The following is a 72089-nucleotide window of genomic DNA, read 5'->3' as shown; positions in this document are numbered from 1 at the left end:
GCAGGAACAGGTGGAGGTCATCAGACTTCAATCAGCACGTGTTACCAGGCAGAGAGAGAGCTCATGACAATGCTGAGGAAATAAATTCAAAAGTGCTTCGGGAAGAAGTTTTTTTTATCACATACATTGCAGAGGAATTCATTTTAATCAACACTTTATTTTTATCAACACCATCAAGCCATTTTTGAAAAGTAAATGTTCCAATCAATGATCTAGGCAGCACATTTTCTTCTCTCTCCTTCATTTTACAGTCTAATGGTTACTGACTACAACGGCTCGGTCAAAGGTTATACAAAATCGATTAATCTGTGTTAATTTTTTTAATCAGTTATTTTTTCTCAAATTAATTAAATAAAATTAATCAGTTATTTTGACAGCCCTAGTTATTATCGCGCAGCGGTCATATAGGTTTAGTCAGATTATTATTATTTTTTTTATTTTTTTTTTCGCATGCCCAAATTTCCGTCAATGATTCCCGGGACACTGAAAGACCGGGGTACACGAAACTTGGTGGGCATGTAATCCCACATGGATAGCATGGAACCATCGTTTTTCGTTTTGATCTGTAGCCCCCCCGCTGGACTGGACCCCCCGAAAGGAGGGTAGGGCAGACACAGTTTTCTGTGAATATCTCGAAAACCGTAGGGTTTAGGAGGACCAATTTTTTTTGTATGTTGATCTCAAGGGGCCATGTCAACCCATTCCATAACCACTCATTTCATGTATAGCGCCACCTAGTTAAACACAAAAAAGTAAAAATGAGGTGTTGTAATTGAAGGTATCTGTGACCTAACATAGTCAAAACTGCACGAAATTGGAAGTGTAGGATCATTATGACACCCTCTGTATGCACGCCAAATTTTGTGGAATTCCGTTCATGGGGGGCCACACAATAAATTAATTTATGTTACTATACACCAACTGGCCTGTAGGTGGCAGGAGACCGTTTTCTGTGAATATCTCGAGAGCCGTAGGGCCTAGGAGGTCCACCTTTTTTATGTATGTTGGTCTTAAGGGGGCATGTCAACCCATCCCATTACCACTTATTTCATGTATAGCGCCACCTAGTTAAGTTAAATAATAAAAAGTGTAGGATCATTATGACACCCTCCGAATGCATGCCAAGTTTTGTGTACTTTTGTTCATGGGGGGCCAATGACCATTTTTTTTCCGTATGTTTGCCTCCAGGGGTCATGTTAACCCATTTCATGTGCACACATGTGCACAAACAGATACACACACACACACACATACATTCACAGTAATCATACGTATGACACATACTCACACAGTAGACATATGTACGCTTGCATGCACAGGCACATATGCAGGCACACACACAAGCACGCACACACACACACACACACACACTCACACACACATAACATAAACATAACACAAACAATCAAGAATTTCTCAGAATTATGAACAGGCAAGATGGAGGTGGGGTTGTATAAAATGAATTTTACATGTGAAATCTATGAACTAATCATGTTTTGGTACTTGTTGTCTAGCAGATACCAGTAAGAATTGAGTGTGGATAATGCAATTTAGTGAGACAGTTAGAATCATATAGGCCTTTCAGCGTGATTTATTTTTGTGGGAAAAATGTGCTGGACTGGGCGGCAGTCATATTTTGTACCGCTCTGCGGTACATCTAGTTATTATTATTATTTTCCCACTAGTAGCCTAGTTGCAAGCAAGCCAAACAGGTCAATGGCAAGATACCTGGCAAGACCTAACCCATTTTACTAGTAAGATAATATGACCTTCAGTAATTATGTGGTTAAAATGTTACAGATAATGTACTTGAATGCGGATGACAACAACAGGTCCGACACAAACCTTGCCTTTTTCAGCCAGGCTGTTCAAGAGTTTGGATATCCTCTCAGATAAATTTGCAGTGTGGTACGAAGGACTGACTGTTTTTGAGGTGTGTTTACTTTACCATTAGAGTGTGTTCACCTTGCTACTGCAATTAGTTGTGCTACTTCTTGTAGAGTGATTGATGTTCACCATGCGCGGACCAGAGAGTGGGTGCTTTATTGCAGGAAAAAGTGTTCATAACCAGAGATTTGCTTGGTCTTAGTTTATCAGTAGTTAACTTTATTGAGAATTGTTATTGGAAAATATTCCTAAATCTGAATAGCAACACAAGCAGTCAGTTGTATTGGACTTTTTATTGACCTGTGTCAAAGTATTGACCAGTAAGCCCTCTTCCTGCATACACACAGCACACGAAACTCTTGCCCTTCCACACCATTCATCACTCATCTCTATGCAGCCTTTAAACAACAATATCTCCCCTGTGCCTGTCCACTTTACTGTTGTCCTGTCTTGTCTAGTACATGTGAGGAAATTGAAAGTAAATCTGACTTTGACAACCGGAACATAGAATTTTATTTAAATGTCAATGCCAAGAATTCCATACTCGGGATAATATGAAAACAAGCTATCCATTAGAATGTTACTACTACTTATTACTACTTTCAAATAAGTTACGTACTTGAAGTTGGCAGATGATGATGTCCGCGGGATCTCGCCGCTTGGCAGGCAATTCCCACCCGGTGCAAAACCTCATCAGCTCTTTCAGGATGTCTGAAGATGCTATGCCAGTGAAAAACTTTAAACACACATTAGGTTATGATAACATAGGTAATGACTTTAGTATTTATATTATTTGGGATGGCAACAATAAAGCTATGACTATCCCTGTGGTTTATCTTCTCATACTGTACATCTTCTTTGCTGTAGGTATACTGTACATGGATAGATCAATGGATAGATAAATTCTTTATTGATCTCAAATGGAAATTGGGAAATCAAAACTTTCTTCGACAAAGGTTCGAAAGAACCCCGAGATGATACTGGTATTCGCTGTTGACATCTTGTTGTCACTGTCATCTCTGTCAATGCTCTCCCCTGACTAAATTATGCATTGAAGGACCATCTAACAGTGAACAAAAACCTATTAGTCCATGTGACATGCAACCTATTGTTTTGATCATACAGTTATTAACTTACTTTAAAACGGGCAGGACATCAGGTCTGGCTGTTAGCAGGGGCCATATGCCAGTCTCTTTTATCCCTTTCCGGAACTGTTTAACCTGAGCATTTGCTCTGCCCAGTACCTCAAAAAGTATCAATGTAAAGGACTGCTTAGGAATGCCCCTTACACATACATACTGTAAAAATGATACAAGGCATTCTTTTGTCTGTGCTTGCATTGTCCAGTCTACACTATCCAATCTTAAAGCTACACTATGCAATGTTTTTAGGTTAATATATCAGCGTCATAGTCACTTTGATGGTTAAATAGTTAATTCCGGGGCGAATGAAGGATATTTCGCCGCTGCCAATACCTTCCTAGCGGCTTTACCACGCTATGCAATGTCTATGAGTCAGGTCGCACACATCGCGCAAAACGAAACCAAAACCAGAATGAAGCTGAAATCGTGTTTATTACCTTATTAGTCAACGTAGCTCCACAAAAATAATCATTGCTGGTTTGTATGCTTTGGTCTGAAGAGTAATCCACATGAATTGGTGAGAATGTACAATGGAGTTAAAAATTCACAGGCTTGCATAGTGTATGTAGCTTTAATCAATACTGCCAGACTGGGCAAGGCAAGCACAGAGAAAGGAACTTTTTTGTTATCTCTGTACTAATCTGTGAAATGAAAGCACATGCTCCAGCATAAAGTCAAAAAACACTTACTGCATGAGATAGCAGCTGCTGGAAAAGAAGGAGCTTGTTAGTATCCTTAGTTGGCACTGGGAAATATTCAGTGCCTAGGTTTGCCACTCTGACAGACTCCGTTTCAGTCTATTCCACTTTCAGCAGCTAAAACAAATGAATTCATTCACTTGAATTGGCACAAAACAGTGGACATAACTAAAATTATGATCTCAGCACTTTCAGCATATCCATGAATTTAAGGACATTAGAAGTGACCATCTACATTTTTTGAAATGAATGTTTTTACTATTACTCACTAGACTGATGGTGTCCCTCACATCAATCTCTGGGCAATCTTCCAGACTGAGTTTTGATGTTACTAGTTCCTTTGTCCCACGTGTAAGGGCATCTACTACTGCTGGACTTAGTCCTGACAGGTAAGGACCACCACGGATGGCAGAGTGGCCAACCATCCTTCCAGCCATAGCAAACAAATCACACTCCAAGAGTGCTGCACACAAATTTGGTACCAGATGCTCTCTCTGTCCTTCAAAGATGGCAGTCACACCTGCATTTCCTAAACATTTGTTGATAAGCAGAAACATAAAATATGCTTCACTGAAAAGTATCTAGAAGTTATAGTAGACAATTTAAGAAAAATACATTTCAAGTACTCAAGTAAGGAAATTGGTGCACAATACCACCCACATCCATTATTATGCAATTGTTATTTATGTATTAATTTGCACTGTATGTGTTAAATTCAATGTGCTAACCCATGTTCTTCTTAAAGCCATTTGTCAATTTCGAGATGGCTGTTGAGAGCGTGTTTCTCATTTGTACATAAGAGATCATGTTCTGTAAGGCGGTCATTATCGTGGAATAACTCACGAGTGTTACTTTTCCTCTTTGATTTACAATTAATTTGTTACCCTCTCTTGTTTGTGTTGATGGAGGGGGTAGTGTTGTGTTTGAAGATGACGGTCTTGGAAGGTTTGGTTCCATATCTTCCTCAGTATTGAAGGACCTTACAAGAGACACTTTTAATACCATGGTTCCTTTCACCTCAACATACGCCACATATTGTTCTCCACATATATCTTGAACATACAGTACATCTTATAACCTTTCACATGGCACCCTCATTCGGGGCAGCTTAAACTGTGTTGAATAGTTAAAATAATGTACCTTTCTGCACAAATGTTGGCGTGATGTGGGTGCTCTGTGGCTGGAAATTCTAGCTGGCATATAGGACAAACCTATGCAGAAGTGAATGTTGACAAAAACAATAAACCAGATATGCATCAGCCAGAACATACATTTGAACAGAATGATGAGAAGTATACTAGAAATATCCTTTCAAAAAAAGTTACCCCTTTTCCCATTGTACAGTCCACATCTGCATCACCATCACCTTCATCATCCTCCTCATCATTGTCATCTATGATAATGTTGTCCGTTTGCTGCTGCTAGAAATAGTAATGACGCAATGACAATATTGAGGAAAATTCCAAACAGCAAAGTGATTTCATTTGGAAAAAGAACACAGCATCATATATCATACATCTTAGTCAGATTGACAAAGTGTGGAAGTTGCTATGCAACTTAACATGAGGACAAAGAAAACAACTTACAGCTGTCTGGCAGGTCTCTGAGTGTAGTGCCAACATCTGCAAAGGGATGATTTCCGAACAACTATTGCAGGCCACCTTCGGCATTTTTGAAAATTCAGGGGAACTAAAGGGCAGGGGCGAAGTCTCCAGTTTCTCCTGGAGAGGAACCAAAAACAACACATTCTTCCTGTTGTTCGATGCCACACAGAGCTGACGGCCCGAATAGCCCTCTGAATCAATTGGAATGATGCTCAATTTCCTCTGGCCACTGCCACCTAAAAACAGGAACATACCAATTATCAAAGGAATATTCCACACCACTCTATATGCTTGTGAACACAAATATGTAAAATAAAAAACAATACAATATCTTTATGATATATTCCATGGGGAATACCTGTGGCTTTAAAAAAACATCCACCTCCCCATGAGAGGGCTCAGCTTAGTAAACTCCCCCTCCATCAGTGAGACAATCTAAAGGGATACAATTCACAATTAAGCTGTCGAGTAGCCAGCTAGGAGGTAATCTCAACAATGGAGAAAAAGTCAATGATATCCCTCACTATGAAACATAGAGTAATTGTTTTTGTACTATATGTATCATAATACCTCTGAATGGCTGGCACTTTCTGGCACCAGGACCACCTCCTTCCCCAGGCCTGCATGGGCAAGCTCCAGCTCACTGGAGCCCTTTGGGGTCATTGCTGTTGGTCCAGGCAGGGCAAACACGGGCAGATTTATGACTCTAGGGGATCTGTCGGGGGGGCTAAACCTAGCCTTCCCTTTCTTTACAGGCCCCCCAGAGTACATACCAGGAAACTGTCTACAAAAAAAGATGAGAAAAAAAGCACTAAAGTTTAACTATCAATTTAAATGACACTGATCACATATTCATCAATACTTAATTGGTCATACCGTTTCAATGCGTTATTTATCCTGCTTGCAGGGCTAGCAGTGGAGAAAGGAGCAGGGGAAGAGGTAGGTATTGGGGTAGGGGTCAAGATGGGAGTGGGTGCTAGGTTAGTGGAGGTAGAGGTGGGAACGCTTGACCTGGCCAATGCATTAAGTAGGGCGTTGGCCATCGTCTCCACCATTCTCTGTAATCAAAAAATGGCAGCGCTAATATTAACATGGCAAGTGCAGCACCAGGTATGCTACTCCATTTGGGAGAGCCCTAAACTCTTGAAATTCACACACTCTCCCAGTATGTGGGAAGTGCTCATTGTGCACTGTAATGAAGCATCATACTGTACATGCAGACATCCCAACCTGTGGAACCTCATTTCATGGAACACTCCACCCGCCAGCCCTCTACCATACTCTACCATATAAGTTAAAGTCATTAATCAGTCCAGTCATAATTACATGCCCAGATGCAGTATGCATGCATATGCACATGTTAGGGGATAATGGCGGCCGAGGTGTCCCGATATAATGGACGAGGTGGACAGCGAAGCTGGATCCACATCAGCTGTCTTAGAGACAAGCACAGCAAATTATATGCTGTTGGGAATAGGCCCACAATGCACAAGCACACTTGGGGTGAAATGCAAGAAGCTTTCATTTCAATGAAAAAATGATCTGATGATGAGAGAGACAGAGGTCATCTGTTATCAAGATAGCCTATTTCTACAAAAATACTATATGGGACTGATGATCGTGGCATCCATGAGCCACTATCTGATATGAGAGACTCCCGGAGCGCCTTAGACTTGGGATGTCTGTACACTGATGAACAATCGCATTAAAATGTCATCAGTTTAATTAACTTAAAATGTCAATGTTAGGGTGATTGTACACTGTTAAACAAAGCTTTGTCATAAACCAATATAGAGCTTGCGTATTGGTGAATAACGTGTGGATGAGGGAAGCTCATAGCTATAGCTAAAACACCAGTTAGCTTCTATCCGTTTTGCCTCTTTCCGGTTGGAAAAAATTGGCAAAACGGGCATATGGGCGAAACATACGGAAGCGTATTAGGGCCACATGAAGAGAAAATATTTTTGAAAATTCTGAGATAAAAGTAAAAAAAAGTCTTAGAGAGATTAAAGGAGAATTCCGGTGTGATATTGACCTAAAGTGTGTTGAAACATGATACCGAGTGTGAACGTATAGCTCACCTCGGCTTGTCCCCTGCACTCAGAAATCTGGCGCTAGTTAGCCAATGCTACCAACAGTGTTTCGTTGTGGTGCCTCGGGCATCGGCCTAGCCATGCAAATAAATCACTGTTTTACACCATTTACGAGGCTCAAAGTAGCTCCATACTTCATTGGTAGACTTCCGAGGGCCTTGACATTTAAAACGCTTTCAAATTCAAGTCTTCTCATTCAAATCTAGTGGTATGTATTTGTGGATCTTGGTGTGCAGTAGGAATGTCTCAAAATTACGTCATCGACATAAAAGCAAAAAGGAGATTCACAAATGCAGATTCCACATACAAAGTCAAGCATATTTATTTTCAAATCTCGAAAATATATTTACAGACACGTTTATTTATATAAATTTGTTTATTTATTTGTATATCACATTTTTAGATTTGTATTTTGTATTTGGATATTTATAAATGTATGTATGTATATATATATATATATATATATATCCTTTTATATATATTTAAATCATTTTGAGACAATCCTCACTCCATAGTGATATTAGGGTGGTTGTCAAGGTGATTTGTGATTTTTTTGTTTTCAAGCAATTTCAGACCAATTTGTTATTAATGTTGAATATTTCCACAACCACAAGGATTATACATAAAGGTATCAAATGAAAGCTAACACTCATGGGCTCTCTGCAGAAGTGTCGGAATTATTGTACAGTGTAAGAGACAACAGAACTAGACCATGAAAAAAACAATCTCCGCCTAAAGAGAACCAGTTTTCAAAGTGAATATCAGCTTGGAAACATAACATAGTATCCCAAAACCTCTTTCAATCAGTATCCCTATCTATGGGAATGAGTCAAGCCAAGTGTAAAGCTTGTAGGGAGAGACAGTGCAATGCTGCACAAGTTATAATTTTTTGATGTCAAAGCGGAAATGTAGAACTGTATATGGTGGTCTATGGTGCTATTTGACTTCATTAATGTACCAGGTTGTAACACAAATGATATTTAATTGACATATATCACTATAGTTATTAATTCCATCCTCACATAACTGCTCTCTCCCTTCTTTAGGGTTAGGGGTTAGTAACTAGTTAGTAGTAATAACTATATACAGTAATAGTCCTATGGCAAAGGTATGTTTTTTGAAAGGTTTACTGTTTTGATAATAAATACCTTCCCAATTCAAAACATGCATGCATGCATCCAAGGGCATAATATAAATCTAATCTAATATAAATCTAATATACAAAACAGGAAAAACAATATCATGCCAAATAATCTGAAACAATATAGTTGCATATTATGTGGCAAAACTCAATAATAATGTGAGTACTATTGACTACTGAGTATTATTGCACCATGCTGCGCAGGCACACCCACATGCCCCACTACAAAATATTCCACTTTTTCGACATCAACACTGCCTGGTATTGCACTGACATCCACTTTCCTTGCATCCACATATAGTCAGCTCCAATCACCTGTCCTGTACAGGTTCTTTGGTTAAAAGCTAGAAGACAAGAATGCCATCCTTCATGTGTCAACCACAACTGGTTGGTGAGGGCAACTGTGGATGGGTCACACCGTGTTGTCCGTATCGACCATTATCCCTTACTTATCACTTAACCCGTACTGACCATTTATAAACTGCAAGAGGGCACTTTAACATAGGCTTCACTGTAATTTGGAAAATGTACAAGAATATAGAGTGGCCTTTGTCTTTGTGTCAGGGGCCTAGCCAGAGATTATAATTAAGGTGTGAGAGATTTTAGGTGGCCTCAACCAAGTGAATTCAATTCAATTAAATTCAAAGCACTTTATTTGTCCGCAAGGGGCAATTTAAAAGGGCGCATTACAGTAGCTTATTCAGTGATTCAAGGGACAAGGGACACAATCAACAACATTACCAGCACGCATACTATACGATCAACCAACACACATATTTCACAGGCACACTGGACAATCACACAATACACACCACATATCATCATTCTTCACAAAGTAGTAGTTATAAAAATTGTAAAAGTTCTTAAAGTGCTTCCTTAGTGCTTCAATTAAAAAAAAGTGCATATATTATAGAGGCTATTACAATAATGTGAGTCGGTTATCATTCATAAGCTGGACAGCCGTCAGGATGAAGGTTGCCTTCCATTGTGTCCGGCAAAGCGGACAGCGGAGTCTGCGTCCTGAGGGGAGCCACTCAAACTCAGGAAGCAGGATGTGAGAAGGGTCCTGAATAATCCTGCGTGCTACCTTTACAGTCTGTTGGTCACATAGGGCAGTGAGAGTTCGGACGGGCTGCTCAATGATTTTTGAGCAGACCTTGACCACATTCAACAGACGGTTTCTGTTTTGCAGGGTGATGGAGTGGAACTAGCTAGTGAAAGAGAAGGTTATTACATTTTCAATGAAAGCATAGTAGAATGTGGTGAGAATGTCTTTGTTAATCCCAAATGACTTCAGATTCCTGATGTGGAAAGTGAGGAGAGACATGGAAATGACATGGAAATATAAATTGTGTCTATCATACCTGCAAACTAGTCACCTTTCTACGACGGAGTATTAGGGCCACACATGAAGGAAAAAAATATTTTTGCCATGACGAGATTAAACTCAACATGTCGACTTTAAAGTCGCCATGTCAACATTAAACTCGACATTTCGAGAATAAAGTTGAAATGTAATATCGACTTTAATCTTGACGTATAGACTTTAATGTCGCCATGTCGACATTAAACTCAACATTTCGAGAATAAAGTTGAAATATCATGTCGACTTTAATCTCGACGTGTCGACTTTAAACTCAACATTTTGAGAATAAAGTTAGTTTGGAGAGAGAACGACCGCTCGGGACGATTGAAAGGGTGGACGAATGAAACAATGCAACAAGTGCAACAATGATTGTGTCGAACAGTGTTCGAGTGCAACAATGATTAGACATAGGCCTATATCATGTGGACAAGACATAGAACATATTAACCTACGTTGCTCAGCCAAATACTTTGCTGTTAGGTCCTTATCACGGAGTTACAGGCGATAAATGCGATGGTCAAAAGTAGCCTAAACGTCATAGCGGTTTATTTATTTATAGGCCTATTATTAAAGTGTTGTTCTAAACATTTAGTTGTTGCATCTAAATGTTCAACTTCATGCTTATGCACTAGAGGCATACTAGGCGCTCTCCCCAATCCTAGACTTTCACGTTGCTTGTTTGTAATGGATGCAAAACAGCCCATTGCTGAATGTCTATGGAGGGACGAATGAAGCTGTCCTCCCGACCACCCCATGTAGGCTAGTAGCCTACTTGCACATATGCCCACAAAGTGCATAAATGAAGTGCATGCACACATATTCTCTCACGGGATCAAAATAGTATATATGCTTAGGCTATACCTGTTTCTAGCCTCCTATAGGCTACGTATTGCAGGTGAGACATGGAAAAGCAGTTTTAGAAAAATGAGTTTTGCCATGTTATCCTATGGAGAGTGACGCCCGTGGGTCATGAAGGGCAGTTATTTGGATGTGCAGTAGCCTTAACCACGTAAAACAGAGTGAAATAACATTTTGTATAGAAACATTATATCATTGGATACATATATTTTTCTAGCTATTTAGCCTAAACGGCATAGTATTTCCATAACCGCGAGACAGCACTTCACGATGACGGCAATGATAGTTAACAGACAAGACGCAATCTATCTGAATATCTGCAATCTATCTGAAATAACACCTATTTGAAGCCCATTTTTCATGTAACATATTGTGTATTAGTGTAGGCTACATAGCTTAAACTGATGTTTAAACAGTAGGGCCTATTGCGACTTCCCATAGTCTGGAGCATAGACTGTAAAAAATAGGTCTGGAGTGAGACTAGTCGATTTCATGCGAGATTTATAGACAAGTGATTGGCCTCTCTTTGTGCTATTTAGGTAATACCTACCTATCAGTTGTTTCTGAGGGCGGGCTTCATCTCTCACTTTCTGTTACGCATAGCCTGCCTGCTATGGCCTGCAGCAGCGATATGACCAAGGAAAAAAAGAAAATGTTAGCTATCGATAACAAGTACGGGCCACATACATACACATACATAGGCCAAATCTAGTTATTTGCAACAAATCTGAAAGTGGACCTAGCAAAATATGTTGACTTGCAAAATTCTTGATAATTAGCGCGCAAACAAGCGAGATGTAGGCTTCTAGAGTAGACTGACATAACACACCTATTGCTGAGACCCGCCCCTTAGTTGGAATGTGATCATTGCAGCCTCAGTAGACACGAGAGGAGCAGAAAGACACCAACATAACATGAGGGATAGATGTATTTGTTAAGGGGGGGCATTTACGTTCAGTTGTGAAGACCAATACCCTATTTTGAATGACAAAACAGCTTTGGCGTGTGTAACAGCTTAGAATGGCTTACAATGCATCCAGCAACATATTTGGGAACATGAGCACTATGGCTCCAGGCATCCCAAAGTGCGGAGGAGAATGTAGTGTTTTGTCAAGGACCAGTTGGGGCAGTTTCACGTCTCTGTTGCTGAGAGAGTTTCGATCGTCAAAAGGTCAGAATTGCCAAGAATCTTGTTGGGGCTGTTTGGGGCATATCTCTGTTCCTGAGATTGTCTGTGCTGTGGGGGGTGAGACAAGATACTCATGTTTTGCATTATAGCTCAGCATCCAAAGTTGTTATAAATCCATAGTAGCACATATATTATCATCTAATGTTGTGATAGACCTTTGTATGAATGTGTGTTCTATAGATATAACCTATTGAACTTCCATTTGCTATTTATGGCCTGTAGGCCTCATTGACCTGAGCTAATGCAAGTCAGAAAGGGGAAGATTCTATTGGGGAAAGGTTCCAGTGGGGGCTGGCATAGAAGCAAAGAGGGGGAGTGAGGGTGTTTTAATGTACAGAAGCACACATACAGTCCATCTAATCAATAAGTATGTGTCTGGATTCAATTTTATACACTGACCATTTTCTCACCCATTCATTTCTAATGTCCGGTCATATTTGAGACCGGGAATACACATGGGTGTTAAATAAAACACTCAAATTGTCATGAAAATTATCAAAAATTCTTTTGTGTGTTCAGATGCCCTGTATTAAGTCATATCAGTCAGGATATAAACAGAGGGAATTCATGTTTTATTTCATACAGTCTGGTATTATCCCAGAAATGTGATTTACTTTTGTTGAAAATGTTTAGTTGAACTGTAAACTTTATAGTAAACCTCATAATTATGAAAACCTCAGTCTGACTATAAACAAATTGCAGTCAATCATCATCTTTACTTATTAACTGTAAACTTTAAAGTCCGCATCAGACGTGCGACCATGAAGTATAATATGGGAGAGTTCATAGTCAAGTTATGATATATTCATGGTCGAACTGTAAAGGCAATGGTAGAACTATAACAAATTTAAGTTGAACTGTAAATTGAATTGTTTTACTGTGAAATTTTACAGTTCATTTTTTTCCTGGGTTTAGTTGGAATGTGATCATTGCAGCCTCAGTAGACACGAGAGGAGCAGAAAGACACCAACATAACATGAGGGATAGATGTATTTTCTTCACAAAAAATATCAAATAATAATGGATTGAAAAGAGGTACTAATAAACAAGACATGCTAGAATAGAGACCAGAAAATGGATATCCACAGTCCCTTTCTATCAACACTAGTGATTGTTATAGATAAGGATTAGGCTTTAAAACAGATTGTCAACATTTATGTTGTTTGGTCTTTCTTTGGCTGCATACATGAAGGCCAAGGTGGGCAATGTGTTTTCCCTTGTTTGAGGTAGTAATGACATTTCTTCAAGGATGGCAGGTCTGAAAATATCTTCTCCATCATTAAGTTATTCAATTAGGCTAAACATGGCCTTAACTCAAAACAGCTGGTAGGCCTACTGTTAGGACTATGTCATTTTAAAATATAAAAGTGTCAAATGCAGCCATATTTAAATTCTGCTTACTGCACGTTTATTATAATATGATAATATTCAATATTCATTATTGCAGGTCTACCTATGTCCATGTAATGGAAATAGTTAAAATGTAAAATCTTTTTCAAATCTTATGCGCGGGAGGGGCGGGCGTCTTTTGGAAATATGTCACCTTTTACAGCCCTTCTGAGTTTGCAGATATGGTCTATTGTGCTTTAAAAATGAACGTAATCGCGTAATGACAATCAAAAACTGCAGGTGAAAATATAATAAGCCTTTCAAAGGCTGAACAATATTCATTTCCGAATTTACATGAAGATCTAAGTAGAAAAAATAAGCCATAAGCTATTTTAAGGCAGAATTCAGTGCCTATTTTAGAGATGGGCTTTATGTAAGTCAATTCAATACGTGAACTGCTTTGTTTGTTGATTAATAAAGACTGTGTAACCGATTGGCCTAAGTAAGGTATTAAGGTTTGGGAAAATATTCTTTGGACAGACATCAAGAACCTCGATCAGTGAGGGACAGGAACACTTACTTTCACTCTTAATTTGCTGCGCAAACAGTCAGATCAGACACCGAAAGTGAATCCATAATTATTTATTTCTTTTATGTTTCTATACAAAATTTTTCCCTTGCTTGCAGAGCTCTATGAAAGCGAAAGTCTCTGCCCAGAAATTCCACAGCGCCACATAATTTTTTCCTATGTAAATTTGTCGGTCAGATATGAAACTGCAGCAAGCGCTTGGCTCTTACGAGGTTCAGGGGGACAGAAATATTTCTACCTATTTTATTATTAATGTAAGGGCTTACTGTAACATATATTATTCTGTTAACAGAAATGAATGCACTTACTCCACCTCGCGTCACATGCCCAGCGCCAAGGGTCACAGCACAGAAGAGTGCACAGAAGAATATGCAGAAGAGGATGCGGATGTGATCTCACCAAATAATTGGACTCTCCTTCACAGCCTCTTGCTTGCTATGCTAGCCTTTATGCACAGCCTCTTCCTCCCTCCAACAGCCTGGACTAAATTCACTCTAGTTCTGACTTATTGTGTTGCCTCCAAAGTCTACTGACCTAAAACTGTTAAAAAAAGTCTTCCCTTACTTTTTTGCACTTTACCAAATAATACCTGAACTCTACTGTACCACAGGGTCAGTCCCTGCCCTGTCACCCTTATCACACAGCCTCAGCACATTCATGTGGACCTTGTTTGTTATTATGACCGCCGCTAAGTGGACCCCCCCCACCCCCCGTCATCTACTTCCTGAATTTTTGGTCAACGATACCCGGGACACCAAAACACCGGGGCACATGAAATTTGGTGGGTATGTAGCCCCACTAGACTTTTACGGAAAAATTTTGTTTGGTCCCCGGGGGCCACTCCCCCTCCGCGCTGGCCCCCCCGAAACCCCAAAAAATGCATACCTGAAAAAATAACTACCTGAACCGTGGCACCGAGGATGAAGACATTTTTATGGTATGTTGGTCTCAAGGGCCCACATCAACCTAGCCCTTACAAATTCAGTAGGATTAAAGGAAAACCAAATATTCATCATCATCATGGCTGCATTTCCAGTATTGGCGATACGTAGTCGTTTGTCCACCAGATGGCGCATCGTTGCAGTGAGACGTAATTTTGTTGGAAGTTAATTTAAAGTGGGTTGGAAAAACAATGGACGCTTCCTACAAGGACTGTAGTTTACCGCAGAGAACGTCTAATAAGGATAGGACGAGGAAATTACTTTCACATGAAATGTAATTCCCATTTCTTCTTGAAGCCGAAATAAATCTGAGAATATTTATCGGACATGCTTGGTTTTTACTGCAGGTACTTTAATCTTATAATATCAATAGCTATAGGACCTAGGTACAATAATGTTACCGTTAGCATTGGTTGAGTGATGGAGGCCAATTTGATTACATTTGTAGAAAACTATGCGGTTATACCAAGCAAATTGATAGCAGCACTAATTGTATCTTTCGACCAAGGGCGTAGGTTTGGTCTCAGCTTTGGTGGGGACACATCCACAACTCCTGTTGTCACGATACCAACATTATTGTTTCAATACCAATAGCAAATAGCGATACTATTGCGATTTTTGAAAATTTGATTTGGTTTGTGTGATTTGTGAGATCATTCACATCAGTGGCAATCATAGAATTTGATTGACCCTCCACACCAGACATGTCAAAGTCAAGGCCCGCGGGTCGGATCCGGCCCGCGAATGAATTATCTATGGCCCCCAGGATGATATTTGATTAGTATTAGAACCGGCCCACAGGCCACAGCCGCCGACTGCTGTTTTGCACACACCAATACTCCATTCCCCACAATGCAACGGTAGCCCGCACAAACTCACTGCGGCGCCGCAAGTGGGCCTCGGCTTCATTATTCATCAGTATTCAGTCAGGGCAGATGTCAACTTTCAGCTACCCCCCTCCCCAGTGTTGTGCCTGAACGCGTTCATTGAACGAAAGTTCATGAACTCGTTCATATTTTGAGCAAACGTGAACTGAACGTACTGTATTGCCTGATGAACGTTACTGTGAACTCGTTCATTCTGGTGTCTGTGAACGGCACGCTCTTTCAGTTTAACTTCGTTGAATAGGGTGCCAGATTTCTACAGAGCCTTCCACGCGAAAACCCGGCTAAAATACACCGTAAAAAGGCCTTAATATGGCATGCAGGTCACCATTTGTCAAACTATGGGCCACGGTCCGCAATGTGGACAGTGGTCTGCAGAGTGAAATTATTCCCGGGCCATCGTCTGATAATTTGCTGCGCAATTGATCAAGAAGCCGCGCGCGGAAAAAAAAAGAAAACAAACATTTCTGCAATTAGGAAATACTTGTTTGGTGTCATCAAACATAGAGGCATAGAATTAAGTCGTGGTATGAGCGTTTATTCAATGCATGTGTGTGCACGTTGGTAGGCTATTTAATTATGAAACGACATTTAATAGAACGACGTGGATTTATGCAACTTCCATAAAAAACAGAGCACAGACTATATAAAACACTGTTTGGCATTAAGTATTAAAGTCAGCCAAAAGCTATTAATTAGTCTTAGTTAAAGATAGTTAAAGATCTCCAGATCAGTGATTTACGCATGATCTGATCCGCCATTTACCATTCACAAAAGCTGGTATTGTGTTTCCTGAATCCTTACATTCAGGCATTCAAATTAAATGTAATTAAATAGCATATATATTCTAACAGTGTATGAGGGAAACATCCCAAAACAATGGCACCCATATAATTGCTGTTGTTTTGAGAAGTACTTCTCATGCAAGCATCATGCAACAATGCAAAAACAATGAAACTATTGTAGGCCTAATTATATTTTACATTAGTAAAGCAGTACTCTGATGTGCATGTTTTCACAAACTTTTGTGAACAATCTTAGCTCTTTAAACATTGACTGTTTTGAAGTGCATGTATAGCAATATAGTATAGCCTAAACATAATAATAATTGTGATATCATTATGATAATTTGATGGGGGGTGGGAGGAGGGGGTGGGTTCATGTAGGTGGGCCCTATGACCCCAAAGTATGCCTTGACTGGGCCTCAGGTCAAAGAAGTTTGAGAAAGACTGATGTAGACGACAAAGCAGCAAGGAGGCATCGTATGATCATTTAAACAAGTTTTATGACAAGGTCGGTGAGGATGGGAAAAATCGTACATTTCTGTGCAAACTTTGCCCGCACTTCAGTCACAGTCATTATTCATTTAATCATTAAATAAAATACATTACACGTGTTTGTTCAATAGGTTACGTGCAGTCATTTTAATATGTTTTAATAAACATTGAACCAGTCCGGCCCTCGTCTTGTAGCAAATTTGTTTTTTTGGCCCACACATACACACACACACACACACATTAAAAGTGATGGTTGTCATAGGATTCTTTTTCATATTTTGGAATTCATATAAACTATAAATTTATATTGATAATTATTTATAGTATTTTATGATTTGCATGATTACTAATAGCTAAACATATTTAGTAATTTTATTACATCATATTGATATTTAAATTATTAGGCTACACTTGTCCATATCATCACATTTGGTGTGTAAATCTAATTGAGTGCTTGTCACTTTAAAAGGAACGTGAACGCTGAAAAATAGTTTCGCAAGTGCAAGGATATGTGGATTAAATTCATCATGTTTGCTATGTCATTAGATAAAATAAATGTTCAAAAAACTAACAAGTCAAAGAAAATATTTCTGGGATGAGATCATATAAGAGATAAGTGTCTCGCAATGTTCATTTCTATGAGTATGGAAATGCACCAGTTTATCTTTTATTTCTTTGCATTGTGCAGGCTACATTCACAAAAACATTAGCCTACATAAACAGAATATAGGAACAGGAAAATGTCTCGGATCCATTGTTTATTGCTACTGCAAGATTGGTAGCCCAATTAGCCTAACGGTGACCGTGATTTGTTCAAGTAAGAGTTGTTCCTGGACCAACATTCTAAAGACTGTCCTGGACCAACAACTCGTTAACCAATCACAGCCTTGTGATGTCATCAATGTGAGCCTTCTGCTTCTCCCATTGCCATTTTGAAATTTCCCTCCAGAAACAACCAGTGGGCCACCATAACTTGTATCTCAATATGGGTAGGTCCTTGCATTTTTGTGTGTAAGGGACCGTTCGTTATTTATAAACGGGGTCACCGGAGGAAAATAGGGGAGGGTCATGTCTTTTTATTCTTTGTTAAGGGGAGGGTCACCTAACTTTTTTTTGTCTAGGAGGGAGGGTCACCCATCTTTTGTATTAATGAAAACAGCAAAAAATCAAAGTGGCTTGTTTGATTGTTGATTTTTGTCGCCATATAACGTTCTCTTTCGTTCCATAGCTCTGTCAACATTGAACAATGAAAATAAGGGAGATTTCCCGGGTTTTTCACACAAAATACTGTAACAATCTTGCAAAGTTGTTTTAGAAAGGTCTTTATTGGTTACGCACCAAAACACACGAACGCATAATGCCAGGCCAGACCTGGCCCTTATGCTCCAGCACTAAACATCTATGTGAGGCTGTATCTACAACACACACTAGTTAGACCCGGTTATGAACACTGTAATCAACTATAAACATAAACACGACAGTCAGGACGCACAACATTGGTAACTTGCATGGTTAACATTAACATTCAACATAACACATCAACCGAACAGCATCATGGGAGCACAGTCATCAACAGCTAGGCTCAGATCATTACTATACGGAAAATGTCAACATTCGTCCCCATTAACGTTGGAAGGGTTGGAGCCACAAAGTAGCCTACTTTATTCACGCCTAACAGCCTATATCCATTTGGTCAACTTTATCCAGTCCTAAAAAGCTAAATTTAACTTTGGTTTACTTGTAGTTTACCGTGTAGCCTAACTTTAAACAGTGTGCATGCTTAACATACTTGTGCTTCATTCATCCACACATCCAGCTCCTAACGTTTTGACAAGCATTTCTAATACCAATTGACCTCGTTCCTGCCCATCTCTAGCTTTGCTGTCTCCATCCTTTCTGTTTTTGTTGTTTGCAAAAAAATATATAGTAGGCCTATTTATTGGTAACCAGCAACAAGTGCAATTTGTTAATCGCTGTCATTCTCTCTCCTGCCAACACAAATGTGTTACGTTCCAAGTAGCAGTGCGTAATTCTGCTTCATAAAGTTGAACAAATACATTTGGTCATATAAATAGCCAGTTTATGGTCTACAGTGTAGTTGGTAAGTTATGGTAGGCCAACTTGGAGTGAATATACGATTCTTTGTCTAGCTGAGTAGCCTGGCAGATGCGCACGTAGGCATAGCCTACGGCCGAACACTGCAAGCGCTAATGAATCGTGTTCTCACGACAACCACGTCGTTAACTTAAATAGGCCTAGGTTAACATCACACTGAGTTCGCATTCAAGCAAGCAAAACGATGATTTGAATACATCTGTTTCACTGGAAGGGCAAGGGTAACAACAGGACAACACAGAGACAGGCCAGAATGCAGGACTAATGTTATGAGAGTATTACAGTAATATGGGATATTCTACGGGAAAATATTAAAACGGCAAGACAGCGGGGAAGCGTTAAAATGATAAACCCGGAAAAAGTTGGCATGTTAGGTATTTTTCGGTCCCTGTGATTATTTGTGAAATTGTGCAAACGGCCTTTTCAAGTCATTTGAGAAGGAAGGAGTGTAAGCTCCCAAATTGACGCTCGTCTGAGAAATTGAGTTTTGGATAATGTTCAGCTTCGGCAGCTTTACAATGACTGAGGAAGCCTAGAGACGAGTCCATAGCAACAAGTTCATGTGTTGAATTTGTTATTACCCAGTGTGCTTTGTTGAATGGTCTCAATGCTTTATTGTTTTATTTAATGTGAATACTTACTAGAGGAGTAACTTTTCTCGTTAGGCTAATGCAGTTGCAGGAAGTGTGCATTTAGTTTCCATGCTTATTGTGTTTCCACAACAATGTTAGTGAGTAAATCTACTGAAATGGCCACCATCTTGGTGAAGTGTGATGTGTAAGATCAGAAAGCAGAGGTTGGTTTAACGGCGGTAATATAAGTTGATGTGTTTTCATAGCGCGTAAGAGCGTGGGCGGAAGACATCGACAATTAGCCAGGGAGGGTCATGTCAATTTTGAAAATGCTGCTGGAGGGTCGTTGGAAATTACATAGCAGACAGGGGAGGGTCATGCTACTTTTGATCGAAGCACTCAAAATCCCTCCGGTGATCCCGTTTATAAATAACGAACGGTCCCTAAAATAGTTGTAAAATAAAATAATTCTGAGTGGAATCTTAACATATGCACCTTAGATTTTTTTTTATTTTCGTTTTAGCTTACTTGGTTCTATGTTTCTCTAATGTTAGCTGCTAGGCTAGGGACCATACATTTACTGTAATACATTAGCTTCCTAATAGGTAATTCAGTGGCTATGCATCTTTTAAATTTATTTTGAAGGGATACAGTAGTTGAAGTAGCTTTGAAGCTCATTTAGCAATCTTGGTGCCGCTGTTATTATTGCAAATGTTAGAGGCTAGGCTAAGGAACATACATTTATGCTACCAAATTAGCTTGCTAATAGGTAGGTGCAGCATGCAACTACTGTATGTGAAGTGCCAAGCCAGTGTAATGTTAGTTCACTGGCTAAGGAGCACACTTTTGGACTACTAATGTAGCTTGGTAATAGGCTAAAGCAGTCACTTTTGTTTGGACATGGTCCTGAAGCGATGTTGCCATGTTGGTCCAGGACCGCTATTAGAATGTTGTTACAGGACCGCCTTTAGAATGTTGGTCCAGTACCGTCTTTACAATGCTGGTCCAGGACCCACATTGTCATGTTTGTCCAGACCATTTTTACAATGTTGGTCCAGGACCCACATTGTCATGTTTGTCCAGGACCGTCGTTAAATTGTTGGTCCAGGACCGTCTTTACAATGTTGGTCCAGGACCCACATTGTCATGTTTGCCCAGGACCGTCATTACAATGTTGTCTTTTACAACGTTGGTACAGGACCGTCTTTAGAATGTTGGTCCAGCACCATCTTTACAATGTTAATCCTGGACCAACATTGTAAAGACGGTCCTGGACCAACATGGTGATGTCACTCCTGGAAAATGTACAACAAACAAAAGTGACTGCTTAGTCTATTAATAAGAAGAGACCCAATAGTTGAAATAGCTTTGAAGCTTTGAAAAATATATTGAAATATATTTTAAGTGTCAAAATGTTTTTTTCCTGTCAATTTTGAATATTTACATATATTTCAAAATATATTGTGAAAATATATTTCAAATATTTATTTGTGTATGGGGAACATTTGTGTATGGGAAACACTTACTGTTACAGCTATAAAAATGGCAGAATCATCGATATGCATGACATTTCCATTCCATAACCGAGAGGTGGGCTACGTGCTTCACAATGACGGCAAAGAGTTGTTAACGTTATGTGGTTTGTACGGAGCCCCGGATATGTCATGGGGAAAGAAAAAAAAAAAGTTGTGGCCACAAAATAGCAATTCGTTCCCACAAAGTAGTAATTCGTGGCCACGAAATATTAATTCGTTCCCACGAAATAGGTAATTTGTGGCCACAAAATATTAATTCGTTCCCACGAAATAGTAATTTGTGGCCACGAAATAGGTAGGCCTATAGGCTGTGCACTGGACAGCTGGATGAGCAAATCAAGCGCAACTCCTCAAACAGGAACAGTCGCTGTCACACAATGGACAGGGATAGTATGGTAGAGTGCTATTTTAGGCTGGGAATGAAATACAAAGACATTTTGAAAAGCCTGGCATTAGAGGGATTCATTATTAGCGAGAGGCATCTCCACAGACTATTAAGAGCCAGGTCGCTGCACCGGCGTAGGTACGACTGTCTCTCTCGTTTGTGTTTTTTTATAAGGCGGCCGTGAACATTTCCATTAAAACATGCATCAGATAGCTAGAGGTGAATCTTCATCCCCCCCCCCTCCTCACTCTCACTTTTTCCCCATCCTCATCTCATCTCACGCCTTCTACCCACACACCCATCACTGTTCCATTTCTTTGTTATTATTTGCATACGCCGCGCGCTGATGAAATCATATATCGGGCACTTCTATCTTTTGTAAAACGTCGCGTCGCAGAGGTGCGCTGACCCGAGGACCTGTGCCGAGATAGATGGACGGTCAGGAGCAATGCCGAGGCTGATGGAGAACCGGGACAAATGAAACACTTTTTAATGAAACGTAATTTACAAAGACATTGTAAAACACTGAAAGTTAATATTTTGTCACTAGCAACCTACATCTGTCCTCTGTCAAATACAGTTGCATTTACAGCTCTGAACAAAACCGTTCAAGAGTTATTTAAGGAGAAGTCGAACGTGCGTTATGTTTCATTCGTCCCTCCTGGCTGGGACAAATGAAACAGCATGGGGGACGAATGAAACATGCAGCTTAAATTATGTAAACTTCCCACAACTTCAATATTTGACAACATACCATGAATGGTACTTCAAGTATGTGTTATTTTAGATAGATTGCTGCTGGGCTATATGTCTTGGTTCATGTCTGTTAACAACTCAACAACGTCATGGTGATGTGCGTATTTCGCGGTTATGGAAATAGCATGCACTATGCCATTAAATAGCTAGAATAATGCATGTTTCGAATTATATAATGTTTCTATAGTACAAAATGTTATTTCACTCTGTTTTTATGTGGTTAAAGCCACCACACATCCAAATAAGTGCCCTTCATGACCCACAGGCCGTCAGTCTCCATAGGTTAACATGGCAAAACTCGACCCCCTAATAGCCCCAAATATATTTGCATCTTTCTAAAACTGCTTTTCCATGTCTCACCTGCATAAAATATAGTATAAACACAGATACGTGTGCATTGACTTAGAATAAATGGGGTTTACTGCCTGGTCGGGACAAGTGAAATAGGTGTTTCAATCGTCCCCCCATAGACATTTAGCATTATAGGCTGTTTTGCATCCATTACAAACAAACATGCAATGTGACCGTCTGGGATTGGGGAGAGCACTAAATGCTCTACTGAATAAGCATGAAGTCAAACCTTTAAATGAAAAACACTGTTTTTGGACACTGTTTTGTCCAAATTATGTCTGTCTATCATCGTTGCACTCGGAGAAAACCGGAATGTTTCATTCGTCCCCCGTTTCAATCGTCCCGGTTGTCCCCTACTGCAAACCAGAGAATTAGAGCTGGTGGGGAGTGATGAGAAAAGACACGACAGGCTTCTACTGGCGCTCGATTTGCTCACCCAGCTGTCCAGTGCACGTTAGACTATACATATTTCGTGGCCACAAATTACTATTTCGTGGGAACGAATTAATATTTCGTGGCCACAAATTACCTATTTCGTGGGAATGAATGAATATTTTGTGGCCACAAATTAGTACTTTGTGGGAACGAATTGCTATTTTGTGGCCACAACTTATTGTTTTGTGGGAACGAATGCATAAGAACATTAGAAGAAACATTATAAGAAACATTAGTAGAACTTTATATGAGATCAAAACAGATATCTAGTGTATACAAATGCAGATTTGAAAAAAATATAGTTCATTCACTGGACTTTCTGTTCCCAGTCCATATTACAAGTTCATATTACAGAAAAGGTCTGATTAGGAAATCTTCATTGAGCCCTCTTGGGGCCAAAGTTCACTGGTGGTAGATCTAAAAAGCCTCTCTTTTTAAAAGCTGACTGTTTTTTGACAGTTCTATCCCTATGAACCTCAGAGCTGAGAGTGGGTGTTTGTTAAAATGAACAGCCAGGAGACTCTTATCATCATCGTTTCTGATGTTGCTTCTGTGTTCACATCATTGTCTTCAGAGCACTGCATGTTTTTCCTACATATGCTTTACCACAGGGACATTTGATCAAATATACCTAATTAGTAGTGCTGCATGTGATTTTCCCTTTAACCCATAGTTCTTTTCCTGTTATAGGGTGATTGAAGGAGTGACATTTGTGTGTGAACTTGTCCTGTGCACAGTGTCCACATGGATAATTTCCATCTGGAAATGTTGCAGTGTTGGTGCAGGTGGGCAGTCTGTTTTCATAGTCTCTGAAAATAGGAAATAAAATATATACAAAAAACATATATCTTGACAAAATATATATTGACAAATATGACAAATATATATTTTTGACACTTAAAATATAATTCAATATATTTTTCCAAATAAGTACTCTTACCGACCGACACTCCGTCTGTCTCCATAGCTTAACATGGCAAAAGTCAATCCCCTACTTGAACTGCTGTTTCATGTCCCACCCCCTTAAATTATAGTATATAAACAGATTAATGAGGAGAAAAATTGAAACAGTGATGTATCTCGTGTGTAGCAAACGTTCCTGCCATTGCACAAGGCTGTTGACCATTCATTTGGGTCCAGAGCAGAGTGTGTGCAGACTGCAGGTCCATTCTTATGATGGACCTGGGCCAGCTTCCCTGTGATGAACCTGGACCAACTTTCTTATGATGAGCCTGGACCAACTTCCCTGCGATGGACCTGAACCAGCTTCACTGTGATGGACCTGGACCAGCTTCACTGTAATGGACTTGGACCAACTTCCTTATGATGGACCTGAACCAGCTTCACTGTGATGGACCTGGACCAACTTCCCTGTACTGGACCTGAACTAGCTTCACTGTGATGGACCTGAACTAACTTCCTTATGATGGGCCTGGACCAGCTTCACTGTGATGGACCTGGACCAACTTCCTTGTGATGGACCTTGACCAACTTCCCTGTGATGGACCTGGAAAAACTTCCCTATAATGGACCTGGAATAAACAAAGCAGACAAAAATATTATGCAGCTTATTGTATAAAGTTTTAAACATGGCAAGTTTCTCAGAATTGTAGCAAGAAAAAAAAAAACAGTCTAACGACAACTGGCAGATTTGTATTGCCTATTAGCAAGCTATTAGCTTCAAAGCTATTTCAACTATTGGGTCCCTTTTTGGTAATAGGATAAACAGTAACTTTTGTTTGTTGTACATTTTCAGGAGTGACATCACCATTTTGGTCCAGGATGGCGATGTTGGTCTAGGATTAACATTGTAAAGACGGTGCTGGACCAACATTCTAAAGCCGGTCCTGGACCAACATTTTAAAGACGGTCCTGTACCAACATTGTAAAGACAACATTGTAAAGCCGGTCCTGGACCAACACTGTAATGACGATCCTGGACAAACATGGCAATGTGGGTCCTGGACCAACATTGTAAAGACGGTCCTGGATCAACATTGTAATGATGGTCCTGGACAAACAACGGTCCTGGACCAACGTTGTAATGATGGTCCTGGACAAACATGACAATGTGGGTCCTGGACCAACATTCTAAAGGCGGTCCTGGAACAACATTGTAGTGATGGTCCTGGACAAACATGACAATGTGGGTCCTGGACCAACATTCTAAAGGCGGTCATGGAACAACATTGTAGTGATGGTCCTGGACAAACATGACAATGTGGGTCCTGGACCCACATTGTAAAGACGGTCCTGGACAAACATGACAATGTAGGTCCTGGACCAACATTGTAAAGACGGTCCTGGAACAACATTCTAATGGCGGTCCTGGACCAACATGACAAACGTCGCTCCAGGAACTGCTTTAGCCTATTACCAAGCTACACTAGTAGTCCAAAAGTGTGCACATTAGCCAGTGAACTAACATTACACCGGCTTGGCACTTCACATAGTTGCATGCTGCATCTACCTATTAGCAAGCTAATTTGGTAGCATAAATGTATGTTCCTTAGCCTAGCCTCTAACATTTGCAAGAATAACAGCGGCACCAAGACTGCTAAATGAGCTTCAAAGCTACTTCAACTACTGTATCCCTTCAAAATAAGTTATTTAAAAGATGCATAGCCACTGAATTACCTATTAGGAAGCTAATGTATTACAGTAAATGCATGGTCCCTAGCCTGGCAGCTAACATTAGACAAACATAGAACCAAGTCAGCTAAAACGAAAATAAAATAAAATCTAAGGTGCATATGTTCAGATTGCTATCAGAATTATTTTATTTTACAACTATTTTACACAGAAATATGCAAGGACCTACCTGTATTGAGATTCAAGTTACGGTGACCAACTGGTTGTTTCTGGAGGGAAATTTTACAATCCAGAAATCCAGGACAGTCTTTAGAATGTTGGTCCAGGAACAACTCTTACTTGAACAAATCACGGTCACCGCCGCCTAACAGTCAGTGATGGTGACTTATAGCCTATGTGACTGTCCGTGCGGCACACCCTTATTCAACATGACTTCTAACTTTGGTTGAAAGATTACAGCAAGGATTAAAGTTCTCCGTCATAGGACGGATTTCCGTCAATTTGATTTTAGAAATGTCATATTTGAGATCGATGCAGATCCAATGAGAAAAAAAATAGGAGGGGGGCTATCACCTTTGCTTTTCCAAAGAACACATATGGAGGACTATAACGGTCTAAAAGTTGGATTATAGTGACACATTAGAGACAGCTGATGAGGTTGGCCAATCCAAATATCATAACTTTTTTGGATATGATATTGTGAGCTCTGTGCGAATTCGGAGAAGAAGCGTAGGCTGTGTTCTTTCCGTGCATCAATGTAGACAATTTCTTACTATCGCGAACTCTTGTCAGGGGAGGTCATTCATTTTGGGTGTCACCTATGACTTGAACAGATAGCCTTCTATGCCACCCGATGTAGGCTACTATTATTGTTACAGTTTTTAATCATTGCAACTAACATTATGTGTAAAGCGACGCAATATAAACCGTAGCCTATGCAATTTATTATCCTGTCTGTTATGACATGTACAACAATGTTTTTCACAATTTGCGACGGAAGGTTTTGACTGAGCGTGTTAGCATAAAAAAAATAATAATATCACTGTCATCATCGCGAACTGTTGAGTAAGGGGGTCAGTCTGTTTGTGACGCACAGACAGCCTTGTAGCCTATTTTGCTTAGGCCTCACTTTTAACGACAGTAGGTTGTGAGTGTATGTTGACAAAAAATAACCATACAATTAAAATAGTCAACTTAAAACTTTGCTATAAAATATTATTCATTTATAGCACAAAACCATAACCAGTAGGCCTACCAGAACCTCGCATATTAGCGTCATGATTTGTGTGCGTCTATTTAGCAAGGCCACTAGCTGTCATGGATGCGTTGTTGCTAAAGGAAGGCAGGTGTCAAAAGTTAAAAAATAAATGGAGATGGGCAGCTGTTGGAAACGGGGGAGAACTAACAAGCCATGGTGTAAAGAAATTAAAGCGCCGGGGGTTTGCTTTTGCGCGGTTCGCTGCAAGAAAATTGTTTATGGATGCAATAGGAAAACGTTTTAGCACGCCACCAATCAGAAGACCGCCATAAGGTTAACGTTCGTGCACTTCAGGATATCTTCCCTACCTGGTGCAACTAGCCACCACGACAGAGGTAGGCTACGTTTATCTATGGCTGACCGTTTTTACGTTTACACTGCAAAAAATGAATTCTAACCAAGTGTTATTGATCTTATATTAAGATTAAAAAATCTATTTGGTATTGTTTTTAGTATGAAAAGACTAACCTAGCGCCCTCTCAAAAGATCATTTTGACTTAATTTAAGAAGACTTTAACTTATTTTAAGGAGTCTTATCAAGACAAATTTGCTCAACGCACTGGCAGACAAATTTGCTTGTTTTTAGGACAAATTTGCTTAATGCACTGGCAGACAAATTTGCTTGTTTTCAAGATGAGATGTCTTAAAATAAGTCTTTTTTAAAAAAAAAAATTAAGTCAAATGATTTCACAAGAAAGCGCTAGGTAAGTCTCTTTATACTGAAAACAATACCAACTAGGTTTTTTTTTTTATCTTGATATAAGATTAATAACACTTGGTTAGATTTTGTTAGATAAGCAGTTTTTGCAGTGTAGAAAGTAGGCTACGCATGTTCTTTCATAGCGCAACACGACCTGTCCCTCACCATATCGCAACCCTTTTGTCAACCTTATACAATCTGTTGCTGAAGACAAAAGCACCGTCTCCAGATTGTCGTTATCAAATGCGCAGACCTCCTGCATGAGCACACACAGTATTGCTGCTCATTGGAAAACTGAGTTAAACTCAAAATTACCATGTTTTCATTAAATGCGGATGAGGCAACAAATGGAAACATGAACAATATCTAGAATGTTCTAATTCGTTACTTTGATGAGGAAATGGGAAGTCTTGCAAACTTGATTTTATAGATTTTACTTGGTGTAGAATTGCATATTAACAAGAAAAAAATCTCCCCTTTAAACACTTTTGGCCTGAAGTAATTAAATAAGAGTGTGTTAAAGCCTTTCTACAATATTGCTGCAGTAGAAAAGAACAGCAATGGCTAATCAGCAATGGTCAGGGATGGTACTAAAATATATTTTTGTTCATCAGGAAAACTCAATCTCAATCAAGAACACTCTCAATTCGCCTTATTCACATGGTGGCCATTGGCGGCTAAAACGAGGCTACAGGGTACACAAACCATAGGATTGTTATGTTCTATGCATTCACCTGTAGGTGGCATTAATTTTATAGTAAGTGTACCCTGTAGCCTCGTTTTGGTTTAAACAATGGCCGCCGTGTGAATAAGGCGAATACTCCCTTTACTTTGCTGTTTGCATCTTTTTGTACATTAAAAACCAATAGGTCGCGACCGCAAAAGGGGTGCTATCTCTATAGGTAGATATGAACAACATATGACTTATGGCCTGAAAAAAGTTCAGTCAAACAATTTTTTTTCACTTTAATCCCTGTTACAGGAGCTAGGTTCGCTGTGACAATATCCTGGGTAATATCCTAACAGCTAATGGTATTTTACACAGTAAAATCCGCATTTGAAAGCCTGGTCACCAGTATGGCTAATTATTTTGCCTAGACTGCAATGAAAAAGCTTCGTATTTTTGGGTGGCATAGCTAAGTTTAAGACCACATTGTTGTGGCACTGTTCCAGCTGTATTTTTGAAGTGGACATGTTAAGTGCACTTTTTATTTGAAAGAATGCATCCTAAACACCGGGCTGCGACATTTCTGCTCAAAGTCTCAAAAAACATCTGAGTCAACGTTCATTCGCAAACACCCTACTGTGTAGAGAACGACGTGTGGAGTTGGGTTAGTTAAACAACTACAGTAGCCTATGTCGTCGGCTTATGACGATTTAGAAAAGGTTTGCCTACTCTGTTTTATGAACTAGGTCTACTAACCTAAGCTACACCTTATTCAGCCCCGCCCATTTTTTTTAAATTCCACGTTGTCTTTAAACTTCCGGTCGGCTAGCTACGTCTAGTTAGCTTCATTGGGATAACACGGCAGAAGAGGATAGAGGGGCTAACTTACAGAACAGCCGCTCCAAAGTCAGTTTTTTCCTAAGTTCAGTAGGAAAGCTGTATAACAGAAATGTCTTAAGTCACCAAAATCCTAAATAAACGTTCCTAACTTTAGGATGACCCATAATATATGATGCCAGTCATCTCGATAGAGCTCTGCTATCTCAATGTATCGCAATGGATGTACTGCTCAATCGGAAGTTCGGAGACAATGTGGGCAAAGCTAGCGCCCCCATGTTTGCGCGCGGAATAAGGTGACATAGTAACCTAAACAGAATATGCGAACGTTCAGCCTTAGATTTTCAAAGCTGCCAGGTTATTGAAATGGATGGACCATGACCTGGTTAAAAACGGGTTTGATAGCCTACTTCATTAAACATGAAACAACTTTAAACATTTTATTCTCTATCTCTAAGCTGAATACTATTGCATGTTCAGATAGGCTAACTGCCAAATGACCTTACCGTGCTCCCAAACGTCTCCTGCAGCACTGTGCCTGCGTGCACCGAGAGTTCACTGAATGTATGACGTCACGGATTGGTGGCCGCAAGGCATTTAAATTAACACAGAAAATTGTTATTTTTGTACATTTCTAATTTCACAAACTATTAATGAGACATTTTAGCGAATATTCACATTGGAACTAGCGGAAGTATTACAATTTTAAGTAAAAAACGGGTCTTGTCAAAAGGGCACTTGGACATCAAGGGCAAAAGGGCAGGTGCTAGAGCCACTGTAGCCCCCCTTCTCTGCACGTGCCTGCCTGGGGTCTGAGCATACATAAGACCAGGGCTGCCAACTTTTCAAAAAACCTTGGAGTGAGATTTGGTGGGGCCAACCAAAATTTTGCTGCGGAAATTTTTGTTTGGCTCGTTCAGCATTATACCGTACAGTAAAAAGTACAATGGTTCTCAGGTGTAGGGACCAGGGTCCCAGAGTTAAATTAACATTGGTATCAAAGGGATCTAGCCTAATGCTAGGACCATGGGCGATGGCATTCTGAAAGTGGGTGGGACATTTCAGTGGGGGGTATGGGATTTGTAAGAATTTAAGAAATGTGTGTATATTTTAACTTTTAAATGCATCAATCTGGTGCACTTTTAAAAATAAATTCAGAGGTCAGACTTGCTTATTTTTATGGAAATATTTGTGCTGTAGCCTAAGCTATTTTGCACTTCAGAATTATAACCATGCATACACAGGTGGAATAGTTATGGTGATATTGCAATAAGTTCACAACCACAAAAACATATGGTCCATTTCACAGTTCAGAAATGTTCAGCACTCCATGAAATTATGCAGAAGTGGTCATCTGTGTTTTTCAGCTAGTTCATTTAAGATAATATATTGGTCATTGTAATGGCCATAGCCTACAGGCTATTCCTTTTTCAGGATGTACCCATATCTGCATGATGTGAATGTTTGCATATGGCTTATGTCAGGCTTTATATCAATATTTGTGTCTCATTTGATTTTCTTTATATTTTTGCATTAATGTCACTAGAAAGCATGGCAATATAAATAGGCCTATATTCATTTATCTGTGTAAGTGGGATTGGCTGGAACCTGACAATATAAGAACCATGATAGTGGGATAATCTACTGAGCAATTTACAAAAATGTATGTAGGCCTACTGACAAATAGTTTACATTAGAATACATTATAATTTCGCCCCAATGAGGCTATGTAGAAATGTGTTGCAATTTCAAAAACAGAGGCATGCTTTATATCCTCGTATTCGGTACGGTTTGCTGTTTATTGTGATAATAGGGTTTCCCACATGTTGTGTGAAGGGTTAGTGAGATATTACAACCGAGAGTAATGGGTGTGCACTGTGTGCAAAATGCAAATATGATTAGCCTAAATTGCACGTCGGTTCAATGATAATTTTCTCGCGAACCATTTATCACAGCAACTTGGCGCTAATATCATTGGAAAGCTTAGATTCCGCTTGTTCACATGATGGGTGATATCATGTATAGGTTTAGTTTAGTTGAACCTCATCTGCCAGGTATTTGACCTACCACGTTGACACTTCAGCGTGAAAAATACTCAAAGCATAGGCCTACCTAAAGCCGGGGGAATGCGCCTGGGATGGCTTTTGAAGTAGCATCGCAAATGAGAGAAAATTTAGAAAATTCCACAGACAGGGGGTGCTCTTGAACCCTCTCACCGTCTCTGAAAGCATAACCGTGGCTCAACAGGTAGATCTATAGGCTAAACTCATTTTTCAGGCATCTGACCGACCGGGTTGACACTTCAGCGTGAGAAATCGTGGGTGTGGCGTGTGAGTGTGTGAAACTAATCAAATGCGTGTGTCTCACGGCCAATGCGTGAGAGTTGGCAGCTATGTAAGACCAGTCGCTCCATTGTTTTCATCACATGTGATGTAAGAGTGACAGGTCTAAGCTCACTAGGGTGTGGCTTCTTAGGGACAGGGGTGAGACATGAGGGCTTCCACAGTGTTGGAACTTGTCCAAGGCGTAGGCTCAAATTGAAGATGTGCTTCAGTGGATCCCCCAGTTCAGCAGCACAGGCCTTGAGCAGCCTTGGACACAGTCTGTCAGGCCCCGCTGCAGTTTTTTTAGTTGGGCTGTCACTTGATCTGTTGTAATGATGGGGGGTGTAAGGGGAGGGGAGGGGTGCATCTGGGATCTGTGTGTCTGATGGCTGTTGACTGAGGTCATGTTACCTCATTGTTCGTGATCGCCATGTGGGGGAGGGGTGCAATATCCAGTGAGTTACCTGGGGGTGGTAGACAGACCGACGCCATTGGAGCTGGAGCAGGGCAGTCAAACCTGTTGTAGAAGTGGTTCAACTGGTTCGCCCTATCCAGGTCCATATACGCGCATCCACACGCACAGACACATATGCATGCAAACCCACCCACACAACCAGACACACACACAAAGGCAGGCACACACACACACAGGCACACACATACAAGCATACACAAAAATTGCAAGAGTAGGTGATGGAGTAGTAGATGAGGACAAATTGACAAGCGCAACCTGAGTCTTTGTCGTAAAATTCCAGGTAAGCTGCTGTCCACCGAAACACACCACCGCACTGCGCACTCCCCCCCCCCCCCCATTAATGCACAAATAGGCTGACACCAGACATAATTTCACTGCATTTCTTACTTCCAGTAACTATATGCACGTGACAATAAACTTCCTTGTATCCTTGTATCCTTGCTTCCCCTGCTGAATATCAGTCCATAGCAGGTAAGTCCATGGCAGGTAACACGCTTACCTGTGCGCTTGTGTCACAGAGGAAACAATGTCCGGTGGCAAACAGCAAACTGCCTACGTGGCCGCATTACTGCTAGTAAGCGCCGGACTCCTTGAAGTGGCATGGCGCTCGCCACTTTGTAGCTTTGGGCCCAAAACGGTCATGGCAGTAATAGAGGCCCTGCTGCCTGAGCTGCGTGGCGGCGATAATGGCTCCCTCTGGTGGCGATGAACCGGCGGCGCAATTATGGACCGTTGCCCTGCTGTGCTGCACCACCAAGAAAACTTTGTCGGCCTCCCTAGCTAACTCATGGGGGTCAGTGATGCAGTGGAACCTCACCTCTCTAGGTAACTGCTAGCTAAAAGTTCTTTGAACAGGAAACAAGGGGCGTGTTCGCCGAGAGGAGCCAGCATGTGATCCATTTTTTCCGATGGCTTTGCATCGCCCTAGACCACTCGGCAAAAATAACCGACAGGCACGTTCGGAAGGGCTAAACTCGTAAGTACCTAGCAATTCACCTTAAAGGGAATGACAGATGTCACTCTCATTGGTTTAAAGGATGTTACGCCCAGAACACACAGTGATTAAGAAACAGAAGAACCCTTTTCAACAATGTGCCCGATGTCTGATCACAGTTCCCGGTCAAAAATGACCGCTGCATTATAACTTTATAACATAAATCCATAGTAAATGCCCTAAATGTCTTTAAGCTTTGCGTCTCTGACCAAGCGTTTCAGATCACCAAGATAGTACACACACACACACACACACAACACAGTTGCCCATGGCGCCAGACCACCAGGCGAGCTAATACAACATTGAAAACACTGTGAACACACCGCAACAAGGCAGTCCTATCTTTGGGTGATGAGACAGTGACACCCAGAGGCTGTTCCTAATGTAACGTTTAAAAGCACAAATGAAAGACTTCATACTATTCAATAAGTAGCCTGCATGAATACCCTGTATTAATATGTTGTTAGAAAGCCTAATTCTTTAATTGTAGGCAACCATTTTCTTTTCTGTGTGGCCGGTAGCAGTTGTCCCCCAACATTTTTGTATTAATAATGTGTTATTAGCACCTGCCCCACTGCTCCTGTGGTGTTCCCCTAACCTTTTATCTTTTTATCCATGTGACCATTTTTATTTCATGTACTCTTTTATTCATTTTACCTTTTTGTTTTTGTATGAGTATTATTTATTTTACCTTCTTATCTCTTTTTCCATTCTTATTATTTAATTCAAATTTATGTCATGTCTTTTTCTATGTACTGGTAGCCTGGCGGGCCATCCTATATCATTGAAATGTATAGTCTGGAATCGAGCCATTCACCTCGCTTAGTCCAAGGGGCGGGCAGAGAATTGTCTTTCAAACTGCCTAAGCAGATTTTATATAACGTATACTGTATATACTTAATTTAAGTACACACATTCCTCCCAGTTCTATAATGTATATAGTTCTGTTTATGGTACCAGACAGACTTTTTATTGAAGGCCATGGACAAGTTATCAAAAGACAGTCAAGTGTCTTCTTTGTTTGCTTGTACTATATGTTTGCTTTTTCTGTATGTTAATCACATGAGAAATGTGACGGGTAATAACCTGGAGATTGGCCAGATGTTTTTTTGATTGTACTAATGTGAGTGGTATTGCTTATCTAAGTCTTATGTCTTATGAGTGTACAGTTGTTGGGCAGGATGCAAGGTGTCTTTAATGATGAATATTTTCTGTAATGCTCTGGATACCAATAAAAAAAATGTAAAAAAAAAACTGCCTAGGCATGCAATAGGCCAGCGCTACGACCATATCCGTATCCGGTCGGCAAAACGGCAAATACATCTTTCTTCGAAAGGAATGACTTAAGTGCATTGTGTTGCTCAACTTTCAAAGAAAAGCACAAGTCCAACTCCTCCAAAGTTGACACCAACACCGATTCAAACAACCGCTCTTCGTTCGCCATAGCCACCTTCCTTGTTGTTCACCGTCGCAGGACTGTCGCCATCCTGTTAAGCCCGTCTTAAGACTCTCTAACAAAATAGAGCGCTGTGATTGGATGACGTCCACGGCGTCAGCCAATAGAAATGGTTTGATACTAGACGTACAGGCTGAGCAAATTAATTTGCTGCCGCTAGGGTCCGTCTAGATTTCTAGGCTAATATACTGGGGTTTTACTGTGTAAAACGTTTTGTTTATTACTCATTTTCAAATAATGATAGATGATGTGCTAGGTAGGAGTCAAACTAAAACTACAACTCACACAACAGTTCAAGCTGTAAATGTTTCAATATTTTTAGCTTTGTACTTTTTTGTGAAGACCTAAGCTGAGAACAAAATCACTGCAACATATTGCTAGGCAGAAAACCACTGGCATGGCCCCAGGCGTGGCGCGACTAACTGGGGCACCTGCACCATAGGCTGGCAACCTGGGTTCGATTCCCGCCCCGGACTCTCTCTGCCGCTCGGTTCCGGTCATTCTGCACTGTCCTTTCATTAAAAAGGCCAAAAAAATATTAAACATGATTGAATTAAAACAGCTGTCATTTTTTTTATTATAAAAAAAGAGAAACACACACATTTATACAAAACCACTTTAAAAAAATCACAATCATTTAAAAAGACAGTAAACTGTTCAGTCAGCAGTTTGGGAGCTTTCCAGCCTCTCTGAACTTGACGGCGAGGTTGTCATCTGCCCGTAGGGGAAAGGACAGTGGGCGCTTCTGGTAGTACATGGGGCTTCCCTTCAGGTTCAAGATGACGTCTGAGAGCAGGTGGGCTCTCTCCACCCCGCAGCCTGGCGCATCGTGACTCAGAGAGGTGAAGTGCACGTGCAGGTGGTAGTAGGACGGCTGGTAGTGCAGGTAAATACGGAGCTTGCAAGCAGGGACACTGAACTTTTTAAGAATGGCCTCCTGTGGAAGTCAATGTTTCAGTAATTTTATTCCGCCATCCTTCATCGTTACATTACTTTTGTGTTACTGTGTTAAAATGTTTCTATGGACACTGTTGAGACCGTCTCTGTAGGTGTTATGTTTTTTATATTGTTATCTATCTATCTATCTATCTATCTATCTATCTATCTATCTGCAACGTCTCTGCTCCTGCGTTGTGCTGTGTGAGAGGTGGAGTGGCTACGGTAGAGCGGAGAAAGCCAACGTGTGCTTCTTTTTACCGATATATTTAGCGATATCTTTTGCATTACTTATCCAAACAACGTCAAACCTGGCACTGCACTTACTCGTGCCCGTAGCAAGACACTTGTCAAGTTTGGAAAACCAGACTAACAGTTCGACAGATATGCAAGCCTACAGTGCTGTGTGAGAGGAGGAGTGGATACAGTAGAGTGGAGAAAGCCAATGTGTGCTTCTTTTACCGATATATTGAACAAGATCTTTTGCATTTCTTGTCCAAACAACGTCAAACTTTGAACTGCACTTACTCGTGCCTGTAGCAAGACACCTGCCAAGTTTGAAATCGAACGGACAAACAGTTTGACAGATATTTGGTTAACACACACACACACACACTGACACACAGACTGGCAGATGTTCCTGTAATTTATAGATAGATAGATGTAATGTTTGTTGATATTTTTGTAAGTCACTTTCGACAAAGGCATCTGCCAAGTAACAAACATATTATCGACACACACAAGCTTTTTTGCAAGACTTACCTGCCCTTTCCTCAAGATGTTTTCAAGCAAAGGGACGTGCTCTGATCTGAGGTCCCTCAGGCTCTTTATGTCCCTTGAACGAACAATGGCAATCAAGTACAGGTCGTCAAGCTAGGACAGAAAGGACACACACACACACACAACACATTCAAATGAGTTAGACACTGCTAGGATTTAAGCAATTTATCATGCAATTGAAATTGAAATGAAAACAAAAAATGTAGGGTAAAAAATACACAACAGGATGACAACTACATAAGACCAAATTGGCTTGAAATAAAAGATGCTATAAGCGATGTTACGTAGTTTCTAATCTCAAACATTTTTGTCACATACCGCAAACATCACCTTACCATCCGCTAGCTGCCTGTGCCCTGAATACACTATAAAAAAAATGCGGTCTCAGAGGACAGCCCAGGCTCCAAAAACAGCAATAAAAACAGCTTGGTCTAGCCTGGACCATAAAAACATAAACTGTTCCAGCCAATCAAAGACGACATGCGCGTTAAGGAGAATTTCGATTGCACGGGAGAGAGTAGCGAGCTAGCTCTCTGTTTTGTTTGAACGTCAACAGAAGTGATGTTACCCAACATCGCTTAGAGCACCTTTCATTTATCAAGGAAACACACACACAAACAAGTTGAGCTAATGTATACATAAATACATTTGATCAATGCATTGTGACAGGTATGACAGCAACATATGAATACCTTCCAGGAACCTTACCTGCTTCATGTCCCATTTAAAATCTGGGAGCAAAACAAAACCAGTTTTGGGATCTGGATCTTCACAAATTATCCGTTCAGCCTCTGCTTTTTTCTCCAAGATATTGTAAACCCACTGCAAACAGGAAGGTCAAGTAAACAGCATTTAAAAGGCAGAAAGTAAAGGACTACAAGGGGGACTACCAGTGCAATTGCAGTCAGCAGATACGATAGCTAGCCATGTTGCGGGTTCAAGACTTGGCAGGTGCAGGGCTGAACTGCACGGTCGGTCAAATTCAGCACAGTTACACCAACAATAGGCAACTCAGAAATTAACAATGTTAACAATGTGGGGGAGGGAGGGGGGCAGCAACATGCACACCTGCACACTGAAGCTTTGGCTCTGAATGTAGGGGAGGGTGATAGAACGATAGTCCTCCTCCGTCTCCTCCACCAGGAATGTCTCCTGGACCTGGTACTTCTTCACATGCTTTTGGGTTGCTGGGCAAATCACTGTTGTTTTCATATCTGAGTGGTAGTGAAAGACAAGGATACAGATGTCAGTTTAGAGCTTCACGTTCCTGAATTCATTGTTAAACAGTAATCAGTGAAGAAGGGACGTACAATTGACCAGTCTGGTTTACATAGCACACAGTAAATGTCAAGCAAACCTATATGGAACAGAATAAACTTCATACACTTGGGGTTGGACTGTGACTCACTACCATCCCGAGATGATCTGCAGGGCGAGGGGGGCAGGTCTGAGTACCTACCGCTTAGATGGGCTGGAGGAATGAGCTGGTAAGTGCTGTAGATGTCATTTTTCATCTTCAGCTCCAGGGTGGAGTCTTTCAGCATCTCAGCGAGGGAGTCATGGCCTATGGGAGTCTTCTCCATGATTACAATTGCCTCCTGGTCCTCCACCTTGATGGGAAAAGAAAAGAAATGTCTGTTTTCAGTGTTCAAAAGAACTCATATGCAATCATGGGGGGTGCTATTTCATTTCCATTTGAATAAAAGCACTGAAATATTGTGGCAAAATATTAATTCTACTTTCTACCCAAAGTAATCCAGAATGGTTTCAGGGTGGTAACGGTAAACCACAATAGAATTCTCAACATGGTAAATAAAGACACGTTCTGTATCTGCATGTCCCTGATGCCCTCAGTAAGCTTCACTCGGTACTAAGGAAGTTTAATCTGCCTAAGGAGCTGCTGATCACTTTCTACTCAGCCATCATTCAGTCTGTCATCTGCACCTCCATCACTGCCTGGTTTGGGTCAGCCACCAAACGGGACAGGGCCAGACTGCAACGGGCAATTAGGGCTGCAGAGAGGATCATTGGAGCTGACCTTCCCTCCATCCAGGACCTGTACCCGTCCAGAGTCAGGAAAAGGGCAGCTAAAATCTCTAGAGATCCCTCACATCCTGGTCACAGACTGTTCAACCTCCTTCCCTCTGGCAGATGATACAGGGCACTGTTTGCCAAAACCAGCCGACACAAAGACAGCTTCTTCCCCCAAGCAGTCACTCTGTTGAACACTCAGTAAAAGCCCCCACCCTCATGCTGAACAAGTCAATCAACACTGTTCTGCTCATCTACCTCATGTGTACTTCAACCTTACAGTTACAATAGTATTATTAATACATGATCATTGCACTGAACTGCCTTGCACTATATTTATTTTTAATCTTAAACCTCAGTCTACTGATATTGCACTATCCCCACCCTTTCAACTGTATATTGCATCTTGCTTGTGTCTTGCCATGGCACCCTTGACAGGGACAACAAGGAAGCGATCATCTTCACCTGCACCCCCCCCCCCCCCTCCCCTGGCAACTGCACTACCATATCCCACCCATAGTGTCTATCTATTTATTTATTAGCAACTGCACTACCATATTCCACCCATAGGGTCTATCTATTTATTTATTAGCAACTGCACTACACTATACCACCCATAGGGTTTATCTATTTATTTGCAAATGTACATACTGTATTTATTATCATACATAGACATGTTCTACTGCCTTCATTCTATTCTTACTGTTCTGTTTTATTCTCATACACAGACATGTTCTACTGCCTTCATTCTACTCTTACTGCTCTGTTTTTATTCTTTTTCTCCTTTATGTTTTTTTTTTTTTTTTGTATCCTTATATGTTATGTGAATGTTTATTTGTTTATCCTTATATGTTAAGTGAATGTTTATTTGTTTATCCTTATATGTTATGTGAATGTTTATTTGTTTATCCTTATATGTTATGTGAATGTTGTACTTGCAAGCAAAGATTAACCTGGAGTCAAATGTCTTGTTTGTGTACGCAAACCTGGCCAATAAAGCTGATTCTGATTAAAATTCATACACACCCCTCACAGAACCATGGGAGTACCACCCCAGAACTGTGCATATGCTGCCACGCTACAATATTGTAGCAATGTTGTTAATTTGCTTTCAGAGGTGCAGTAAATGAAAATGTTTTGTTCTGAGTCAGATATACTAATGTGCATGAGTGTTAGGATGTTTTTTTTATTTTTAAATGTTTGCGGGTGTAGGTGTGTTTAATCCTGAATGCTTTGACCCTTGGTTTGGGATGCTTGACATAATTTGGCGTTTCCATTAGAACTGAATTTTGAAGTAGGCCTAGTTCAAAACCGAAATGGTGAACTATGAATTTGAACCATTCATCTTTAATCAGTGTGAACTGAACTTTGACTGCCTGTTTTATGGTTGTTTTTGTTTGACCAGGAAAATGTATGAGTTTTATAAAGCACAGGTGGTGCTTAACATTAACATATTGTTGGTTGTTAATTATATTATTATTAGGCCTATACAATGAATGCATCACAAAATGCGCCTGTAGTCACATTTCCGTAAAAACATAGACATCACAATCGAGAGCTGTTTTCTGAGAGCGCAACACACAAAGCATTAGGTCTGACTAGTAAATTTGTCAAATATATGCACAATCGATTTATGGCACCATATTTCTATATTACATGCTAACGTGGGTTTTAAGATTAGTCTAATCAGTTAGGCTAGCTAGTGCTAATTTATCATGCAGAACCGAAAACAGAAGTAGCCTATGCTTCGCCAGTTCCTTCGCATGTATCATAACCGTGAGTGATTTCCACAAACTACCTTAGGTTTGGTCAGGTTTTTATTTAACCAAACTGCATTAGTAACTGCATACCTCTCCATGAATGAATATTGTTTTCTCCCGCGTTGAATCACGCAGCACTGACTTAATTAGAAAATTTGCTAAAACATTTTGATGTGCAGATCCTTTGCCACTGTTCGTATCCGTTTGTGTTTCAATTTTCTGTTTCTTCCGATCGGTTGATTCCTCTTCTTGACTGACTTCTGGCCTTTGAACAGTATCCGACATGGTTTAACGTTACAAAATGTGCAAAAACTAGACTAATGCCCTGTCTTCTCAGTAAGAAATATAGTCGAGAGAGAGAAGGTGCATTCATTCAATGATGGCGTAAGACAGTTTCCTGAAGAGTAAGTTAGGCTAACCAATTACAGACAAGGCAGAACCACCGAGTAAGAATGACGCTATCGAAGCCATGGAGCAGATGCTGATTGGCTGTTGAACACCACATGTGATTACACGTGTTGTAAACATACACATTTTGTAACCCTTCTGATTCAGTGTTACAAAAGACTGCAACACGCTGAGGTTGCCTTGCTTATCAAGGAAGGAAGAAAACTGTAGCCAGCTGGGATAGTGGACAGTCGACGTAAGTGCTTTACCTTTTACAAAGTTATCGGTCACTCAAAACCTGGATGCTGGTTGTTACTGATAATTATTAGCACACCACCACCACCACATCATCATCATCATCATCATCAGACATGAACATGTACAATTGAAAGTTTGCGTAGGTCCAGCAGCAACTTCAAATTTGTCAACAACAGTTAAAAGGGTGCTCTGAAAAGAGTTGGCCTAGTTATGTTTTCTATCTATTATTCATGCGTTTCTAAAAATAAAACGGCTACTTTTGTCTCATCAGCGCTATATCGCCATGACGCACAATTGTATTCACTGGTTTCGGAAAGGACTGCGGTTGCATGACAACCCAGCCTTGATTGCAGCCATGCGAGACTGCAAGCAGCTCTACCCCGTGTTCATTCTTGACCCTTGGTACCCTAACAACACAAAAATTGGCATCAACCGCTGGAGGTTTTTGATTGGGGCCCTCAAGGACTTGGACTGCAGTTTGAGAGAACTTAACTCCAGGTATTACTAGCCTATGCCTACTTAAGATGAACCACCATATGAACCAGTATTAGGCCTTCTCGTAATGCATATTCTGAAGCCTGCTAAACAAATTCTGTCTGTGCCTGTTCCAAATAGGCTCTTTGTGGTGAGGGGAAAGCCAGATGAAGTACTCCCTGAACTATTCAACAAATGGAAGATCACACGCTTGACTTTTGAGGTGGACACTGAGCCACATAGCCTGCAGCGGGACGAGGAGGTCCTGAAACTGGCAAGGGACCACGGAGTGGAAGTTATCCAGAAGATCTCGCACACACTTTACAATCTTGAGAGGTGAGACCTCATGGGACCCGTCTCTTCATTACTGATACGGATCATGTATTTCATTATTTATGTAGCCTATATTGGAGTGATTTGGTGGTTGTTGTTGTTGTTCAGAATTATAGATGAGAATCATGGGAAAGCACCACTGACCTACGTGCGCTTCCAGACAGTTCTGAAGGGCGTGGGGCCACCCAAACGACCAGTGCCTCCTCCCACTCTGGGAAACATGAAAGGTGTTTGCTGTGAAATACACACATTAAAAATGGTAGGAAATCAAACTCTTAAAGTGTAACTCCAGCGAAAATTGACCCTAGGGTATTTTTCTGCATTCAAATAAGCCGTGGAGACAGTATTTTTCGTTGATCAACCACTACAGAGCTTTCTGCGGTATACACTATAGCAAAGTCCTTTTAAGCAAGTCAGTCCACTCGTCGGCCATATTGCAACGCTTTTTGGGTAATCATCGGGCATCCTCTAGCGGCGAGTTCACAACACATGATTGGCACGATGTCTTCACAACACACCATATGATTGGCTGAATGTATTCACATGTCGACGTTTTGCCTCGGAAGGGGTGATGGGGTGTGATATGCGTAGACAGCCCCATGTATTTCTATGGAGGATTTTTTGAGTGCTGTGTCTCATTCAGTCTCTGGCTATAGCCTCAAATCGCAGTGGACTAGCTAAGGGCCATGAGCGAAACGCATCCCAAATAGCATTTTTTAATCAGTAATATTGTTAAAAACCGCACCAAATGTCGGCAGTAGCTTGCTCATGTTCCCTACACATAAAACAAAGCACTAACAACGTAGTTAGCGAACCCGGAGTTACTGTTAAGAACACTTACCAGTTGTCCCCTACCAGCTCCTCCAACCCAGTATCGCAAGGATTGGTTGTACTGTCACGTTTGGTTAATCTATTATTCGTGCTGGGGTTGGGGGAGTTGGTAGGGGGACAGTTGGTAAGTGTTCTTAACAGTCTTCTGTAATGAACTCCGGGTTCGCTAACTACGTTGTTGGTGCTTCGTTTTATGTGTAGGGACCCTGAGCAAGCTACTGACGAGGTTTGGTGCAGTTTTGAACAATATTACTGGTTAAAAAAATGCTATTTGGGAAGCGTTTCGCTCATGGCCCTTAGCTAATCCACTGTTTGCGATTTGGGGCTATAGCGTATACCGCAGCAAGCTCTGCAGTGGTTGATCAACGAAAAATACTGTCTCCACAGCTTATTTGATGTGTTTTTCGCTGGAGTTACACTTTAAGTGTTTGCTCTTTGTAAGTCTTTATTGGACCTTGTGTCAACAAACATACCATAAATGTTTGTTGATACATGGTCCAATAACTAAGACTTCTGAAGAACAAACACTTCAGAGTGTGGTTTTTATTTTTATATATTGTTTTCTAACTCGCATCCAAGTTTTGGAGTTGAGTTTACCTGTTTCTGTACATTAAACATTGAGTGTGAGAAATTTCTGAACCTTAGACTTTAATTTAAAGTGTAAATGATTTACAAAGCTGTCAGTTCCATTGTGTATTTTACTCCTAGATTAAATGTTGTAAATGATAATCTGTAAATGGAATGTGACTTGCCATTTTGAACAGCTGTTGTATTGCATCTGTAGGAGTGTCCACTCCATGCACAGACAAGCATGAGGAGAAATATGGCATCCCCACTCTAGACGAACTTGGGCAAGATCCCCAGCTGGCCTGTCCAGAGGTCTACCCTGGTGGGGAGCAAGAGGCTCTGAAAAGACTGGATGAATACATGGACAAACAGGCACACGCCTCCTACATGTTGAATAGAATGGGTTAAATAGTTAAAATTGAAGAAATTGTCGAAGAATGTCCCACCATGCAGATTCATGGATGTGGCACTGAATTGAACATTGCATTTTAATATAAGCATTTGTTATGCTAATTCTAGGCATGGGTGTGCAGTTTTGAGAAGCCCCAGACATCTCCTAATGCATTGAGTCCCAGCACCACTGTCCTCAGCCCCTACATACGCTTTGGCTGCCTCTCGGCACGCACTTTCTGGTGGCGACTCAGTGCTGTCTACCAAGGCGTAAGTTACAGCCGGCAGCAGTTCCACATCAATTCTCTTTAAGTAACTGATCTTGCTCTGGGGTGGGACATGCAAATTGACCCCCTTCGCTCCACATCTCCTGCAGAAAAAACACTCCCAGCCTCCAGTGTCCTTGCATGGGCAGTTGCTGTGGAGAGAGTTTTTCTACACCGCTGCCTTGGGAGTGCCCAACTTCAACAAAATGGAGGGCAATCCAGTGTGCGTGCAGGTGGATTGGGATAATAACCCAGATCATTTGGCTGCATGGAGAGAGGTACATCCAAAGATCTTATGGGTCCTGCCACTCTGCAGCCAGAAATATATGCTGACAGATCCGTAACTCCACATATGACGGTCAAGCATACATTATAATGCCACCACATTTAATCTATAATCAAAATGTTATATCTAAATAAATAGCATTTACAATATTTAACCCTCACTGCTGAAATAAGTCAAAATGATTAACTAAATTGTGTTGACCTGTTCTCTGAATGAATTAATTGAGCAAAAAAATTTAAAACATGTGCGTGTAATGCGTATGACCTTTCGTAGGCTCGCACAGGATTTCCCTTCATCGATGCCATCATGACCCAGCTGCGGCAGGAGGGCTGGATTCACCACCTGGCCAGACATGCCGTGGCTTGCTTCCTCACCAGGGGCGACCTGTGGGTCAGCTGGGAGGAGGGACAGAAGGTCCACTTCTATCACATTTATACTTCAAGTTTATCTTGTCTTTGTCAACGTCTTTTTTTATAAAGCGCTTTGATGAGTGGCTGTTTGTTCTAGAAAATGTGTTATGTACAGTAAATAAATGTTTATTTAGCCTACTTAAAATCTCAAGGAATATCTGCACACTAGCTCCCCTCTCTTGAGCGTGAGGCTCAAAACGTTACTTCTGGTGTTACTCTAAACTAAATAAGTACAAGGGAAGCTTGTGTGCGGATATTCCTTGAGATTTTCTATGGCAATACTTTTTCTTCCAGCACCTGGATTGGATGTGTGCACGTTACATTTTTTTTTTTATTTGTATTACTATATTTAGCCTACTTACTAACTTAAACAATAAGACAATGAGCCATTTTTGAACATTTCAAACAATGCAGAAATCATTCAATTGTCTTGAGTTGAGGGCTTAAGAATGTAACATCAGTCATGCCTTGTCTAACGTCTAAGTTTGGTAATGTCATGTAATAAGGTGTGTGTGTGTAATGGTAGCCAGCTGGTCCGTAGCTGTGCAGAGTGTAAAACATCCCTCCTGACACCTAAGAGATGTGTTAGTGAGAGAGCTAGCAGCCTGGCTTTTAGCTTGATTGCTAGCACACCCAACTCCTTATCCAAGCTACTGTACTGTAGCAGCCTGGCTTTTAGCTTGATTGCTAGCACACCCAACTCCTGATCCAAGCTACTGTAGCAGCCTGGCTTTTAGCTTGATTGCTAGCACACCCAACTCCTGATCCAAGGTGCTGCTGGTTGCGGGTTCGAGTCGGGGTGAATGAAGGGCTGAGCCGTTTGGTTCAACAAAACACAGATTACATACAGCACGTGTAAATATGGTATTGTAAGCTATTTAAGTAATCTACTAATGCTTTCTAATATCTTATCAGGGCCCGCAAATTGAACCATTTGGTAACAACTTCTGAATTGTTTTTTTTTTTTTTAATAACAACATAACAATTATCATAAATTATTAACACAAAACTCAAGTCATTAAACCAAAAATTAGATATGACTGCTGGTTAAGTTTGTATACCTACCTTAAAGTGGTACATCAGTAAACCATTGATTAATAGCTCAGAAGTGAGATGCAGTAAAGCATAAAGAGGTAGTCATTGTTGTAGTCCTCTCACTAATGTTTGCTGCGGTTGCAGGTGTTTGAGGAGCTGCTGTTGGATGCTGACTGGGCTTTGAATGCTGGGAACTGGCAGTGGCTCTCAGCAAGTGCCTTCTTTCATCAGTACTACAGGGTGTACTCACCCATCGCCTTTGGTAAAAAGACAGACAAGCATGGAGACTACATCAAGTAAGGGAATATTAGGAATTGTGACTTACATTTCTGAATGCGGTTTGTAGTGCACTGTCCTGCATAATATAGCCGTTTACTGTGACAGTCTAGCACGCAGCTGAAAATCTGTACTGTTTTAGGAAATATCTCCCTCTTCTGAAGAAATTCCCTGAGCAGTACATATACGAGCCATGGAAAGCGCCACGCAGCGTTCAGGAGCAGGCGGGGTGCATTGTGGGAAAGGACTATCCACGGCCCATTGTGGAGCATGAGGTCATCAGTAAGAAGAACATCCAGCGGATGAAGGCTGCCTATGCCAAGCGCTCCCCACAAACGGATGAGTCCCCGGCCAAAGAGAAAGGTAGGCTGGTGTCAATGTTCAAAAGGCTGCTAATTGTCTCTCCAGATATTGTTGTCATGTCCTACTGATATGATCTATGTTTAGAAAAATGGGAGTTGTTTGTATTGCTCTGTATTTTCCATTGCTCTATATTGGAGTGAGAAGACTTATTTCTGTTTTCTTTTCTCAGGTAAAAAGCACAAAGGGGAATCCATTAAAGATATGCTGACCAAGAAAAAGAAGAAATCTGCATGAATCCGCACATAAATTCCCTGTTTCAAAATACAACTACTGTTTATTGAAAATTTGGATTTAAAAAGTCCTGCAAGACCTTTAACTGACACGCAATAATTCCCAGTGATATTCTATCTGTTACAAAATATCCTTTTTATTCAAAACATTTTTTTATGCTGCAATTATTATACATCATGTCACTGTTCTTGATCCTATATTAAAGGATAATTCCAGTGTGATTTTGACCTAAAGTGTGTTGAAACATGATACCGAGTGTGAATGTATGTCTCATAGCTCACCTCGGCTTGTCCCCTGCACTCAGAAATCTGGCGCTAGTTAGCCAATGCTACCAACACAGTGTTTCGTTGTGGTGCCTCGGGCATCGGCCTAGCCATGCAAATAAATCACTGTTTTACACCATTTACGAGGCTCAAAGTAGCTCCATACTTCATTGGTAGACTTCTGAGGGCCTTGACATTTAAAACGAGACATAGAGAACTTTGAAAAAGCACTGGTAGTTTATTTACAAGACGATTTATACAGACAGTACCTTAAGGAATTTTACCGTTCGACGCCATCTTGAATTTAGTCACGATAAGTCGAGTGATGAGTACGAATGAACAAGTATGATAAGGGATCAGATTCCAAAAATAATTCCGTGAAAATGCATGGATTACAGTTGCTGCTACTGGAAGCAACTGAATCCATGCATTTCCACTTAATTATTTATATATACTTGGAAGTCTACCAATTAAGTATGGAGCTACTTTGAGCCTCGTAAATGGTGTAAAACAGTGATTTATTTGCATGGCTAGGCCGATGCCCGAGGTACCACAACGAAACACTGTTGGTAGCATTGGCTAACTAGCGCCAGATTTCTGAGTGCAGGGGACAAGCCGAGGTGAGCTATGAGCAGGCTTGGAATTTCACCATTCTGGGGGCAAGGCCACTTGGCCTTCAGTTGGGCATATTTGGTGGGGGGCACAAAGGCCAAAGTTACCTATACAGTAGCATATAAAAATTATCAAAGTTGTATTTAGCCTATTCACTGCAGTAGACCTGCATCACTGTATGAAACGTTACAAAAACATGAAACATGACATATTACATAGAACTGTAAATCATCTGATCATCTAATAATTACAGATATCTAGGCTATATATAACATTTATTTTATATTTGGCCTGCTATGAAATCATGTATTGAACAATTTAAGCACAGCTCAGCTTTAAGAAACTCAAATAGCCTAGATGCATGCTTAGCATTTTGTGGTCATTAAGGCTACTTTCACAAACTCTTAGTCAGCTGTCCTCTGATTTACCAATATCTAGGCGATATTTGTAACATTTATTTTGTATTTGGCCTGTTATGAAATCATGTGGAACAATTTAAACACATTGTAAAACTTCAAGCCCAAATTTGGAGACATCCATGCATGTCGAAATTTACTGCAAATTCAAAACTGGATTACTCTGGAACGGCTAACTGTACAGGGGACTGCTTTACACCTTTGTGTTCGGTAAGGTCTGCTGTTTATTCTGATATATGGTTTGTCGTGTTAAAAGAAGGGTTCGTGAAGTATTCCACCGAGATGAATGGGTAGGGAGATCATGGACGCAAAACCTTCGGTAGAATGTATGATTAAATTGAATTATATTATTTACTTTTCTCGCGAACCGTTCAACACAGCAATTATCGGCTAACATCATTTAAAAGCTGAGAAAAAGCTCTTTCATGTGATACTTGTGATGTCTGTGTGATGATGAGTAGGCTAGGCTACTTCGCGAGTAGTTCAACTGAGAAGAATGGTGGACGCACTTTCTTTCTTGCCTGTCACTTTCTCCACTGCTAAAAGACTAAATTAATTTGCGCTGTGAATGCTAAGATTATTTTGACAGGCCACAGGCTAAATAAAAATCGCTATTAGTAGGACGGAAAGCAGAATATTGAAAGAAGGGGGCACCAAGGCCACCGTGGCCTGTAAACCTCTGATTTTCAAAGGGGCATCATGGCCAACGCAAGGGGCTACGACGGCCATGGCCGTCGTGGCCGCCGTGAAATTCCTACCCTGGCTATGAGACATACGTTCACACTCGGTATCATGTTTCAACAAACTTTAGGTCAATATCACACCAGAATTCTTCTTTAAATTGATGCTGCTCAGTACCTGTTGCAAATAAACCTTATTTTCTTTGTGTTTAAAATGAGCCTCCACATTTTGTCTTGTGTCAGTGTGGGGCAGTGTGGCAGATGTTATGGGAACCCTGTGTGTAATTAATGCCAGTTTTTATTTTCAGCCGATTTTACAGAAAAGAAATGCGACATCTGAGACCAGTGGCCTTATGGTTCAAAGGTTCATGCTTGAAAATAGCTCTGGCTGGAGATGGGTACACAAAACCCCTCTGTTCTCATAGCGAGTGCCCTCTTCTCTGTGCCATTGTATTGGACGTAGGGAGCCTGCTATACCATCCCAGGCCTGCGGCGGCATCTGCTCACTAAATAACTGAGTGCTGAGTCACAAAACAGAAGGCACACAACATACAATCATAGAGATAACAGTCGCAACCAAACCTTGGCTGTCATTCTGTTCTAAATGTCGAGATACCACTCTGCAAACACTGAGGAGAGAATCTTAAGATCCATGAAGGTGACTACGGGAGAGAAATAGTGTGTGTGTACCGTCACATGAATTACAGCTTTTTGCGATTGCTTATGTAGCCGACCTCAAGGCTAGGGGAACTTGGGCCAGCACAAAGCAACTTCTTTACACTTGAAATTAAAAGAACAAAGGCAGCAGGTGTTCAGGCATGGAGACCATGGAGTTCATTTTATTAAAGATCAATATAAAAATATGCATTAAAAGGATCATTTCCTAAATCCTTGTGACTCATGGTCATTTCCATCCATTAACACATCACAAATACAGTAACATCAACGATTGCACAGACAAAGGATAAGTCCCCCCATTAAAACTAGCGCTCCTTACTTAATCACGACCACTACATAGATGTAAACACACATATATATCTCTCCCAACACAACATACAATCATCACTTCAAATCCAGTCATCAAAATGCACTTAACATCAACTGATAAATCTGCATATCAATACTATGTGCTCGGCTCATTACTCAAACAATGCTCAAACAAACGTTGCAACCTTAACAGATATTGTTCACAGAGGAGCAACACTCTAATCATTCGACTATTTTAAATACACATTGACAATTCAACATCAGTTTAAAAGCCATCAGAAAATAGTGACTTTACACTTGAAAGGAAAAGAACAAAGAAGCCAGGTGTTCAGGCATGGAGACCATGGAGTTCAAAGTAGGATCCTCACCTCCTTCTCTTATCCTGCCTACCCTGGTGAGTGTGATCTGGCACACCCCATTGCCCCCTAGTGGACTGGAGTTGACCTAAAATGCTTTGCCACATTAACCAAATACCAGTTTATCCCAAACCTTCATAAAGCATGCTAATACAAGGTACCAACACAAAAGAAAGGGGGGGGGACTGAGGGTTAGTACACTCATCAACCGCTACACTTACAGTTTTTTTTATGAATGCCGAAACACTAACAGATTTATACAGTTATTTTCTCATAAATCCTTTGACAGCTCTTTTGCTTTCCCCATGGCCCCAGTAGCCAGCAAAGTCAGTGCAGCTCTGGGTAAAATGGGCAGAGGTCTCACATGAGATACAAAACTCATGGACCTTTTATACACATGCACTAAGTACAATCAATCATGTAATAGTAGCCTATAAACACAAGTTGACACACCTATCAGGCCAAACATTCATATCAAGGGTATGTAAAACTTTTGATTAGACTCTTAGGTGATTTCAGTTATTGTTTAAAAAGGGCTCAAACAATTATGTGATAATCAATGGCTTCAGAACTGGCCAGTATTTCATCAATTCTGCCTGGGTACAACTGCATCTGCATGTCATGTCACCCCATACCCTGTTGGAATCAGTTGGAAAGAGTGATGCCACTCTGATCCTGAATGGAAAAACAAGTCCATGTGAAACCTGGGAAAACATCAACCCCTGTGTGTAATGTTTGAAGACTTGACCTGACAATTTCACTGTTACTTAGTAATCAATGAGTGGAGTGTCTCATGATTATAATGTACAGAAAGGATTTTTCCTCTGTTTTCCCTGGTTTGAGCGACAATTGCCTTCACTTTTCTTTAGTTGAAAACATCTTACGTCATTTTGGAATTTCAGTTAATAGAAATGCCCAGTGTAATTATTCTGGATGTGTTGACCAGTTTGGTCAGTCAGTTCTAAAGACTGTGCTGTGGGATCCCAGAGTTGCTGAGTCACTCGTCTCTTTTGCTCTAAAGTTCTTTGTCATCTGGATTGTTAATGTAGAAATGATAATTAAATAGTCTGTTGATCTTACACCTGAAAATCAATGACAACAAAATCACAACTTTTGCTGTGTTTTGTGAACAGGTAGTGTAGAGAGTGAAAACTTAACTTATACATCATGAAAATCAATATTCTCATTGCTGACCTTATTTGGCCTGGAACAAAGAGCCTAGACAGAAATAGGTGAAAGAAACCCACCAGGGAGAGATATTATGAAAAGGAGATGTCAAGTCAATTATTCATCTGTTGCTAACCTCACTTGTTATACAATAAAGAACTGAGTATAGAAACACAGTGATGCAGGAGAGTTGTTGCACAACATCACCAGATCATTCTTCTGGGAAACAGAGGCAGGTATTGCTATCAAGGTAAGTGCTCCCTCAGTCTCTTTTGAAAGTAAACTTGAATCCAAAGAGAAAATGTAGGCTTTTGCTCAAAAAGTGTTCTTCAGTCTTTGACCTCCTCACACGACCATTGTCTTCACCATCATCCTGTGTGCAGGAGACTGCCTCTAAAAAAATAATGATGCATTATGGGTATTCTTTTCTCTTTCTCTTGCTCTCTCTTTCCCCTATAGTATGGAGGCTGCTATCAGTGTGTTGGTATCCCAGTTCAAGGTGTTTGCTGGGAAGGACGGATCCTCAGACACGCTAAGTCGTGATGAGTTCCACAGCCTGGTGGCTTCCCAGCTGCCCAACTTTGTCAAGGTATTGATGGGTTATGTAGTTCAGTACAGAGCTAACAGGCCCATATTACAGTGTCTAGGTGTATATTTGAACTACAAAGTTGTAATCCTGTAATGTAGTCCTGTAATGTTACAACATTTTTGTGTGTTCTGAGTCTAAATTATTACAAAATGCATTTCTTGGCCATAAATGTCATAGGCTACACGAGAATGACACCATTTTATAATATAGCCCATGTTGTGCTGCTTGGCGGCTTGCTTGGCCGTGTCCGCCATCTGTGTTTGCATGTGTGAATGGGTGAATGTGAAGCATTACTCTGTAAAGCTCTTTAAATGCTCAGAAGAGGAGAAAAGCACAAAAGCACAAAGAAAAATCCATTTACCATGTGCTGCTCTAACAGTTTACAAAGTAATGCAGAAAAAATATCTGTAAATGTATGAGTTGAGGGAATCCTATTTCATATTCTGACAATAGTCCACCCAAAGCAGTAGCTGAAAAGGCGAGAAATGCAGCAGTTTTCTGCAGTGCTGCTTTGCATCCACAAGAGGGCAACATTGACAAAGTCAGTCAAAAGAAAACATAATGTCTGAATTTTGGGTGGGCAACATAATAGGTCAAATTGGATCAAAATTGACATAAACACAAAACACAAACACAAAACTACAAAAAGCTACTACCTAGCTCGAGTTTCTGCAGGATGGGCAGTATTTCTGATACATGTATTTCAAATACAAAATAGTATTTTGTCATTTGTATTTTATTTTGTTGAAGAAAAGAGCTTTGTATTTTATAGCAAAGTATAGGTGTCCTACTTTTGGTGATGTGATGACATCATAAAAGTGCAGAACAATCAATATAGTCTCTGACTGATGCTGACTTAGTAATTCGCCCAGACTTGTTGTGATCATAATATTGAGATTCAGGAAGATTCAGGAAGATGATCCAGTGCAAGATGAGTAACTTGTAAGTTGCTTACACACCCTCTCATAGAGGGAATATACTCCCTCTCATAACCTCAAGTTTCTTGAGAACTTTAGTCTTCCAATCGGAACACATGGAACCGGTTATGTGGCATGCATTAATGATTTCAGAGACTTGGCTCCACTTTGTACAGCTTGACAAGTTTGGTTGTGACTTTTTGAGTGCATCTCTGATACAGTATTTACAGTATTTGATTCTATTTTAAAATACATTTTGATGTATTTTTGTCCATCCCTGCCAACAGCTAGAGCAGGTAGCTACAGTGCTCCACTCTGGGGGCTTAGCCCACCCTGACCCCTGACCCCTGCCTAGAGCTGGCCCTGCACCCCCTGGTCAAGCACTCCTAGAGCCCATGTTACGCTTGTCCTTAGCACCCTAGTAGGCCACAGTTATTGTTACAATCCCCTGAGCTTCTAAATTGAAGGGAAATGTCTACAAAACACAGGTCACAAGCTCTACTGTATGCATCCCAACCCACACCTGTTCCCTGTTCCTGTGTGTGGTATGCGCTACTGTATGCATCCCAACCCACACCTGTCCCCTGTTCCCGCGTGTGGTATGCGCTACGAGGAGCACGATGAGAGTAACGGAGAGGAAGTCATCGTCACAGTCACAGAAAAGTGAAGCCGAACGCTAGCCCTGTCCAGCATGTCCAGCTCCCCTGCCAATAGTGTAATTAACTTGGCTTAAGTATACAAAGGACATCCAATCTAGGTCTTAAACATTTATAAGGGCAGTAGTTGAGGGAGAATACCCTAGCCTGTCAGGAATTGTGCCATCTATTATTTTAATGCTAACTATGGTCATGTTATTGTGGTTTGGACGAATGTCCGTTAAAGCCAAGTTATGAGTAGTAATTGGTTAATATATATATATATATATATATATATATATATATTTTAGAATTTCCACAAAAAACGTCAACAAAAATTGGAAAATTACTATTTCTAATCTAATCCAATTGTGTTTGTTACTTCATATTTAAAATATACTGAAATAACTCAAACTCATATACAAAATATACTGAAATAAATCAAAACAACAAATATCAAAACACGGTTAACATGAACACAATAAAACATAAATAGAAACTCACCAAGCATGTTACTTATGACAAAGCCACAAACGCCAAGTGCGTAGTGGTACTTTAACACAAAACATTCTGATTAGGCTGACACCTACACCTGTGTCATCCATTTAAAATGCAGCAAAGTGAGTGACCTAATTTGCACTATCCTGTTTGAACTATTCACGTGATTTAGAAAAACCAGCACAGCATAACTTTAATTGCAGTAATGACTGACAGCTCATGACAGCGGATAAAGCGATGCACACAGGAGCCTTTCATACAGACACGCTGTAATTGTTCAGATCTTACACGAGAGTTTCACCCGGCAAAAGGCAACCGCGAACAAGTTTAGACAAGACAAGCGCTAATGGAGCTCCTCCCACTTTCATTTCCCCAGAATGCCAGCAACCCTGCAGCCGTTGACAAACTCATGGGCTCATTGGATGAGAACAAGGACGGGGAGCTGACTTTCATGGAGTTCTGGCATCTTATTGGCACATTGGCCATCCAGCATGGAGGATTCAGCCAATAGTCAAGACACAAATGGGTTCTCATGATTCAGTGTTGTGTTGTGTGCTCATCAGGGCTGCAGTGTATGTTGACATTAAATGATCAAGCGACAAATCAAATCATTTTGAACACTCTCTCTTTTAGTTGTACCATGTTCATAGTACAGCATTATACATCTGATGTAAACAACTGAACAGCTCCATATACAGTACAGAAAGAACACAGTGGCTCTGTTTGATTCCGTCTTGCTCTATGCAATTCCCTCATTTGCTTTGCGTTCCATTGCTTCACTCTGCTTCTCCGACCAGTCTGTTCCATCCCGCTGGTGGGACGCTATAATTATGCCTGTTCACAATGCCAATGTCTCGCTCTCTCTCTCTCTCACACACACACACACACTCTGTCTCTCTCTCTCTCACACACACACACACAAACACACACTCTCTCTCTCTCACACACACACACACACTCTCTCTCTCATTTGAAGGAAAACCGGATGATATGTTTGTTTTGCATTATGTTGAGTAATTATGTGTGAACTCCTCTACAGAAAGAAGTGTTTCAGCAATCTTAAATTCAAACACTCTCAAACAAAACTCTTACAGTTTGAATAATAAACAGTCACATCACATTAATGTTGTCTGTCTGTTTTACTGATGTGTACTTTCTCAGAGGATTTTTATTCCATAATATATCTCTTATGCCTATCATGTGTTTCAAGCGATGCTGTTGTGTGTGCTGTTTCTTGTTGTGTTGTGTGTGCCATGTGTTGTGTGTGCTGTTTCTTGTTGTGTTGTGTGTGCGATGGGTTGCGTGTGCTATGTGTTGTGTGTGCCATGGGTTGCGTGTGCCATGTGTTGTGTTGTGTGTACCATGGGTTGCGTGTGCCATGTGTTGTGTTGTGTGTGCCATGGGTTGCGTGTGCCATGTGTTGTGTTGTGTGTGCTGTTTCTTGTTGTGTTGTGTGTGCCATGGGTTGCGTGAGTCATGTGTAGTGTTGTGTGTGCCATGGGTTGCGTGTGCCATGTGTTGTGTTGCGTGTGGTGTTTCTTGTTGTGTTGTGCGTGCCATGTGTTGTGTTGCGTGTGCCATGTGTTGTGTTGTGTGTGCTGTTTCTTGTTGTGTTGCGTGTGGTGTTTCTTGTTGTGTTGTGTGTGCCATGTGTTGTGTTGTGCGTGCCATGTGTTGTGTTGTGCGTGCCATGTGTTGTGTTGTGTGTGCCATGTGTTGTGTTGTGTTGTGCGTGCCATGTGTTGTGTTGTGCGTGCCATGTGTTGTGTTGTGTGTGCTGTTTCTTGTTGTGTTGCGTGTGGTGTTTCTTGTTGTGTTGTGTGTGCCATGTGTTGTGTTGTGCGTGCCATGTGTTGTGTTGTGCGTGCCATGTGTTGTGTTGTGTGTGCCATGTGTTGTGTTGTGTTGTGCGTGCCATGTGTTGTGTTGTGTGTGCCATGTGTTGTGTTGTGCGTGCCATGTGTTGTGTTGTGCGTGCCATGTGTTGTGTTGTGTTGTGCGTGCCATGTGTTGTGTTGTGCGTGCCATGTGTTGTGTTGTGCGTGCCATGTGTTGTGTTGTGTTGTGCGTGCCATGTATTGTGTTGTGCGTGCTGTTTCTTGTTTCCCCGTCGTGCCCTGCTCTATTTCCATGGATTGCCTCGGGAGTGTGCTGGCCTGTGTGTGGTATCCGGAAGTGTACAATGTCATTTTTTTCTTTCCCCCTCTCTGAACTCCGCCAACTCCCCTCCTTCTTCTCATCGGCCAGTCACGCCCTATGATTTATAAGAGTGTGTCATGCAAAAGTTTTGTTTTGTTTCGTTTCATCACAAGCTGAACTTTTACACCACGACAGAGCATTAACAGCAGGGAAAATCAGTATGGGTAAGTTTGTCTCTTCCTAGTCATAGGTTTTAATATTTACAGTTTTGGAAAAGTATGAATTTGGATATGGATTTTTGTTATGGATATAATTGTTTTGGGATATGCTATTTTAGGAAATATTGGAGACATGCTATGCACAAAGATTCATTGGCAAATTTAGGTCTAATTTGGTTCATTTGCTGAAATGACTGAAACATTGTGAAAAGTGTGTCAGTTTTGGAGATCAATCCGCTCGTTCTCCAGTAAATAATTAATTCTTTACGAGCAGTTGTAATGTTATTACTTAGCCCAGGGGATAACAGGTATCCGGTTCTCCGCAGAGGTAACCTTATCCATAATCTCTTTACACTTCAGGGTGAAATGAGAGACCTCCTGTTTACTTATTCACTGCCTTTTTGCCTGCGTCAGATGCCATGTAGACCCCTCTACAAACTTAGCGGATCAGACCAACTTAACCAAAGAAGGGATATGCTACCAGACAAGGGATATGAAAGCGTTGCTTTTGTCAAGCCATCACCCAGTTAGAGGGGTGGGGGGTGTCGACCACAAGTCATCTGGGAGTTCCAAGGTGAAAGATCAGACTTCCCTCGCCATCATGTTGTCTATCAGTGATGGCACGACGGGATGTCAGCCTTTTGGACTCTGGTTTGGTTTTAATTATAAATGCTGCAATAAGCCTTCTCTGGCGTTGAATGGTGACCCAGGGTTACTTAACGTCTTGTTCCTTGCAGCGCCAAACCAATGACAGGTACCCGGCGGGGTTTGTCAGGGTTTTGATTCACACCTATGGCACCTGGCTGCGGTCCGCCCTGGTGTCTGACCCATGTGTGTGCACGCACGTTTTGTTGTATTGTATTATTTGTGTGTGTGTGTGTGTGTTTGTATGTGTTTGTTTGTGTGTGTGTTTGTATGTGTTTGTTTGTGTGTGTGTGTGTGTATGCATGTGTGTGTGTAGTTAAGACTGTAAGACTGTCAATAGTTGACTGTGAAACCGGTTCTTCATGCATCATTAAAATAATTGCCAGACTGATCCACCCCTGCTGTCAGGTTAAGACCTGTGTCAACACAGCACTCACTTGCTTGGGTTATCATAGAGAGTGGACTTGGGTTATCATAAAGAGTGGACTTGGGTTATCATAGAGAGTGGACTTGGGTTATCATAGAGAGTGGACTTGGCTTACACCCATCTTTCTGTCTGTCTATCTATCTATCTATCTATCTATCTATCTGTCTATTACAGCATAACCAAAGAAAAGAGAGAGAGAGAGAGAGCAATAGACCAGAGACCAAACACTAAGATCTGCTCATCATTTTGTATTTTGTATCGGCAGCTTATTGAATGCTCTACAGAAAACCCAAATGACATTAATAAAGGTCACTTGCAATGTTTTGAATCCCAATTTATTTATGGTAAAACGTTGAAACAATTGCAAACTAATGTGCCTGCAGAAAATATATTCCACTGCATCTAAAATTCTGACCAAGCTGCTGGAATTACGCTTTTACCATAACACTTTCTCCTATCTGATTTCTGCCTACAATGCTGAAGACTTGAAGACGTGATGGTTTCTTTAATTAAACTTGCAATTAGTTAAGCTTGTAAACCTCATTAGGTAGAAATAGGGATCTAACTATGGCTTCAATCACTGTCTACCTGTGTAATTGCTTTGGTACATGGCATGCATATGCCAAATACATATACGTCATATTTACTGCTAAGGGGGACTACTGCAGCTGTTGTGGTATGAGATGGATGTGCACTGTCCCATCACAATGTCTATTTGTTGACGGTCACACACAGCTAGTGACTCCTAAGGGGTCATGCATCACCTTCCTCTCCTCCTGTTTCTTTTCCCTGTCCTCTTTGTAACCACCCCCCCCCCCCCCCCCCCACACACACACACACACACATACTAACACACACGCCTCCACCTCAGGTCGGATGCTGCTAATTAGGGGACAGCTCTTTTCGGGGGTGTCGTTTGCACACAAAGGGCCGTTCCCTCATGAAATAGTCATAAGAGGGATGACAGCCTACTCATAGAGGAAAACAGCATCTGCCTGCTTACACAAAGACTCTTAAGAATGGTTGGAGAAACAGTCTTCACTACTAAAGTAACACAATGTAGGGATGCCGCTTTTTGGGTGCACGTTTTGCAACAAGGACGTACCAAATTCGCAATGGCAGATACTCCATTTTTGGGGGGCATGATTTTAGAAATGACCCCAGTGTGTGGTATTGTAGCTGCGTTTTTTTTCCACGTACCAACAGAACTCAGTGACATTGAGAAACAGAGATCTATGTGTTCAAAGGAGAAGTCCGGCGAGTTTTCACATAGAGCTCCGTTTCTCGGGGTCACAGAGTTCTGTCGGTACAAAACTAAATACAAACAATCAATCTTACCTAGCTCTAGTTGTTACAAACAGCAGCTAAAGCAGCCAGGCAGCTACAGCACTACACTCTGGGGGCATGTACAGTATATGGCAGCTACAGCACTACACTCTGGGGGCATGTATATGGCAGCTACAGCACTACACTCTGTGGGCATGTATATATATGACTAAAGTGACTTACATATGTCAGCTATATTACAAGGGATCACATTGTCCCTGGAGCAACTTGGGGTTAAGTGCCTTGCTTAAGGGCACAACTGTGAAAGCCGAGAATTGAACCGACAACTTTCAGGCTACTGCACGCTAGCCCAGCTCCTTAACCACTACACTACCACCACCCTACAGGCTACTGCACGCTACTACCACCACCCTACAGGCTACTGCACGCTAGCCCAGCTCCTTAACCACTACACTACCACCACCCTACAGGCTACTGCACACTAGCCCAGCTCCTTAACCACTACACTACCACCACCCTACAGGCTACTGCACGCTAGCCCAGCTCCTTAACCGCTACACTACCACCACCCTACAGGCTACTGCACACTAGCCCAGCTCCTTAACCGCTACACTACCACCACCCTACAGGCTACTGCACACTAGCCCAGCTCCTTAACCACTACACTACCACCGCCCTATGTATATGCCAGCTACAGCACTACACTCTGGGGGCATGAACATGGGACAGCTACAGCACTACACTATGGGGGGCATGTATGGCAGCTACAGCACTACACTCTGTATATGGGGGCTCACGGACATGACCCCACACTGTAGCGCAGTAGCTGCCTGGCTGCTTTAGCTGCTGGTTGTAACAACTCAAGCTAGGTAAAACCGATGTTTTTGGGGGGGTTTCGTGCCGACAGTACTTGATGACAGGGGCGTCACTAAACCTAGAGCTTCACTGGGGCACAAGCCCCTGCTCGATGACCTCCAGAAAAGGACATCTACGTGAAAACTCTGGATTTCTCCTTTAACTATGAGCCACTAAAAGAATAATGTGCAGCCTTTCTCTCTAATATCACACATTAGGCCTACAGTCTTGTGGAATACAAACTCTTCAATTACAGTAGTTAATAAATGAGTAAATAGCAATGCAAACATTAATCATTATTTACAGGGGTTATTTTGTTTCAACTTTACATAACATCTCTTCCATCCATTTAATTTTAAAATCCATTTAATTAGTGTGTGTGTATGTGCGTGAGATTGTGTGTGAGTGTGTGTATGTATGTGTGTGTGTGTGTGTATGTGCGTGAGTTTGTGTGTGTGTGAGTGTGTGTATGTGTGTGTGTATGTGTGTGTGTGCTATGTGTCCCCGAAGTGCCCCTGTATTTTCTTTCTGTCTGTGGATTAGTTTGTGAAATGTCAGTGGACGGAAATCCAAATCACTCTATCAATTATTTGGTAGGCCTACTGACTAATATTTGATGCATGCGTGCCAGTGTGCAAAAAAAAATACTTCATACTCACTGTGGGTCATACGGTGTGTGTGTGTGTGTGTGTGTGTGTTTGTGTGTGTTTGTCTACAGGTGGGATTTTGAGAAAATGTGGGTGAAAGATAGAAATAAAATAATAAGGACTTCAAGGAAGGAGGACATCAGACAGAAAGAACAAATGAAAGAAAGAAAGAAATCGAAAGAAAGAAGGAAAGAATAACAGACAGATAGAAGGCCATCCCTCTGGTAACCTGGCCTTCTGCTGGATCGGGTTTCCGTCAAAGATCAGAAGTTCCATTGTGTTTTACGTCTCTCGCTCTCTCTTCTTAACCCCCCCCCCCCCCCGCCCAAACACACACTCTCCTTTTCCCTCCTGTATTCTCTTTAGCCATTCTAACATCACCACTCTCTTCCTATCACTTGTTTTGTTGAGGGTAGTTTTTCCTTATTCGCCCCACTTCTAAGTCTGCTTTTCGGATGCGAGCTGTTTGCATTCTGTACTGAGACATGACTCTTTCTATTGACGCGTCTTGTCTTCCACTGTAGGGATATCACCGCTGATTTCCTGAATCAATCCAATGCTATATTCACACGGTCCCATTTAGATTCCATCCAGTTCGATTCAGTATTAATTCTGTTATTTCATCGATATTTCAGTTACAATACCAATTTTGCTTCAATATGAAATACTGTAGATTCTCAGAGAATTAATGCTGTATAACATGATACATTATTATGAATATTAATGCTTAGTAAGCCCCCAAAGCAGATACATTACTGTAGTTTTTACTCTCTTCCTCTTGCTCTGTTAGATGTGGAGAAGGCCATTCAAACGGTGGTGCAAACTTTTAAGACGTCGGCTGGTCAGGATGGCCTTATCAATAAGCAGGAGTTCTGTAAACTGCTTCGGACACATCTTCGACACTACTTGACTGTAAGAGACTCGTTCATCACATTCATTCAGCTGCCTGTTCATTAAAGCACACAGAGACACCAGTGCATACATAAATGTGCCCATATTGGAAATATTGTTATCACCGCTCTTTAATGTGACTTTATGCTTTATATACAGCATGAGACGATATACTTTAAGTTGGATTACAATTTGATTGATAAACTCCTTCCTTCTCATTTCTATCTCTAGGGTACAGGGTACAAGCAATCAGAGGAAGAATTTTGGAAAAAAGTTATGACAAACAACCCCAATGGGAAAATGAACTTTGACAAGTACCTGGAGTTTGTTCACATGCTTGTCTCACGTGTGAGAGAGACCGTTGGTGGCCACCAACTTCAGGGCGCTCACTGACAGTGTGCAACTGACATCATTTGATATTATGTTAGGCTATGATGTCTAGAACACACATTAAAAGTAACAGTTACATGTAAATACACTTGTTTGATAAGTGATTCATATACAGTGTTCATTATTGAATCACATTCATCAGTTTTGATCAATAGGCTACTGTATCATTCCATGCAATTAAATTCTTCTCAGGTCATTCATTATTCTCATAAAATTAAGTTAAGACTAGATGTACCGCATAGCGGTACAGAATATGACCGCCACTCAGTCCTGTACATCCGTTCTGCGAAAATAAATCACACTTCAATTTGTCTCCATATTTTACTCCATCCCCCACTCTTGAAACTTTTGTGTATGCTTGTTTGGCATGCCTGAGTGTGTGTGTGCGGCTACACAGAAAGTAGCCTACTGGTGCTGAAAAGGTGAATAGATTGTAGAATAGCCAAAGAAGATGTAGCATTGTTATAAAACCTTTAAAATCTCTAAACAATCACAAGTAGGGCAGTTCATCACAGTTCATCCATTGCAACTGGATTGATGAAAGGTCACTTACACCTGTAGGTTACATTGTATTTGGGAAACGCAAAAGGTATCAGCATAATGTTATTTATTTATTTATTTATTTATTTATTTATTATATACAAATATTATATACAAATATTTTATATTTATAAACAAAAACATCTCTGTCAGTTCCATGCCGTTTTCAACAGCTATCAAAAACAAAGGTCATTTTTGGATGGATGGAGTTTTTGTGAATGTTTCTTCTTCTAGGCCTACATAAGATTTTAGTCATCTTTAGTTCATGTAATACTTTATTGTCAATGCACAAATTAAGTAACAGTAGTCTGAAACGTTATTGTTAATGCACAAATTAAGTAACAGTAGTCTGAAACGAAATGCTGTTTTACATCTAACCAGTGGTGCAAATAACTGACATGTCCAAATGGGCCTTGATGAAATGCGTCGCTAGACTGTTCATACACATTTTAACGGGCCAGAGTTGAAGAGCTGTTGTCCGTTATTGTTCGTGCAAATATAGGCTGATTCATGTTCCCTTGCATTGTGTAACTGAGGTCCATGGCTAGTCTGGCTTTCACCAGACCAAGCTCAATCTTTTAAGAAATCAAAAAATAAATAGCGGGCAGATCAGGCTGGGTTCACCCAGCCTAGTCCATAGGCACCCGATATTGTTTAATTTTTCGATTGAGATATACACGCTCTGGCTATTCTAAATGCAAAAATGCATCAGGGAGTTATGACAAAACTGTAACTAACAAACTAGATCCTAATAGAAAGCTGTTAGCTTCCCTAAGCTACAGGCGAATGAAGTAGCCACTTCTAAATGGGACCCACTACACAGTAGCTTAAGGTGTGTTGCTAAAGCAGCCATAATGAAATGAAGGTGTCATTGTTTGGATACTTCACACACACGTGCTTTTTAATTTCACAGACTACAACTACTTTTACTACAACTACAACTAAATTTAGCTAGACAGCTAAATTTGATTTTACACAGTTTTAAAGTAACATACCCAGGTGGGCACAAAAGCATCAAAAACTATTTTACAATTACAAATACTGGCTCATGAAATGTAACAATACAAAATACTGATGTGAAAAAATGTGTAGATGGCGGTGCACACATATACACATGCACACACACACAGGCACCCACATACTATCGATATTAGAAAGGCCGATACATAATTACAAATTCAGTAGGATTAAAAGAAAGCCAAAATAAATATTCATCATCATCATCGTGGCTGCATTTCCAGTATTGGCGATAAGTAGTCGTTTGTCCACTAGATGGCGCATAGTTGCAGTGAGACGTAATTTTGTTGGAAGTTAAAAGTGGGTTGGGAAAACAATGGACGCTTCCTACAAGGACTGTAGTTTACCGCAGAGAACGTCTAATAAGGATAGGACGATGTTCACATGAAATGTAATTCCCATTTCTTCTTAAAGCCGAAATAAATCTGAGGATGTTTATCGGACATGCTTGGTTTTTACTGCAGGTACGTTAATCTTATAATATCAATAAGGACCTAGGTAATGTTACCGTTAGCGTTGGTTGAGTGATGGAGGCCAATTTGATTGATTGCATTTGTAGAAAACTATAAATTCGGTTATACCAAGCAAATTGATAGCAGCACTGTAATTAAAATACAAGTAATTAGTTATTTGATTAAATAAGTTATTTAATTAATCATTAAAATACAAGTAATTAGTTATTTAATTAAATTAGTTATTTAATTAATCATTAAAATACAAGTAATTCGTTATTTGAAAATACAAAAATACCCTCACAATAATCATACCTATAAACTACAAGACATATTACAGTATTGAAAATGTATCCCCAAGAGACAATAAATATTATTTTCTGATTGGCTAGCAGGGGGCTATTCATTCCATATATTGGGGCTCCGATGAAGTAGATCTGGTACAAAAAAAATGTAATCACCGTCCCACATCAATGTAAACAATGATTGAACTGACAACAAGCAGGCTTTGCAACAGTGGAATTAACTGTAACAAGGCAAGTTACCCACCATCATTTTCTGTAACCAATGAAAGTAGTACAACAAATTGAACAGATCGGCCTCTTTTTAAAACTGAACTGCATTTCCCTTTTTGTGCTATAAATGCATGTCTATTGCCTACATACATGTCTGACAACATGGGGGACAAACAGAATGAGAATGAGACAGGACTTTTTCCTGTAAGGTGTCCCGATATACAGAATTAATTAACTTGGTGGAGAAAACTCCACTCAAATCCTCATGTCAAGTCCATTAAGTTGTTTTAATACTGTCCTGTGAGAATGAATCAGTAGTGTTTTAAACGTATAAGTATATATAAGTATATACTTATACATACTATACTATACTATACTATATATACCGTCCTGTGAGAAGGAATCAGCAGTGTTTTAAACTTAAGACATGTCCAGAGGGGATCATAAAAGAGAAAAGAAGTTGGTCACAATGTGGCATACTACTGCAAGAAAAAGAAAAACATAGGTTTACATTTCATTCTGTCCTTGAAAAGGGGTAATGAAATTGCCTTTTTTATGGACAAATCACACAAATTTAGGTCAACTTTACAGCTGAAAATAGGGAATTGCCCAAGGGATATTGTCGGCCCCCCTCCCTATTCTTAAGGCCCATTCACACCAAGAACGATAACGATAACTATAAATAAATATCGTTCTCGTTAATATGAATGACGACGTTCACACATAAACTATAACGATAACGACATGAAGAACGATATCATTGGGGATCACTTTCAGAGCGATTTTCACAACGATAAAATGCTAATAGCCAATCAGAACCCATCGAATTTTAGCCGTCACATTTATTAACACAAGGAGAGACTTTGTTTATCGTTGTTCAGTGTGAACGCTTTTATCGTTATGGTTATAGTTATAGTTAACGTTATCGTTCTTGGTGTGAATGGGCCTTTATTGAGTAACCGGCAACAAGAAACAGCAAAGTTTCTTTAACCAACAAAACGAGGTTCACCCAGATTCTGGCCTTAGGCTCCTGAACTATGATGATATATGGGCTTTTGGGCCCCCACCATTGACTTCAAGCCAGTGCAGCTGGAGGGTAATGGTTTGGGTTATGGTTAGGGTTAGGATTAGGTGCCTTGAAGTCGACGTTGGCAGCCCTGCCTTAAAGTCAACGGTGGGTCCCAAAAGTGACTATGATAAGCTGATAAGCATAGCCTATTGTCATGGTTATAAGTATATTGAGAAAATGACCCTGTTTACATGTACATGGTTATTTTGAAAAACAGACATCAGATATTTACCTTCGTTTGCACCCTTCGTTTACACGCAGACAGAAAATTCATCTTTAAAAATTATTCTTTCTAAGGGACTGTTCGTTATTTATAAAAGGGGCCACCGGAAGGATTTTGAGTGCTTCAATCAAAAGTTGGATGACCCTCCCCTGCCTGCAAGAATATTTTCAATGACCCTCCAGCAGTCTTTTCTAAAAAGACATGACCCTCCCTGGCCAAATGGCGATACCTTCCGCCCACGCTTTCAAGCGCTATGAAAACACATCGACTTAAGCAACCGTTCTAAACTCACCCTCTGCTTTCTGATCTTACACATCACACTTCACCAAGATGGTGGCCATTTCAGTAGATTTACTCACTAATATTGTTGTGGAAACATAATAAGCATGGAAACTAAATGCACGCTTCCTGCAACTGCATTAGCCTACTTGAAATAAGTTAAGTATTCACATGAAATAAAACAATAACACATTGAGACCATTCAACAAAGCACACTGGGTAATAACAAATTGAACTTGTTGCTATGGACTCGTCTCTAGGCTTCCTCAGTCATTGTAAAGCTGCCGAAGCTGAACATTATCCAAAACTCAATTTCTCAGACGAGCGTCAATTTGGGAGCTTGTTGCTACACTCCTTCCTTCTCAAATTACTTGAAAAGGCCGTTTGCACAATTTCACAAATAATCACAGGGACCGAAAAATACCAGAATATCCCATATTACTGTAATACTCTCATAACATCCTGCATTCTGGCCTGTCTCTGTGTTGTCCTGTTGTCGTGAGAGCACGATTCATTGGCGCTTGCATTGTTCGGCCGTAGGCTATGTCTACGTGCGCACCTGCCAGGCTAAGAGCCAAAGAAATCCCCCTGTATATTCACTCTAAGTTGGCCTACCATAACTTACCAACTCTACACTGTAGACCATAAAGTGGCTATTTATATGACCAATGTATTTGTTCAGTGAAGCAGAATTACGCACTGCTACTTGGAACGTAACACATTTTTGTTGGCAGGAGAGAGAATGACAGCGATTAACAAATTGCACTTGTTGCTGGTTACCAATAAATAGGGCCTACTATATATTTTTTTGCAAACAACAAAAACAGAAAGGATGGAGTCAGCAAAGCTAGAGATGGGCAGGAACAAGGTCAATTGGTAGAAATGCTTGTCAAAACGTTAGGAGCTGGATGTGTGGATGAATGAAGCACAAGTATGCTTTATAAGCATGCACACTGTTTAAAGTTAGGTGACCCCAGGGGCGGTTCTAGGGGCGGGGCCACAGGGGCCCGGGCCCCATCTGAAATCTCATTGGCCCCTGACTGGCCCCTGTACCGTCAATCATCAATAAGTGTCAAACTTGTTGAGAACGACGATCAGAGATGCAATTCCATTCCCAAACAACTGGTGGCAGTAATGCACCTATGAAGCTTGAAAGCTAAAGCACACAGTGAACTGTAAAGGAAAGAATACATTTGGCTAACCAGAAATGTCTCTGCTAATGTGAAGAAACGATACATTTGGCTGACGGCAGTATAACGTGAAGAACTGATACATTTGGCTAACGAAATTAATAATATTACATGCGCTAGTGCGCCTTACCAAATGTAAATAGCCTAGGCCTAACGTTCGATTTTTTTGCTTGAGGAAAAAGTTTGGCAGCTGCTAACTGAACATGAGAATACATGCCTAATAGCTAACGCTACGTTTTTGTAGTTAATGTGAGCTATCATTGCAAAGTTATTAACCACTATTCTGAGTTTATTTGATTCATGGGCTTCGCATGAATTCTGTCTCAAAGTGTTAGGACAAGGAGAGTTTCATTGAAATAAAGTGGTTACATTTTCTACTCTATTCACTCAAGCTTTATATGATTTTAAACAAATAATAACTGGTTTTACAGTTGCCAGACGACATGCTGAATACAAGCATGGATTTTGTGACACGCATTTGTGTTTCCCCTACAGACTGGGATGGCGCAGGAGCTGGTGAGTGGTGACTTCAACCCACAGTCTTCAGAACCACCAGTCACCAAGCATAGCTGCTCCTAATGGTATGATGCTATTTCCTATTGCCACTACAGTGAGCATATTTTGTCATTCATTTTAGAAACACCAGGTTGACAGTGGGTTATGAAAGTTAATAACAATTAAGTTACTCAAACTTGTTTCATTTTCTTCTCTCCAGACATTTCCCATTCTAGAGCAGATGGTTCAGTGCAACCTCTCCTAAACTGGTATTCCGCAAGATGCAGCACGGAAATAGGAAGAGGCCACTCAATGACTTCTGATACAAAGACTTCAAATGGTAGGAATTTTCCATCTTTAGTGTTTTGCTACCCCTTCCGTAATTTTTTTGCTTTCAAATGACCCATCGTCAGTCTTCAAATCAGAATCAGGCTTTTCTAACTGGAAGCAAGACGGTGGCTTCAAAGACCATTCCAAATCAGACCATTGTAAAAATAGTTGTTGAAAAAATTGTGTAAATATGATGTAGTTGTTGCTCACATGCTTTGTGTGTGTGTGTGTGTGTGTGTGTGTGTGTGTGTGTTTGTTTTAATGTACGCAAACTGACAGTGAAAGTGGTTTCTCTTATCAACAAAAGGGGAAAGAGTTAAAGTAAAACTTGTTTAATTGAATGAAAAATGTTTGTATGATGATGTATGATTTCTGTCTAAAATATCAATGTATTTCCACTGAAGTGTCTATTATATTTTAGTTTTATATTGTGTTTTCAATGCACATTATAAATAAATGGGAAAATTGTATTAAGAATTGTATTGGCTTTTTTGTTTTTTAGCATTTAGCATTTAAGTATTTGGACAAGGTAAGACTGGTGAAATGTATGCACCTTACTGCTGTGGTGTAGTCTAGTTAGCTGTAGTGGGTATACTGTGATCAACCCCAAATATTAATACCTATCCTTGTCTGTTTTAAGTGGGTATACTGAGATGGTGATGCTTTTTAAGTGGGTATACCAGAGACTTTCTAATGAGGAGACACAGCACTCAAAAAATCCTCCATAGAAATGCATGGGGCTAGTTTGTAACGCCAATATGGCCGTTGTCTACACATATCCCGCCCCTTCCTCGGCAAAACGTCGACATGTGAATACATTCAGCCAATCATGTGGTGTGATGTGAATACATTGAGCCAATCATATGGTGTGTTGTGAAGACATCGTGCCAATTATGTGTTGTGAACTCACCAGTGGAGCAAGATTGGTGTCGTGAAGCCTTGCGCACGCACATTTCTGCCGAATAGGATGCCCGATGAGTGCTCAAAAAGCGTTGCAATATGGCCGTCGAGTGGAGGGACTTGCCTAAAAGGACTTTGGGTATACTGCGTATAGTCCTGCATATCACGTAGAGTGGAGGGACTTGCCTAAAAGGACTTTGGGTATACTGCGTATAGTCCTGCATATCACGTAGAGTGGAGGGACTTGCCTAAAAGGGCTTTGGGTATACTGCGTATAGTCCTGCATATCACGTAGAGTGGAGGGACTTGCCTAAAAGGGCTTTGGGTATACTGCGTATAGTCCTGCATATCACGTAGAGTGGAGGGACTTGCCTAAAAGGGCTTTGGGTATACTGCGTATAGTCCTGCATATCACGTAGAGTGGAGGGACTTGCCTAAAAGGGCTTTGGGTATACTGCGTATAGTCCTGCATATCACGTAGAGTGGAGGGACTTGCCTAAAAGGACTTTGGGTATACTGCGTATAGTCCTGCATATCACGTAGAGTGGAGGGACTTGCCTAAAAGGACTTTGGGTATACTGCGTATAGTCCTGCATATCACGTAGAGTGGAGGGACTTGCCTAAAAGGGCTTTGGGTATACTGCGTATAGTCCTGCATATCACGTAGAGTGGAGGGACTTGCCTAAAAGGGCTTTGGGTATACTGCGTATAGTCCTGCATATCACGTAGAGTGGAGGGACTTGCCTAAAAGGACTTTGGGTATACTGCGTATAGTCCTGCATATCACGTAGAGTGGAGGGACTTGCCTAAAAGGACTTTGGGTATACTGCGTATAGTCCTGCATATCACGTAGAGTGGAGGGACTTGCCTAAAAGGGCTTTGGGTAGACTGCGTATAGTCCTGCATATCACGTAGAGTGGAGGGACTTGCCTAAAAGGGCTTTGGGTATACTGCGTATAGTCCTGCATATCACGTAGAGTGGAGGGACTTGCCTAAAAGGACTTTGGGTATACTGCGTATAGTCCTGCATATCACGTAGAGTGGAGGGACTTGCCTAAAAGGGCTTTGGGTATACTGCGTATAGTCCTGCATATCACGTAGAGTGGAGGGACTTGCCTAAAGGGCTTTGGGTATACTGCGTATAGTCCTGCATATCACGTAGAGTGGAGGGACTTGCCTAAAAGGGCTTTGGGTATACTGCGTATAGTCCTGCATATCACGTAGAGTGGAGGGACTTGCCTAAAAGGGCTTTGGGTATACTGCGTATAGTCCTGCATATCACGTAGAGTGGAGGGACTTGCCTAAAAGGGCTTTGGGTATACTGCGTATAGTCCTGCATATCACGTAGAGTGGAGGGACTAAAAGGACTTTGGGTATACTGCGTATAGTCCTGCATATCACGCAGACTACGTGCCTCTGCCTTACTGAACAAGGGATTTTCTGTGTGTGGATGTTGACCGGTTCTTGGCCCCTCAGTGTATGATGTGGCCCCTTTGTAGCCCCTGTCTCAGAAAAATCCTAGAACCGCCACTGGGCGACACGGTAAACTACAAGCAAACCAAAGTTAAATTTAGCTTTTTTAGGGCTGGATAAAGTTGACCAAATGGATATAGGCTGTTAGGCGTGAATAAAGTAGGCTACTTTGTTGCTCCAACCCTTCCAACGTTAATGGGGACGAATATTGACATTTTGCGTGAGAAACCCGGGAAATCTTCCTTATTTTCATTGTTCAATGTTGACAGAGCTATGGAACGAAAGAGAACGTTAAATGGCGACAGAAATCAACAATCAAACAAGCCACTTTGATTTTTTGCTGTTTTCATTAATACAAAAGATGGGTGACCCCCCCCCCCCAGACAAAAAAAAGTTAGGTGACCCTCCCCTTAACAAAGAATAAAAATACATGACCCTCCCCTATTTTCCTCCGGTGGCCCCGTTTATAAATAACAAACAATCCCTAAAAACTTCGGCCAGAGTAGAGATTTTGGAAAACTTTGTTGCATGCTTGCATGTAAACTGAGAACTTTGGAACATTTAAAGGATTATGATGGAGGTTGATTTTAAATGACAGTTTGCCGTTTATGCTTTAGAAATTCCACAGACATGGTGTGACTTAGAAGCAATTCAGGCACTAACCTGTGAAGTGGTTTTGCCTAAATAGCATTAGTGTGCCATACAAATTACATCTCAATTGTAATTGTCAATTGTTCATTGACCCCACTAGGGAAAATATGTGTAACATAGGTATAGGTAAACAGCAAAATTGTATATTTCCAGTTCAGTAGGCCCTAAAGAAATTCACAGAAATCTCACAGAACCAAATTGAGATTGTTTGTGTAAACAAGTTGCCAAGTGCTGGCACACTAACACTGATCCAGTGTCCATAGGTGTGTCGCGTACGTCAGATTCTAAGTAGAGCACAGTTCTATGCCTGGTCGAGTTCCACCTGGTCTATAGAAATTCTAAACGTACGCACATACTAAAAGGCTCCATCCATTAATCCTTAACACCAATCCATCCTGTCCCTGTTTGTTGTGTGCAATGCAATACTCACAGACGCAAAGGCTGAAAAACAACCTGAGGTTAATGTGGGGCTTTAACTAATTACCTACCGGTAACTACCTATGTGTGTGTGCTTTAACTTTATTGTGTGTGCGGGCGGGTTTGTCTGTGTGCCTGTGTGCTCTGAGAGTGTTTATGTGTGTTTGCATATGTGGCTGTGAATGTGTTTGTGTAGTTTTACATCTGTTTCCAAAGGCTGCCGTCTTAAAATGTCACTGTCAGGTGCTGTGTATGGACACCATTCAATTAGCACTGGATTAACACCTGCAGTATCAGGTGTGTACTCTGCCTTGTAGTAAAAACAGCCTGGGGTTACACACACACACACACGCACACGCACACGCACACACACACACACACGCACACACACAGTGACCCAATTAGGTCATCTTGGTATTATCAAGACATCCAGCTTCTGAAATGCCACAAATTGTGAGGTCATATGGGATTTGAGCCTTTATATCAGGGGTGGCCAACCAGTCCAGCATGAAGAGCCAAACAAATTTTCAACACAACTCAAAAGAGCCGCACAACAAAAAAAGATGCCCACACCACAACAGCGACTTAGCCCTACACTTTAAATCTTCTTCTTTTTCATTTAAAATGAAACACTTGGCAGATGCTACAAATTATTGTTTTGTTCCAATGTAACAACTGATATGATGCCAATGTGACCGTCAAATGTTCCATCGAGTGTCTGCTTCTCTGACTGACGTCTATGTATACCTTTACCTTGTACTTGCAAAGGTCAGTGCCTTTGGGAAATGTGCAGGTTTGAAGCTTTTATGCATCAGTTAAGTCTGGCATACCAAGTACCAAACTAACGTGTTAAACAGGTTTTTTACGGTTTTATTTTGGTTATGTTGACATATCAACCAGAAGGGTTATGCTAGCCTACAAAAAAGATGAATCCGCCTTTTGAATGTCCGTGTTCCTCTTTCTATTTACTCTTTGCATCAGGGTTTTCCTGATGCTAAGAGTAAAGTAGCATTACACCTGGCTAAAGAAACAAACGTTTCTGCTTCCTATTGGGCTAGACTTCTATCCATAACATGACAATAAAATTATTTTAATTTAAACATTGTAGCCTAACTATTGCCAGTACTATCAACTTATGAAAAGCATTTTCATTTACTAGAAATATAGGCTATTTCAAAAAATAAAAAACTATAAATCCAAGGAGAAATGAGAACATCAGTTGAGCGGGAATTAATGCTATGGTACGCACACCCATGCGTCTCGCGAGCAGCAGGAGAGGAGGCAAAGAGCTCGCGAGACGCATTAGAGGAGGCAGCGAGCCGCACGAGAGGAGGCAAAGAGCTCGCGAGCCGCATTAGAGGAGGCAAAGAGCCGCACGAAAGGAGGTAAAGAGCTCGCCCCCCCGAAAAAACAATGCTCGTGCATACATAGCATAACAACATCCACATGCAATAATGCAACAACAACGTCTACAATTACCTATTCATTTGGGCAACTTTATACATCCCTATACAGTACAGGCTAAAGCTACCTTTAGTTGTGTTATAGCTACTGTAACGTCTGACTTTAAACAGCTGTAATGCAGTCGTTCTGACAAGCACACCAATTGCTTAGCCAGCCTTGTTCTTGCCCATCTTGAATAGCTCCTCTAGCTTTGCTGCCTCCATCCTTTCTGTTTTCGTTGTTTAAACTTGTGATATCCATGATGAGTATTGAGTTACTGAATTAGCTCAACATTGTGTGCTGATAACCATATAGAAAGCCGAGTAAAAGAAAACAAGTAGCCTATGCGTTATGCGTGCCTGCGTGCGTATTCTCTCCTGTTCAAACATGTGTGCGCGTTAATTTTGATAAG

At 40.8% G+C, this 72089-nt stretch overlaps 3 protein-coding genes across 4 annotated transcripts; 2 read left to right on the top strand and 1 right to left on the bottom strand.

Moving 5' to 3' along the window:
- Window positions 1-34998: 34998 nt before the first annotated feature.
- On the bottom strand, window positions 34999-40365 carry dcps (decapping enzyme, scavenger). Its single transcript, XM_042105709.1, has 6 exons — window positions 40048-40365; window positions 37626-37776; window positions 37235-37380; window positions 36875-36988; window positions 36149-36259; window positions 34999-35387 (listed from the first exon to the last, which is right to left on the bottom strand). The coding sequence occupies exons 1-6, from the start codon at window positions 40240-40242 to the stop codon at window positions 35112-35114; spliced, it is 993 nt and encodes a 330-aa protein (XP_041961643.1). The 5' UTR covers window positions 40243-40365; the 3' UTR covers window positions 34999-35111.
- A 96-nt stretch (window positions 40366-40461) lies between these two features.
- On the top strand, window positions 40462-49130 carry cry5 (cryptochrome circadian regulator 5). Of its 2 annotated transcripts, none has more exons than XM_042105687.1 (11): window positions 40462-40600; window positions 40874-41100; window positions 41218-41412; window positions 41518-41636; window positions 43025-43179; window positions 43327-43467; window positions 43574-43741; window positions 44023-44163; window positions 45339-45490; window positions 45613-45833; window positions 48344-49130. In XM_042105687.1, the coding sequence occupies exons 2-11, from the start codon at window positions 40886-40888 to the stop codon at window positions 48373-48375; spliced, it is 1539 nt and encodes a 512-aa protein (XP_041961621.1). In that variant the 5' UTR covers window positions 40462-40600; window positions 40874-40885; the 3' UTR covers window positions 48376-49130. The 2 variants fall into 2 exon arrangements, with proteins under 2 accessions (XP_041961621.1, XP_041961620.1); XM_042105686.1 differs by lacking the exon at window positions 48344-49130 and adding an exon at window positions 46003-46285 and having other exon boundaries at window positions 40463-40600.
- A 1579-nt stretch (window positions 49131-50709) lies between these two features.
- On the top strand, window positions 50710-54121 carry LOC121719946 (protein S100-A11-like). The gene is made up of 3 exons (XM_042105722.1): window positions 50710-50795; window positions 51005-51134; window positions 53561-54121. The coding sequence occupies exons 1-3, from the start codon at window positions 50725-50727 to the stop codon at window positions 53693-53695; spliced, it is 336 nt and encodes a 111-aa protein (XP_041961656.1). The 5' UTR covers window positions 50710-50724; the 3' UTR covers window positions 53696-54121.
- The last annotated feature ends 17968 nt before the right edge of the window (window positions 54122-72089 follow it).

This window comes from Alosa sapidissima, chromosome 10 (genome assembly GCF_018492685.1).
Source record: "Alosa sapidissima isolate fAloSap1 chromosome 10, fAloSap1.pri, whole genome shotgun sequence".
NCBI classification, from domain to species: domain Eukaryota; kingdom Metazoa; phylum Chordata; class Actinopteri; order Clupeiformes; family Clupeidae; genus Alosa; species Alosa sapidissima.
The sequence above is the reverse complement of the archived record's forward strand: the minus strand, read 5'-3'. Positions and strand labels throughout refer to the sequence as shown.

What these genes read in the sequence shown, in the direction of transcription:
- dcps (XM_042105709.1), bottom strand. Translation starts at nt 40,242, where the DNA reads ATGTCGGATACTGTTCAAAGGCCAGAAGTCAGTCAAGAAGAGGAATCA. An exon ending in TCCTCCAGCCCATCTAAGCG is followed by an intron (nt 37,381 to 37,625) that starts GTAGGTACTCAG and finishes ACTACCACTCAG; the next exon opens with ATATGAAAACAACAGTGATT. An exon ending in TTAAATGGGACATGAAGCAG is followed by an intron (nt 36,260 to 36,874) that starts GTAAGGTTCCTG and finishes TTTCTGTCCTAG; the next exon opens with CTTGACGACCTGTACTTGAT.
- cry5 (XM_042105686.1), top strand. Translation starts at nt 40,886, where the DNA reads ATGACGCACAATTGTATTCACTGGTTTCGGAAAGGACTGCGGTTGCAT. An exon ending in ACACTTTACAATCTTGAGAG is followed by an intron (nt 41,413 to 41,517) that starts GTGAGACCTCAT and finishes GTTGTTGTTCAG; the next exon opens with AATTATAGATGAGAATCATG. An exon ending in CACTCTGGGAAACATGAAAG is followed by an intron (nt 41,637 to 43,024) that starts GTGTTTGCTGTG and finishes TTGCATCTGTAG; the next exon opens with GAGTGTCCACTCCATGCACA.
- LOC121719946 (XM_042105722.1), top strand. Translation starts at nt 50,725, where the DNA reads ATGCAGGAGAGTTGTTGCACAACATCACCAGATCATTCTTCTGGGAAA. An exon ending in AGGCAGGTATTGCTATCAAG is followed by an intron (nt 50,796 to 51,004) that starts GTAAGTGCTCCC and finishes TTTCCCCTATAG; the next exon opens with TATGGAGGCTGCTATCAGTG. An exon ending in AGCTGCCCAACTTTGTCAAG is followed by an intron (nt 51,135 to 53,560) that starts GTATTGATGGGT and finishes TCATTTCCCCAG; the next exon opens with AATGCCAGCAACCCTGCAGC.